Consider the following 72,089-nt stretch of genomic DNA (forward strand, 5'->3'; position numbering starts at 1 on the left):
TGAGCTGCAATTTTTTTTCACTCACAAGCCTGCCCAATGGAAGGCTTAGGAATTCAAATGCAGAAGGGTATTAAGACAGATTACCTGGAGCATCCTAACCATTCGGCCCTTCCTCTTCTAAAGAAAACTATACCCAATAGAACCACACAAAAACTTCTAACTATGCAACCAGCATCTACCCAGAAACTAGAGGGAGACACTGGAAGGGGATAAAGGGAGTGATTTTAAATAAATAAATATATTTTTTAAAAAGCTGATCTAATTTTTTTTTCTTTTTTAAACAGCAGAGAGCATCTGACACCGAATCTGACAACTTTGGCAGTGCATTTACTATAACATAACTGAATTCTAAAGGCTACCAATGGTTAAATTATCTAGATAACATATGAAGTTATGCTGATTGAAACTTCAATATTTTCCTTTCAATATTTAAGAGGGGAAGGAAATATAGCACTCCCAAGACACTATTTTATTAAAACCTGTTAAAATATCTGCAGAAATACATTTCTCCATTTAATATTCTCTCCCCTTTATCTCAGAAATGAAGTATCCGTGTGACTGAAACAGACAACATTAATTTACAGTTCCTTTACGAATATCTGTCTTTTCACAGTTTTATAATCAGGCAAAGTGAGGAAGAGAGGGAGAATTTTCAGAAGAGTTTGGCATTTACAAGAACAGCCACATTTACCCCAAAGTCTAACACTTCTTTATGAAGCTGAATACATGGAGAGTACTCTTAATTGCCAGGAACTGTCAGCACCAAATGCTTCACTGGAAGGTATTAAGAGCCATGAAAGAAGCATCCCTGGGGTGATCTCTTTCTCAAATTTCATCTTTATCTGGATTTCCAGTCCATGATAAATTTAAACCTTGAACCATGATGTTTACTAACCAGACAAACAATTCTTCCAAAATGGCATTATCTAATATTTCTGTATATTCCCATTCCCAAGCACCAATAAATTTGAGAACCCTACTAAGATCTTTACTCCCACAGCTTCTGGCAACACAGAGTTCTGCCAGTGTTGCTTGGATGAAAAACATTTATCTTCAGAGGTTGGGAATGAAAATACAACACAGCATATCACAATGCAATCTTCAAAGTAACTGGCTGTATCTGAAAAATCTGTCTCTCACTACAGCAACTAAACAGCTACAAATCTGATCCTCTGTTCTGTGATATTGCCAGAAAAAAAAAAAAAAAGGAAAAAAGTTATAGATATTGACCGCTTTCTTCTCTGAAGGTCTGACTTGACACATTCTAGGAGGACTACAGTTTTTTTCAACGGAAAGTGTGATATCTAAAAATAAGGTATCCAAGACCACTCATCATTTGTGCATAACTCAGCCTCAATGACTTCCCTGAGATTACTCATGAGAGTACTGGGAACAACAAAACACAACTTTGGTACTTTTAGAGAAAAGCTGTTCCTACTCAGGTACACATTCCCAGATTAGATGATGGCTTTGATCATCAGACAAGTACAGTCTTACTTTTATAACCAGTTTGTGACACAAATTGGGTTTTGGTTAAAAAAAAAAAATCTAATTTTGGCAAGATTTTCTCTCAGTTGAGCTATGTGCAAACTTTAACTGCAGTCATTCCTTCTGACTATGACTGTATATTAGCACTTACCCTACTGTGCTTCAGCAACAAATACAGATCTGCAGAATATGATGCAAAGTGGTACCAGAAGATTCCAGGTGACACATTCCGGAAATCTATCATGTCTAGACTGGAGACCAGCCAAACGTTATCTATTGTTTTATGCGCATTTGTATAAACAAAGCAAAAATTTGCTAAACCAGATGCATAAAGATAAGTCAGATCACTGTCAAAGATATCAAATGGCATGATTATTACATTACGCTAGACAAAAATCAACTCTTCTCACTCCTTTTCATGGATGGATGTAAAGCATGTATATCTGTATATGGGTGTGTGTGTGTATAGGTATATATATAAATATATACATTATCATAAACTTTTGGGGAACCTTGTTTTCAAAAATTTGGAACAATTGAATGAATCAGTTTAGACAAGTCATGCTGCAAAAACAAAACAGCAACTAATTTTTAAAACTGTCAGCACAGATATACTCCTATGAAGATTTTAAAACATGTTGTCACAAGCAACTGTTTAGAAACCTGAGTCTTCAAAACTTAACACATTCAACTTGTTATGCCATGGCTCATGTTTTATAGGAGCTATAAGATATTAAGACACCGTTAACATAAATAGTTTACCATTTTTTCCGTCATTTATATGGCCAAATGGCAGTATCAAATATGAAGAAGCTTCACAGTCATTTTATTGCCAGTTTAGGGCTGGATGCAGCTATGCTGATGATAGGCTGCTTGTAACTAGGAACGTCTGGTAACGGTGTTGCTGAGAGGAAAAAGGGGATTACAGTCCTGTACCTCATGCCAAGAAATCCACGCAGAATAGCAATCTCAATATAACAATTCTATCTTCTGATGGAAAGTTCTCTTTAGTAAAAGTGATAAAATACAAGGCATCTTTTCTTACACAACAGAGCTCTACAAACTGCCACTTTAATGGTAAAACTACGTACATTTTCACAGGTCATAAAAAATCTCATGTTCTTTCCAGTCCCTATGAATTACAGGCAACAATTATTTAAAATACATTCTGAAAAGCCAGTCTTCCTCTCATTACACTTAGGATGAAAAGTAACAATGGCAGTACATGAAGTTTCACTAAAACAAGCAAAAATGAGGATAAACCCTCCCCTTTCTAATTCTACTTTGTACAGTGAAGCAAGATCAAAAAAATAATGAACTCACCTTGCTAGCTGCCAAAACACACATAGGGCCTCCTGATGAAATAAAGGACAGCTGTCTCTGAAGCCACAACAGCTCTCTTTGAGATTGTTTCAGTAACTCCTCCATATCACTTGGCTTCTGCCCCATCAGCCCTTCCTGCATGACAGGAGTTTTTTTCTAGTTTCTATTTTCTCAAATATACAATGATAGTAACATAGAATTTGCCATAGCTGAATTTCTAGGTAAACTACAACATCTGCCATAGCACAGTATCTGTATTTATGCATGGGGCTTTCTGTGCTTAATTTAATAAACTTCTGCCACCTAGGCAGCAAGGTATTTCTTCACGGCATCAGCAGCACAACATCCTACACTACTTATGCCGGAAGCCTCCATGCTTAGTAGTCCTCTGGTTACTAGTCAAGTCAGGCAGCTAATAGGTTAGGCTGAGGCAGAAAACAACATGCGCAACTCAACAACTCTTCACTTTTCTGAAAGTAGTGTAAAAAGTTCCTCTTACATGGTATGTTGCTAGTGCTCATACTGCAACAGAGGACTGTGAGGTTCAGCTGGTAGAACACAATAGGAAGATTAGTGCAAGACAATGCTGAGAAGTTAGTACAGTAATTAAAAGCTGTGAGTAGCACTCACTAAGCCGAGTACAAGCATATATCCTTAGTAAAGTCTGAACTCAAGGTTGAACCAGAAGTAGTGTGAATTCAGACCCAAACTCTCTTCTACCTATGATAATTTACAAAATATTTAATGTCAATAAGCTGTCTGAACCAAAAAACTAGCAGAAAAACATCTTTTCTACTTGGTTTTAACACCTCTATTAATAAGACTATTTTCAATGTAACTGTTCACCAGCACAGTTGGATATTAATAGCAGAAGTGGATTTTTACCTACCCTTAAGCATCCTAGCCGATTTTTGAGTTCTTCACACTCCACTTGCAGCAGTTGGATCTCCAGATCTTTTATACTTTGAGACTGTTTGTTGATATTTGGCAGATGCTGTGCTTTCGCATAGACTAAGTGCATTTTCTCCTTTAGAGGAAGTGTTCTAGTAACTGTTCTTGTGATGACAGCAGTGGTGGTGGATGACAATGTCAATGAAGTTGAAGGGCTGATGCCCTGATAAACAGAAAATACATTTTTCATGTTATTTTTGCTGAAGCTGTGTCTGGGGAAAAGAGTATAATTCAAATTCTTTCATCTTAAGTTATGATGAACAGTCAATAGCTAATATTCATAATTATTCAGGACTCCCAGAAGTATCTCAAAGTCATACCAGAAGTGTATTATTTGAAAAATTTCTTAAGATGTTTCATTCATACTGTCAGTGAACAAGACTTTATCAATCCCACTTTATTTACCCTACTTTATCAAATCACTAGTAAAAGGGGATAACTCTAAGGAGATGGGGATAACTCAGAGAGATGAAAAACAGAAAAGTTTGTATTTTTTTTCTTCATTCAGCTCATGGCAGTCAGCCATAACCACTCTGATTACACATATATCAATGAATATACCACTTGATGGCAACCTAGTGCTGCTGCTCAGCCACTAGTTCTGTCCGTTCATGTACCGCTGTATCCCATAACGAATTAAGATGCATCCTTGTTGCATCCCTCACATGCACCTCAGTTTGAAGCTGTGGCCCAGATACATCTGAAATGCTGTACTCCAAATGCCATGTTTTGCCATACTGCAAACACTTCACTGACAATCATGGGTTATGCAGTCAAACTTTAAATGATTGCATGTGAGCGGTAAAAGAAATTGTAGCTCCATTCTGAGTCCAGGCTGTTCGCTGCTCTTTATGTCCCAGCTCTTCTTCCTTTATGCCCAGATTACTTTACTCCTTGACTGGTACCACTGGGAAATCTTGCACAATAAGATACTACACAACTTCAGCAACAATACGAGAATCTAGTCCAGTGTCAGAGGCTGATTGGGCAAGATAACACTGTCATATAATAAATTTAGTTTTGATTAGGAGGATCTAGCTGTACTGTTAAAACGAAGATATTAAGGGCTTCAGTGTAATAGCCTAACAGTCTTCCAGATGTTCACAAAAGTTCTATTTCTGAATTCATAGCCATTTTGCTAAACCCAAAAGGCATTCCTAAAAGTCTGCATTATTTTAACAGGAAGTTTCTTGCATTGAATCTATTTCTTCCCTATTTTAACCAAAATGTATATTAAATAATTATCTAGATGTCTATACATATGAAAAAATGCACAAAAAAGTATTATTCTATGCAATAAATTAAGCTCTTTAGATACCGCCATCAGCTGATCAAGTCCTGTTGTTTTTGTAGCATTTAGCCACCTTTTTCAAAATCCACTACTGCTGCGCAAACCTGTTCAAAAACATAGTGTCTTCTGTGTTAATTCTATGCACCCAACAATTAACATACAAAGGCAGGTCACATTTAAAGCTCTGCCACCTTACAATTAAGCTCTAAGTCAGGAGACAAAAGAGCTTACTTTTTATGACATGCTTGTGAGAACACCAGTTCCACCCTGGTCTAGGCACTTGCAACCACTGCATCATTTGAGCAAGTTACTAATTTTTCAACAGTCTGCATCTAAAACCAAGTTGGTGTAGCTTAGTGCAGAAATACCAACCTGCCATAACTTGTGTCATATTCAGCTAAGAACATTAATGTTACTGAAAACTGCCACTATACATTAGAATTGTGTAAGTTGTTACTTATAGCAGAGTTAAACATTCTTTTGGTTCTTTTGGGGAAACTTGAATTTTCTCCCTATGTTTCACACCTAATTTTCGAAGACAACCAAATTCTCAGTTTTTTACTCTGTGATTTGTAATTCCCATCGTCTATACAGTATGTTTTCTTATTTTCCTTATGAAAGTTTTGCCTGTTTTTTCCTGTTTTTCTCTTTGGGCTAGAAAAAACACACTTAACGCCATGCTTCTCAAACCCACATTTTGATAAAGGCCCAGACACCGATTGCAGCTGAACTTTTCAAATCCAGCACGTTAAGAGCACGCCCAGCCATTTTTCACCAGAAACTGCACTATTTTTAATAACAGAACGGGTTGTGTGAAAACACATCAATTTGGCTAAAAATCGGGGGGGGGGGGAACAAACTAGTCCCGACCATGCCAAAACTGGCTCTTTAGACGCTGCGTTGAGACCCGGAGTCCCCGGAGCTCTGAGGCACTCTCTGGCGGCACTATTTACAGAAGACCTCAGGGACTTTAAAAGTCGGAAGAGCCAGGTTTTACCAGAATAATATCTGGGATAAATACATTTTAAGTAGTTATCCTTGCCGCCAGGGCTCGTTCTCACGAACTCGGCGCCTCCCCGAGCCGCAGACCACTCGTCCCGCCGGGCGCGCCGCCGCCGCCGCCTGCGCCCCCCCTGGCCCGCGCGGCCCCGCCCCGCCTGAGGCGGCTTCCCSCCCTTTTCTGAGGCGAGTTACCGCACGCGGGCGGCGAACGCTCTAGGCGCTGCCCACCGCAGACCTTTCCCTACACCGGATTTGGTATTATCGGAGCAAAACCGAAAGCACACATACAAAAAAACCTTTCAACTGATCGGAGTAGGGTTTCGCTGTGAGGAGCTCCCTTTCTCTCAGCATTGGCTCAGCCAGCCTGCGACATGGCTCCGCTTGGGTGTCGACGCGCTGCGAAGCTCGCCCAGACCCCAGCACAGCCCGCTCGCTAGGGGAACTGGGCAAGACCCTCCGCGGCCTCGGCCGTGGCTGAGGCGTCCCGACCTCAGACCAGCCAAAGTCTCCTGCCATCTTCACTTCTGAGCAGCAGCATTTTGCCGACCAGGCCCCCTCCTACCCCCCCTACATCCTCCTGCGGCGGAAACACTCTACAAAAGTGAGCTGTGAAAATGCAAGGAACAGCGCAGGACCACATGAAACAAGCAGCTGGAAACCTCGAGTCGCAATACCACAGGTAAGCCTCAGATACAAAACAACATCTTCGCTTATACTGATGAAGAGAAAAGAACTGTAAGTCTCAAAAATCAGAGAACAGAAAACACACCTAGACCAGCTACACACACATTGTTCCTTGTTTTCCATGCAAGTATAGCATAAACCTGTAAGTAAATGTAAAGGATCTAGGAAACACAGGAACTCAAAACTGAGCCCCCATCAGTCCATATTAATCCTTTCATTTGCAAATGCACATTGTCGTTTCGTCATCTGTAGATCAGGGGGTTTGCTTGCTGAAACTGCAGGGCCTGGCCACAGCACAGAAGTTACACCCTGGTAGACTTGTACTCTAGAGCGTTTCATTTTCATTAGCTAAAATGAAAGCTTTGAAGAGCTGCATCTTCTCTTCAAGGTGGTCTTACAGGAAAAATTGTAATATGAAGTTTAGCCAAGCTACAGCAGTAACACAGCTTACATCATGCCAGCACAGAAGAGGCTAAAAGAGTTTTGTCTTCAATTGTGTATGCCACGTCCAATTGGCTTTAGAGCAGCTATCCAAATAACAGGATATGTCTTTTATATTCATGCCTGGTTTTTAGAGAGAGGACAATCAAAACCACCACTAGTGCAACATCACTGCACGATGGTATAATATTAAAGGTTTAGAAGTTTGAGTACTTAAAGTCATTAAATCACAGTAAACATTACAAGCCATATTTTATGGGTAAATTAGCAAATATTAACATTCAAAAAAAACCCAAACCAGGATTCTCTTACTTTTGAAGTAGAAATTTTTGGAAATCTCTAAGATGAGAGCTGAGGTAAAAGTACCAAAAGAAGAGCTGTACCTACTAACATCGTACTGTCTTTCCTGGCCTTTTTTCTGTAATGGAAGTGTGAAAAATAAAAAAGGGAAAAGAATCAAACATTCAGGTCCAAAAACTACAGATTTCAGGTCACTGTCATAGTCTGAACCTTTTATACATAGCCTCACCAGACACCCATCACTGACATGAACATACTTTAACTTCATAACTGCTCAATAAAAATTTAAATATTAATTTTGATTATTATCTTTACATTTATAATAGACTGAATGAAAATCCAGTTCAGTTTCAACTGAATCAAGATTTGATCACAGATATTTCTCCAAATTTTAAAGAATCTCCTGACAGCCCTTGCCCTTCAGGAAATAGAAGACTAACATTTCCTGAAGCAATGCCAGCCCCCTCCCTCCCCCCCCCCACAGAGCAGCTTATTTCTCTGATGATAAAAAAAAATATCCCTGAAAGCTGACTAAGTTATAGGTATTTGGTAAAATTGTAAATGTGTCTTCAAGCAAGTCATATCAGCCGATACTTATACTTTAACAGCAACCTGAAGTAGTCGTATTGTCAAATTATACATTCTTACATTGGATTGTTCAAACATTTATATTATTTCTTTCTAGTGCAGTTAAAGGATAGTTTAACAATCTAATCATCAGCGAATAACTTGCTAGTCTCCTGAAATAGTTAATATTCTACGTATCTCCTGTAATAAAGGAGTGGAGTAAGATACCCAGCATAGCAACCAATCTCTTAGAGAGGCTATACATAAGTAAGATACAATTCTGTAAACTTGGTTTACTTGAACTGACTTTCCATTTCTGAAGCCAAGAAGGCTCCAAAATTTGAATGGTGAAAACTATAATACCCCAAATTGGAATACTAACAGATTCTTATAAATAGATCCTAACACTAACCTCAGGTGAGTAATTTAGTTGTTGCTCTCCAGCAGCAAATGTAATTTCCATTCTCCGAAACAGTTCATTTTGTCATGAATGAAAAGAGCTAGAAAAATTGAGTCAAACTGATGTGTTACATCTGCTAAATCTGCACATGAATATTTAACAGGCAAGTGTTTTCTATTAAGCATTAAACTGTTGAGTAAATGATACTGTAAAAAGTCTTAAAGTTGACAAACACTTAAGTATTTATTGATTTTTTAAAGCAATTCTTACAGTGTTTGCATCTGCTGAAGGGTATTGAATTGAGAGCCCTGGAGAGTGAATTCATTAATGAATATTAAAGATGAAACAGAAGTAGTTTTCTGATAAAATTCCCCATCATCAGTGTACCCCAGTGTCACTTTGGAAAAGCAGCATCTCTGCAGATAAACAGGGTGTTCTGTCTCCATCCCAAGGGCATTCTGAGAGTATCTTCACTATTTCCTTATCTGTGCCAATCTCAGGCTCAGTGGTTTTTGGAAGGGTGTTAATCACCCTCCTTCACAAGCCTTGCATGCAAACCAATATCACAGAATGACGATAAAAATGAATTTAACATCAGTGTGTAATATTTTTAATTGTGGATTACTCCATGGTGACCAAAAATTTAAATCAGGTATTTTAAAAAGAAGGTGGTAAATAAATGCAATTATAAAAGTTAAAAAAAAAAAAAAAAAAAGTAGTGTTATCCCGAGCACCCTTGTCCAGGCTAGTTAGCAACAGAAAAAATATGTTCTTGCTGGTAGGATTCTAATTCATTGGGCTTTTGTAAAAGCAGGGTTTGTTTTACTGAAGGAGCACTGTAGCCTGGTTGCTGTTTAACTTTCATAGGCTAACTCCTACAACTGCAATGAGTTAAGTAATTTGTGCTAGACAATAAAACCAAAACATTTATAGCAGGCAGGCAAAGCGAGATAAATCTTGCTAGCATCAGATGCTAATGATGGTGCAGACAGTTGTCTCTAAGGAACTGGGATGGAACCATCAGACATCTAGTAACTTCTGTTTTGGGCTGGATTTCAAGCAGAGATTTAGAAATGGGATTTGGAGCATCATCCTCCTTATTCTTGGACCCATCAACTTAAGTTTTGTAATAATGTATTTGCAGGATGAAGGCCTTATGCCCTTACAGTGACTCCTACCAGTTAAGTATGTGAATTATTACTTACAAAACTGGGGCATAGTTCAGTGATATAATCCTCACCATTCAGATATCTAACTAAAAAAATTACATTACTATGTCTATTGCATGGCAGGTATGTGAGCTCAGTGTATTTAGAGTAAAATCAGGAAACAGTATGTATGGATATACACCTTGGCTTGACATGGAGCCATTTTGCAATGATCGCAGAAATACAAATAAGATCCCAATAGTAGCATTGGTTAGATTTGTTATCTACTTTTTCCATCAAATGGCAAACCATTGCTTAAGTTCCTTCCCTGCCTCAGGAGGAAAGCAAAACATCTTCTCTAAGTGCAGTCCAAGCTCTCAGTAGTGCAGTGCAGTAAAGTATGCAGGCATACTTTATTAGTCTATATAGAACCATTTAAAGATATCACAAAAAGATTTTAAGACAAACATTATTAAGTAAGAGAAGTTAGGAGGCAGCAATTCCCAGTTTCTTTGTGCCAGGACTCCTGTCTTCAGACCATCAATTGAAGAGTAAATAGTCCTATCTGGACTTCTGAATACAGATTAGGGAGCTGTCATTCAAACACTGTGAGGGTGACAGAGCACTGGAACAGGTTGCCCAGAGAGGCTGTGGAGTCTCCTTCTCTGGAGATATTCAAAACCTGCCTGGACACGATCCTGTGCGATGTGCTCTAGGTGACCCTGCTTGAGCAGGGGGGTTGGACTAGATGATCTCCAGAGGTCCCTTCCAACCTCAGCCATTCTGTGACTCTGTGAAACAGTCTAGATGTAGATTATCATTATCTGTTTCTGCATTCATCCTCTTCCTTTTACAACAAGGGTCTTTATAATGGCCAGATGCCTTCAGTTAGAAGAAATTCACTGGACAGAGGTGAACTAGACATGGTCCTTCTTAAAGGTTAGGCACTGTGATAGTTTCCAATGAACCCTATATAATTTCAGCCGTGTGCATCTTTTACATTGATTTTTTTTCCTCATTCCTGTCAGATGCCATTATACTGAGAAATAGTCAAATAATTAAATCTTGAAATTTAACTAGGTATGATTTTCCAAACATATTTAAAAAAAAGAAAAATTAAGGACTATGAAGCATCTTACTTGTTCAAAACCTCTGTGTCCTAAAAATCCAAACTATAGCAATTGCAGTGAAAGAAAATCAAGAAGTTTTAAGAATAGAGTATAAATCAAAGGCACAGTTAGCTAGAAAAAGGCAAAAAAAATTAAAATGGTGAGAAAAGAATAAAGTATGTGGCTATCAAAAATATCCAGGGCTTTAATAATAAAGACAAAAAATAATCAGGAGGAAGGAAAAGAAACTTACCTCTTTCAGAGTTTTATTCATCCTCTGCTAACTAGAACTGCTTGGTTTAATCCAAACCAGGGATTTGTCCACTTTCGGTTGAAGCCTCTGATAGTGAGTACTACAGTAGGACAGACTTCCAAGGGATGCTACCACCAATGCAGTGCCAGCTGTTTCAGCAATTGACAGCAAAACCACTGGAAGATTTTAGCGCATGTAAACTTACCTTGCTTCTCTTAAGAGTTATCAGGCTACTTTTCTGTTTGCTTCTGCCCTCAAATCTGTGGTGTGGAGGATTTTCAGATGTTTGTTTTGCTCTCTTGTTGCCCTTTTTGGACTGTGGAACATAAGTTATCAATATCTCATTAAAATATATTACAACACATTTAACATATCTTAAGGCTTCTGTTAGTGTTAAGTCAATTTTTTTCTTGCATGGTGAAGCACAAGTTTCAAAGTATATCCTTAAAGCTAAAGCGGGCTAGTGGCAAAAGTTAGATGTGGCATTCGGTCAACAACTGAGGCCATAATATCTGTGTCAGAGCCCGGTTACTAATCCAGTGTCTGTGTAGTGCTTAACATGGTGTGGACTGCTGATATTACAGAACAGGAGACTAGATGCCACTGCAATCCAAATAGTAAGTAATATTGTTACTAGGAGCAATTTGCTCATTGCATGGCATTTTGTCTTTTTCAGTCACAGGAAGAATCGCATGTTGGGTTTTTGTAGAAGATGAGTGAAATAGCAGAGATGTAAAGTAGAATGTAGCTAAATGGTGAATGGCACCTCTTCATCAGATGACTCAATCAAAAGAGGGCACTTTCTGTCACATCCCTGGATTTATGTGGGATAAAGAAGCACACACACACAGGGACCTTTGTTCCCTCTCCTGTTACCTAATACAAAATGGCAGGGTACAGAATAAATATGCAGTATTATTTTAAGTGTGCTAGAGAACTTGGAATTGATTCCTTTTTAAATTTCAAGGTATTGCTGAATTCACACTTAAACTTTACAGTATACTATGTTCAAAGTACAACAGCCTTGCCTCCTAGAGCTTAGAAACCTAAATAAACCAAAAAGAGTAAAACAGGCAGGAATAACACAGAAAGCAAATTAGGAAAATGGCCTCATACCGTATTGCTCAGGTCACTGTAATTTAGTACTCCTCCTTTTAGAGTTATCCCACTTTCCTCTGTTCATGGAAGTGTAAGGGAAAGTGAGCAGCAGTTCCCCAGCTCCAAGGAAAAAATGGGTGAAAAGCAAAAATAATATGAATGGATATGCTACCAGAGCCCTATTTCCTTGGGCCTGAGTAGCAGCCAGGTCGTATTTAACAGCCAGCACAGGTCTAGAAGCTCCCCAGAACAGGGGAGAGCTCTGCTGTTCCTGCCTTCTAACACCCATTGAAAGCCTTCTTCCTCTCTTGATATTGAGCTTTTTCCTAGTGCTGAAAGGCAGCTGGTGTCTGCATCTCCCCTTTAAAGACACCTTGTATAATGAAGTTTCCTGTTGTCCCTCATTCTATATGCTGTCTGTATGAGAACAGCTTTTTTTTTTTTTTTTTTAAACTTTACATAACCTTTAATCTTGAATAACCAAAACAACTCCCAGAGGGTAAACAAAAGTAATTGAAATCCAGATGCCCCTAGCCTTACTTTCATTCTTTCTCTGTTAATGGTGAGTCAGTTTGTCTTTATTTGGTCAGCATGACTTGGCATTTTGTACCATATAACAGATGTGGATTTCATATTTAAAAAAAATTGAACCATGCAATAGCAACCAAAGGATCTATTCAGAAGAAGTTTGGAAAGGATTCTTTTCTCTAATCAGCCCTCAAAATGATCTAATTACCCACCAGCAGAAGATGGCAGAAGGAAAAAGTAATAAAACAAACCAAAAAGGAAGGAAAAGTGAATTGGTTCTAATAACACAGATATCTGCTTGAAACTGAGAAGAAACCTTTTATGTAGCTGTTCTGAAGTCACTGTCTGTGAACCAAAGGTGGTCATTAGAACTGCTCGTACTACAAACACTAACCATCTGTCACTGTTCTAGCATTGATGATTTCTGCTTCTTATAGGCCAGGATGCTTGGGAGGAGTCCAGAAATCTTTTCTGAACAATTAAGACAATTCCCTCTCCCGCTATATCATCTGAACGTTTCCTGTTTTCATCTGATATTTCTCTGGTGTAAACCCACCACATCTCAGAGGACACTGAAACTAGAGCACCAAATGTATACAACAGATGCAAACATACTCTAGAGAAGAGAGCACAAGGGTCTATTTGCTTACTTGAGGGACTGAGACTTACTACATGTAAAATAATCACTCAAAGCATTTTGATGTGAATTAGTCATTTTTCAACAACGTGTTGGATGGTAATTGCTGAACTCTGAATAAGATGATCTGCCTAATCCAGGTTGATACAGTGGACAAGTATGAATATCTTTTTAGTATACCATTGTACCTGGATAATAATGCCCGATTCTAGTAGAAATAAAACTGAATGAGCTCTTGGCCAGAACTTGAGCTGCCACAAGGTATAGCAAAAGTAGGCACAGTCCATTGCTCCTGATGATGGTGAAAGTGGAGAGGAGGTAATGCTAACGCTACGGGAGCAATCTTCACAGCAGCAGCAGCTGGCACTGTAGGCTACCAACCCTCGGAAAAACAGAAACAAAGCCTTGCTCAAAGGGACCTTCTACTTCCTGGCCTTACTCACACCTTCTTTCTCCCTTTCTGCTCCTATAGCTTATTTCACCTCTGGCCTGTTCTTCCTCTCCCTCCATCAGTCTGTGAACACTGGAGAGTGAGTAGAGACTGCAACAGAAGCGAGAGTGAAGGGGAGTTGCTGCAGAGTGAAGTAAACACAGAGGTAAATGTCTGCATGGGAGATGGAAGGCAGCTATTATCTGGGTGTCTGAAAAAAGGGTAGACCAGACCTCATGTCTAGCATCCCCTGAAATGTCACTGCCCCCTCTCAAGAGGGGAGGAAGAAACAGGGAAACCATTTTCCCTTCCCAGCTCATTTCCAGCCCAGTGAGGTCCCTTCAAACCTCACTGCCTGCTCCCAGAGCGGTCACCTTTCTCTCAAACTGCAGTAAAATCATTCATTTTAGTAAGAACAACAATATGTTACATACCTTTTTTTATTATTATTATTCAAATAGCCACTATTCTAAAGCAATTCAGTCCAATTTTGATTTTCTTTTTACATGTGACTATATTGAGTTGCAATGCTACATACATCAGTATGCAAACACAGGACTTAAGTTTATAACAGATGGCAATGAACTATTTCCCCTTTCATCACAAAAAATATTTTTTAAACACGATTAAAATAATTACACCTTTATTTTCCTAGTGTTCAATGATAGGAAAGCCAAAAAGGGCACTCATTTATGTCTGGGTAGAATAAAAAGAACGCCCAATGGGAAAACAAGAAAAGCATCCTTGCCTACAAGCCTGTCAGTGCTTTGTAGCACACACTTCCCTATAGCTTAGCAACCAACCAGCTCTGATGAGGAAAATGCAGAGGACAAATATATCATTAAAAAAATCACTTTTGTATATGGATGTGTGAATCCAGCTGGATTCCAGGGAAACCTAGAGACTTTGCCTTTATTTGCTTCAAACTCATGTGAAGTTTACAGTAATTTCCATTATTTCCAGGGATTTTATTTTTAATATCAACTGTAATTAAAAAATACATTTCAACACTTGGTGATAAATTTTATCTTCCTGTCATTTTATCTGTTTTCTGGCTAAGATTGATTTGTTCCATAGTTTTATTTGCCTCATATTGCTGGGAAAATTAGACCCCAAAATATACTAGAGGAAGCCATGTAAATGGGAACTCTGACAAGAGCCTTATAAATAGCTTCAAAGTCAAGTGAGTACAAGTGTGCCCAGCTGTCATGCTTTGGGTCCTGAGCAGAACATCATAGCTTTTCTCCTGACTTGTCCTGACAGACAGAGTTGGGTGACTCTTCCAGGGTGGATCAAGTCTTCAGGCAGAGAGCAAGATTACTGTAACCTAAAATTAGCCTCCTAAATTCATACGTAGGCTGTAACCTATCCAGCTTCATTTCAGAAATGCAGATCACAGAATATGCTACTGAGTACTTTGGAAGTCCTTCTGTTTGTAGAAATTTCCTATAGCTCTTACAAAAGGTTTAGAGCCTCATTTTAGGTGAAAGTTTTTTTGTTTTTTTTTTAAATGTTCCCATCAGTAATTATAGAGGAACAATACAAAGCTGTGATAAGAAAGTTTTGTGTTGTAGGTGTAAACTAAATGTATACTTCTACACATGCAAACTAATGTATTTAAAAATAAATGTACTTTTTAGTAGGCAGCTTAGGAAGCAGTGACATTTTTAATGTGGGAATCATGAAGAGCTACAGTTATCGAAACAATGACCTCTCTCCCCCTCCAAGAAAAGGACAAGTTTTTAAATTCTGTCATGTCCCGGATTGGAGATGGTTACTCACCACTTTATCTTCCTCTTGCTGTTTGCTCAAGGACTTTTCCACTTTTGGAAGCGATTGAGTTGCCTTGGGGGAATCCAGTATAGAATAGCCATGATCCAGAATGCGACTGATAGCCTTCTTCTGTAATAGAATGAGAAATGACCTAAGAGCATTTAAACTCTTTCTAGAGAGAAGCCAAAATTGGCTTAGACTTTACTGAAAGTCAGCCAGCACTGTTTCACTAGTTATAACTTCAAGGTAGCAGGCATATTACTTTGAGTTTTCTTATTTTTGATGTGCCTTTGTTTCCTCCCTCCCTTCAGAAGCACCCGTGGCCTATCTTGCTTCTTTAATATAAGCTTTGGAGATGCTGGATGGGCATTCTGACACTCTGTAAAGGAAGCAGCTTTTCCCATTCTCTTCAGTTGGGGAGGTGGGTGCTTTTCAAAAGACAACCAACGTATTTAGTCACAGGAGAAATAAGTGTTACTGTAAGTTTCCCTTTTCCTCTAAGGAGCTTTATTGCACAGGAGTAGCCTAAGTGCTTTTGAACCGTAGAAGCTACTATTTTGAGTAAGACAGCATCCCAAATGTTTGGTAGGTAGTGTGAAAAAAAAAAAAAAAAAAAAAAAAAGGCACTGTGCCTTTACCTTTGGAGAGTGAGTAGCTTCTTATCAGCACTCAGAATATTCTCTACCCAATGCGAAAAGCAAAGAGTGATTTATAACCAGTAATAATATGTTGTTCTTTGCAATTAATAACAACAGTATAATGTCCATACAGCAAGGCACTATGTGCCAACTGAAGGCATAGTCATAGATACTCTGAGATTATTTTACAGAGTTTCAGCAGAGTTTCAGAAGGGGAGTAATTTTCCCATTCAAAATTGGGACAGAGATAAACAACATTGTTAGGTCAATAATCCAAAAAATTTGTGACAGGTCAAACCAGATGTTGTGCATCAACACTGATCAACATATATTGGGGGTTTCTTTAATAGTATTTAAAAATAAAAGGTGGATTTCTACTGAAAAAAGTACACATTTGACATTTCAAACAGTTTCAGAATGGGATGCAAATTTTATCTTCATAAGCAACTGGTACTTTCCACCTACCTTTCTGATTTGTTCTGAACTGCAGGCAGTGATCCGCTTTGAGATCAAAAAGTCAAGAACAGGTTCTGTGAGAAATATCTATACATACAGAATATCACATTTCTCTCTAATCCAATAGGCAATCTCCCAATCAGTTGAGATGCATTTATGCTGAGAAGCTAGTATCTAGTAGTCACTACAGTGAATTCACAGACCACTTCATTTCAACAGCATTTTACACAGGATTATTTTAAAATCAAAACGCAATTGATAGAAGTGTGTATCTGCAAACTACAGGCAACATGTACACAACCCATTAAGTTTTGAAATTCAGTGTCTTTATTGCCAAAGCATATCCAAAAGCAAAATGGAAAGTAAATGGGAAAATTGAATGATGAAAAAGGGCGAAACCAAGTTTTTTTTTCCCCCCAGGGAAAAGTTTTCCCACAGATTTCAGCAATTCAGTATAGAATCAATGATTCAGTTCCAAAAGAAAATTCACTTATCTAAAATCATGGGTCTGGCACCGAGCCACTGAGCCAAATGCATACGATTATGTACGATTATTAAGTAACAACTAAAATCCACATTAAGAGAAGTTATTCTTTCAATGTTTGTACAGAGGAACTGAATCTAAGCTTCCTGCCTCAGTTAAAGAGAGAAAAGCAGAAGCATGACTGCTCCTACTGAGTACCATACAGAGCTTTCTATCTAGTGTATTCTTGGTTGTCCATATGGGATTGAAAAGCTGGTGTCTACAGGATATAAATTAAAAGATTCATTCTGAAAATGCAAGTTTGCTAATGCCTGTATCAGTTGTGTAATAAAGGTGCAAATACACTTACTGCATTCTGTTTTTTATATTATGCCCTTTAGAAGCATAAAAAAAAATGTGTTTTCTCTAGTTAACAGAAGGAATACGTTTGGGGGGAATTCGCAGATTTAAATGAAACACTAAAAGATCTTGTTGTTAGAATTGCACTTACTAGCACAATGAATTAACACACAAATTCATCTCAGGAATCACAAGTTTAAGTCTACTTTTTGCATGTAGACCTGATCTAAGTCTCTTTGAAGCTAACAGAAGGATTTCTGTAAACTTCTGTAAGAGAAGCTTAAAAAATCCTTCCCTCAGCAGAGAAGAAACTCTGGTAGAGAAGCTAGATTGAACCAGCTCATTTATACATGTAAAGATATTTCAGAAGCTCATTTAGCTGTCTGTATTAATAATTGTGTGTAGTATTCAACTACTTAAATGCACTATTTTTAAATTTGCTTTCATAGTGGCCATGTGGAACACAAAATTATATTGCTTAACATGTCTTTTGAACTTTTAAATTGTGTCATATTATAGCATGGTCTTGCTTTATATCATTTTAAATATACACCGGTATAATTAAAATATACTCCTCCTCATGCTGCATACTTGCATCAAGGAAAGAGAAGGTAGGTAGGAGACCAGTTGCCCAGCACAGCTTCTCTTGAAGTCAATGAAAAGATTCCTATAGGAGTTGACTTGACTCTAAATAACTTGCCAGCCAAATTGGAGCAGACAAACTCCAAGACTTCTGATGCCTTTAAGTTTTTTTTTTTTTTTAATTAATTTCTAAGCATCAAGAGCTACATTATCAGGTCCTGTAACCTGGAATAGCATCACTGCAGTCAGTGAAGCAATGCTTTATTTATGTACCAAATGAAGATGTAGTAAGTAGTATGCATCTCCTTAAGGACCATATACTACTTCGGCATTGCTACTGATGTGCTTAAGTAATACTGTCTATTTTAACAGCTCATTCACAAAACTGTATGAAAATACCACTGAAATTTTTATTAGCTAGCAAAATACTAATGATGCTCCAAATATCATATATACAAATGGGTATGGCTCTTTTAAAAAAACCTTAAATCTGAAATAAAATTCTCATGACTCCCATATAATAAAAATGAACCGAGTCAAGCTTCTTCTGAAATAAGTTAGAGATACATGATAATAGAAAGGTTACTAAATTAATACGTACATGTTAATACTATAGTAATGTTCTTGTGAAGCCATAACAGTCTTTAATAGGTTGTTTTATTTCACCCATAATTTACTTTTTCCACATTCCATTGAAGAAAGTCAAATAAACCTGACCCGAGAGCCTCCTATTCCAACCTAAGTGAGCAGGCAATTCTCATGTGACAAATGATATACACAGAATGAGGGCCAGTATTTGTGAATTACAGACAGTTGTGACATTTTCTGAACAAAAGAGAGCAAAGTGAATATAAAGAAAATTCTACAGCAATACCCTGAATTATTGAAAGGCTAGCTGTGCAGAACAAACATAATTAAAGGGTCTCATTATCTTCTAAATAATCATTGTAAATAATACTTTAGATAATTACTTCATTAGTTTTCAAAACACTAGCTTTTATTTTCCTCTGAGATTCCATCCACTAACGCTAGTGTGAATAAATTGCCAAAAGGAAAAATCAAAAACAGAGGAAGCATGCAAGCTGGAAATGCAGCGTGTATTTCTTGTATAAACTAATTTAGAACTAGGATGTTTTGAAGTGTTCACAGCAAATTTTCAGAAGCTTAAAAGCTGTTTGGAATTGTAAGGTCTATTTTTTTCTTCAGATAGCTTTCTGATGCAGTTAGATTCATTTGCTAGCAGTTAACTTCATCCAAATAAAGATGGTTGATAGCAGCGTGGATAAAACCAAGACTAGTCCACATCATGGATGACTACTGTGCTTAATTAAACATACACATTGCCATTTTTCTTCACTACAAATACCATGAGGTAGATTCAATAAAAGAAGAGACTATGCCTCTAAAAGCAATGGTGTAAGTAAAGGGAAAGCAGTAGACCAGGAAAGATGGGCAGAAGTCCTGCAGGCAGATGGTTCAATAACCAAGAAACTAAAATAACTAAATATTTTTTTCAACAGTATTTTGTGAGTACTGCCAGTAGTCAAAAAAGTAGCATGAAAAAGTGGCAAATATTTTCACTACTGAAGCATAGTGAAGTTTGTCTGCAAATAATCAAGCCTTCATCTATCAGAATGATAATGTGAAAAGTCAATGACTCGTATACTAGTAAGTTTAACTAACCAGAAAAATCATGCAGTAACATATTTCCTCCTTAATCTTCTGTTCCGAAAACTGTCAAGGAACAGGCATGAAAGTCTGCTAGCGTACAAACACAACAAGTAATGCAAATATAGCTCTTACCATATAAAATATTTCGCTGTCTTCAAACTTACTTTTTAAATTTGTTAATTTAAAAGCAGAAATATAAAAAAAATGTGTCCAATTTATATTCAACCTGAAAGAAAGCAATTCATTCTGCCATACATTTGGTAGGAATACATTCATGATTCTGTAGCAGTTACTCAAATGAGAAGCTGGACAAAACATCTTCCTAGAATGGACTCTATAAAGTTATTTTTGAACATTTTTGTTGTACTACACAAGTCTCCAAACACTTCTGCTTTAAAGGTTTACAACTGAAATGCCACATTCCAACTTTTCCTGTTACCCTGAGGTATTATGTTAATCCTTTGCTTAAAAATAGCCAGCTATTGAGTGTATTATTTATATTTCCAGATTGACAACCTTGAAAAAAGTTAGAGCTGTTCTTTTATCCACAGATCATGTACTGTATAACCAGCATTAGCAAAAACTCGTCCATGCTATTTTGCCAGTCAGTATTGCTAACAAAGGAACTGTTGTTACTGCAGTGCCAGTTCTTTTGTCTTGATACAGCTTTTCCACTAGTCAAAGAACCATCAAATCATTGGTAAGAGCTTGCATGAAAACATTACTAACAGTATTTAGCCCCTACTAACTTGAATTGAACTTGATTCTGCAAAGGTGAAAAGCTTTAAATTCTACTTCCAGCATCCTAGATTATTCAGAAGTGAGGTACATCATTATCTGCTAGAGCAGCTGAGAGCAAAGGTCCAATATTCTGTCTCCAGATGCGGCCTAGGGCACGTACTTATGAAAGAACAGAAGAACAGGTCATACAGTGAGTGACTGAATCTTTCCATGGAATATCTACTTTGTTCCTAGCAAAGTGCAGCTTAAAGATCTCTTGAATGTACTTTAAAAAAAAAAAAGTAAATATAAGGAGTAGTGAACTCCCACATGCTATGAAACAACTCATTTCATTTCAGCAAAGCTGTTTAAACTAATGGCATCAAGTTCTGTAACATGGCCTTGCAGTCACAGCCAACCAAAATGCTACCCTCTCATACATAGAAATGGGTCTTATTAAACCCTTACTGCAGAGCATTCAGTTATTTTAAAAAAGCTAATGTTTTTTAATAGATGTGAAAACATATTGTGAAGTTTTTTTTACAATGATCTTTACTTAGAACAAAAAAATATTCTTGTCTTCTCATGTCACTGCATGAGAGAACTTTCCTGGTTGGGGCTTAAAACAATTTGTAGCAATGCAGAAGGTTGATATTTAGAACTCATGGTATTTTTAAAGGCCTTTACCAAGAATCACTTAAAGAAATTAAGTAGCAAGAGAAAAAAGGTAAAGCTACACTGCAAATTAGCAATCATCCAAGCCTATGGATAGGAAAGGCACAGTAGACAAATCAACAACATTGAAGCTGAGAGAAGGGAGTTAATTTCATAAAGGTAATTAGTGAAATTCTGAAAAGGGAGGTCAGTATCAACCACAGTTTAAAGAGGTAGCTGAGACAAACTTTGCAGAGATACGTACTTTTCATTAATTCATGAGCTGGATTTAGAAAAAAAAAAAACAAGCTTTAAGGCACATAGGTTCCTCATCAGGGAGGCAACCTGGAGATAATGAGGCTACTTAAGTTACTGGACATTATATAGACATTATTTGAGACTAGAAGCTTAACATTAGGTGAACAGGAAAGTGAGGTGGACAGCTGAAATCCATTGTGCTTATGTGTCTTGACACAATGTTACAGTGCAGTAATAAACATTAAATATACTGTATTATCATAAAATTCAGAAGTTTATCCTAGTCACTTCTGTGCTAATCAGTCCTTTATTTCTTCAAAACATAAGCAACCCAATTCATTTGCATGCCAGTAGGAGACATTATGAGTATCACACAATGGGCTATACGGCATTAATTTTATTTCAAAGCCTCGAAGATCCAGTATATACTGATTCAGATCTGAAAATTGTTTCTTTGAATACTACACCTATGTAAATAAGCTAATTTGCTCATTTTTTGAGGATCTGATATAGGTAGTTTACACTAGTAAACTTAAGTAAAAGAAATGAACCATCATCAGTGCTGAATATGCCTGCTTTCATTGGTTTATATCTGTTGCTTGCTGATTATTTCCGTACATTTTTTCAAGGACTGAACTTTTCACTCTGAAGTCCATGCACATTTGTGGAAAGTACTTTTTTTTTTTTAATCACTACAGTAGTGAAGTCTGTCCCAACAGATGTCAAATATCCTATAATGTTTGCTGTAAACATAAAAGATTCAGAGTTTTCTCCTTAGGTGTAAACCCCTCTTCCCCAAAACTTTCAATTCTTTCTGACACAGATCTGCAAGATCTATCAACCACTTCCCAAACATAGTTGCAGCAGGGCTGTTTCAGTGATGAGTGATCCTACCTGGGAAGCACCCTGTGACACTTCAGAACCAAAAGCAGTTAGAAAAATAAGGTGAACAGTAAGCATGAACTCGAGCAGGCCTGCTATAGTACCCAACGTAATTTGAAGAGTACCATCTCCAAAAAATTCCCCTACTCATTCAAAGCTACCCTTTAACATAAAGCTTTTGGGTAAATCAGAGCAATGAAGCAAGAGACCTACTTCTGTCAAGGCCACTTAAATGCTCTTGGGAATGGTGGTTTTTTTGAGATTCAAGTTGATTTTGCAGAGGGTAGTGTAGCTAAATTGCTAGCTGTGCTCAATCAGAAACCCCAGGAAATAGCTTGGAAAAACAAGATTAGAATTAATTCTGTTTTCTGAGGACGTTTCTATCTAGCTGAAGTTTACAGCATTAAATATTCAAGGTTGTAAGGAAGCTCTAAATGAGATTGTTTTGTCTACTCAATCATCAGTGTTAAAAGGATGTGCTTTTCACTTCCCCAATATAAAACCAATAGATAAAACAAAACAAGCTTTAGCCATACTTTTAAAGAACGACACAGTTCACGAACAGGAGCCTGCTCTCTTGGAACCGTGACAGAATACAAGTCAATCTGCCAAGTCTGTCAATATTCTAGCCAACACACAGCATCTATTAAATATACTGCGCACAAATTCTTGGAGGTAGGTATAAAGAGCACTACTGGAAAACCATGATAACAAGCTCTGCAGGCAGGAAAGCTGATTAAAATGACTAAACCAATCACAAAGTTGTTCAGAAGATGAACTATGAAGTGAAATGACATTCTTCCAAACCACCGAATGGGACTAATAGAGGAAAGAGTTTTGCGACTTTTGAATACATCATTGATGTAGAATTAGAACTACTGAAAGACAAGACTTGCCCCCACATCCCTATCTCTCCAAAGAACAGGGGCATCCCTTACTCTCAAGCTACATCAAATGCTGGAGTTCAAGGCTGTGATGGCAGTATCTCTTCTTCTACATGAGGTTATCCATATCAATCATCTGTCACTTCTAATGAGGAACCAAATTTAGCCCTCATTTACAGCAGTGAATATAACATTTGACTGCAAAGAGGTGTATGTAGTCCAAGTTTTTAATACTGGGGAGGGGGAGAGGGGGGGAAGAACATGCAAAAAATTTAGGTGTCAACATTAATTCTTTCAGTTCACTTCTGTGGCAGCCCCCCCAACTAAAAAGCGCAAACTGTTTTCTTCCTCAACAATAGTATTGTGGAATTTGTTTCTGCAAAGCACTTTAAAATCTCACATTTCAAAGTTGTCTGTATTAGTCTGGACATCCACCACTTACCATGCTTTAGATAAGAGTTGGGAAATCCAACACTGCTGGATAGTTCTGAAAAGTCACAGCTCTAATCGAATTTAGTTGCAGATTCTACAATATCTTCAGTTACATTTTCTTCCTAAAACAATCTCAAAATACAGATGCCTTTTTCAAATAAAAAGTTTATTTCAAGTAAGATGGAATTTCCTTAAAGTTTTACTGCCTAGAGAGCTGGCAAAACATAAATCCCATTTTTAGACAATAACTGTTAACATACAGTATGAATATTTAAAGAGTATCTCTTAACATTTTCTTGCACACTTAGAAACCAAAGGGAAAGATGATCTTGTAGGTAGGCCACAATGGGGGCCTGAGTACAAACATTGTGCTTTGCCAAGGCATCCTGTGTGATCTTGGATGAGTCGTTTAAGTGCCTCTGAAGAACTGGGACTTAATCCTCCCAATTCTACACATAAGCAGAGGAACAGCTCTGTAATACTCTGATGAGCATTTGATTCTACATTGGCCTTCAAGTGGAAGCCAAGACCGACCCTCAACAGGCTTTCAAATAGTTGCAGTTCCTTCACTTCTGCTTAGCAATATCTTACTCAACACTTATTTCAAGTAGTATTAATTCACAGTGAATGAAGAAATCTGTCTGGTTATGTGCAATGTGAAAAATCATCACTACCACCACCCTTTCCTGTATAAAGCTTATAAATTTAGTCTGGAATTTGCCCTTCAAAATAACTATTGATATTTGCAGATAGCAAGTTTATTCTGTCATCAGGTCAAGGAACATTCTTTTCAAGGCCATATTATCTTCTCAGGGATTTTAGACTAACAAAGTATTACTTAGTTTGATGAACTCCCCATACCAAAGTGCAATTCCATGAATCTATAGAATATTAAGATACACTATTCTACTGTACAAAGTCATAATTTTTTCTTTTTAATTAAATTTGTGTTTATATTTAAAAGATGCAGCTTAACCCAAATCAAAGGTGTTTTATTCAGTGATATCAAGCAACATGAGAACCGGGTCTGATCTCACAGCCGACCCTGCTTGGAGCAGGGGGTTGTATTAGATGACCTCCTGAGGTCCCTTCTAACTCAACTTACTCTGTAATTTTATGATATATAGGTGTTCACCATAGGCTCATAGTTCAGGCAAGGAGAAAGCTTAAAAAAGAAGCCAAAGTTTTCTCTGAAACAACAAGCTGGATGCAGGCATCAGTTTTTCCTCTGTCTTCTTATCTAGAGCCTCCACAGATCATTTCAGGAATTCTAGATATAATTCCTATAACAGACCTACCCAATGTTAAAAACATTGATAATATAATAATAGAAGTCTCAAGATAGCAAAAAAAAAGTTAAAACTACCAAAAAATTAACAGTTCTATGTAATAAGACTGAATAATCTTGACAAACATCTATTTTAATTGCCTGCCCATTTTCTGTAAGATTACATGAAAGGACTGTCAAGTGAGCCGTTATATGAGTGTTACCTCTGTTGAGTCAGTATTCATATTGACATTCTCTGAACTGAGTTGCACTGTTAATGTTGTCCAGCTCAGTTTACTTTCAATTGACAGCAACTAGCATATGCTGACCAAATATAGCCTTGTGTTCTCTCTTAAGTATGAATATATAATTTTTATATGCAAAATAATCCTTGCTTTCTTCCTCACCCGCAAAGTCTGCTATATATCTTTTAGCTATTTGTAATTCATAACTTACCCATTTTCTAAGGACTATTTACTACTGAAGATAGAGATCTTTCTATCCCCCTACCTGCAGTAAATGGATTCAAATACAGCCTACAAAAGCAACCAGACATTCTTCACAATACATAAACATCACAATTATTTCGTAACTACTTACCATTTCTATATATTTCCCTTTGTAAAAATCCTTATTCCAAAAGTACTTTTGTTCTTCAGCACCCAATTATAAGTGCTTATAAAATGCTCTTTTTACTCCAAAATGCTGATTTGTAAGTGCTTTACTACTGGCAGAAGAACTTTGCATGTTTGACAGAGGTAACTAAAATAGTCTGCAAATGGCAGTATGTCACTGAAGAGTCAGTTACTGTATATGACATAAAAGACAGAACTGCTTCACAGGTGCAAAGATTGACCCACTAACTGCAGTATGAGAAAGAATGCCATGGTTATTTTCAGAAGTCACATACAAGCCACAAGAACATATCAGATTACATTTACTATTGGATAACTTAGTCTAAAAACAAAAATAAGCTTTCATTTTTTTAATAATTAATGCACTAATCGCAGCCATCTAGAAATTACTTTAAAAGATTTTTATATGGAAAAATGTCCCTTCTCTTAGGCAGCAATTCCCTCATTTCCCCTCTACTTTTCAAATTTTATCAGGCTCATATTCATCAAAACTAATGTAGTGCTATGCTAAACAGGTGCTGCATTGCCCAGAAATGTCTGTTCTGTATTTTTATACTACAGACCAAAGAGAAGCGAAGAGAAGATTAATTCTTTTGAAACAGCTTTAGTTCATTTTATGGAACTCATTTATGTTCAGAGTTGGTGCTTTTCCCACAGGATTTCTGACACTGCAGTAAGAAGCAGTACAGAGATACCTGCACTAATAAATAATTTGAGCATTGCATTTGGTTGCACAGATCTTTCTAAGAGCAGCCATTTAAAAATTTCCTATGCTAAAATTTCTCTTTCTTAGTTAGCCTTTGTGAACAAGTGTGTCTTATTAATTGCTAAGTTCAACATTCCCATTCCTACCCAGTTTTCTGGATACGAAAAATATATATAATGTGTGTGCATGTATGTGTGTATATCTATCTGTAAATGCTGAATTACAGTTGGTCATAAAAGTTGGGAATTGGCCAACTTAAGTCCTTCAGTATTAACTTTGCAGGCATATCTTTATTGGTGTTAAATTGAAACAAAAATTTTAACAAGAATTTCTGTATGAATACAGCACTGAAATGAAAGTAAGTGAAATCTTGGGCATTATTTCTCAATTTCTCTGAAAAAGCTGTTTGCACAGCAGAAGCAAAACTAACCTTTCCTCCTATGCAGCACCATTCTGACACCTCTATTGTCACCAGCTGTCACATTGACTCTATGAGAGGGTGCTGTACCTCAATACCTGACACATGGGGGAGGAGGAAAGGGAGGCACCAGGAGAATGCTGCCTTCCTCCCCGCCTCCAATCTGTGCAGTTGCCACTGCGGTCTGCTCTGCTTGCAGCAGGCTGCTTGTTCTTGCTTAGTGCTGCTGTGGGAGGTCAGTGGGAGGTGGCTGCTACATGCAACAGGCTGAAACTGAAAGGAGCAAGGTTACCAAGAGAAGGCAGGTACAGCTTCACCACTCAGAATGCCTTTACACCACTCAATGCCACGCCAGCAAAAAACTATGAAATAAAGCACCGATTTAAACTACATTTGAACATCAGCACAGATGGGAAAGGCTCTACAAACCACCTGTACATCAAAACCCTGAATCTATTCCAGACTTTCCAGTTACTTACTGGAACTGAGAAGCTAGGGCAGGCAGGGAAGAGGAAGTTACTATTTTAATTCTGCATAGTGAAAAATGCACTTCTAGGAGGACTTTCTGAGAATACATGAATAGCTTTATTCCAATAAATAACTCCCATGTTTTTCAAGTTTAATGTCGAAGTAAAATTCTGAGTAGTAACTTTAAATGAATAAAGCCCATTAACTTATTCAGTATCATCTCTACACCTAATTTGCTAATTTCTACACTTTTTTTGATTAAGAGTTTCAGGAAACACACTATTAAAACTTCTGCTCTAAGGCCTAGATATCAATTGTTGGACATGTGTTTACAAAAACATACCAGCCTTATTTAAACATTTACTGGAAATATTAACACACATCACAATAACATCATAAATATAAAAAGTCACAAGACACTTGCTTAGATAAATTTATTAATGCATAGGTTAGAGATTTCCTCCCCCCCCAATATTAACAGAAAAAAAAAACCAGCAAAAAACGAGAGGTTCATGTGAAAAAACAAACTTGTTGAGGCAGCTATATAACAATTAAAAAAGTATTGAGTGGCCTATTCAAATTTCTGGTCTACTTGGTCAAATTCTTGCATTAAAAGTAGAAAATTCAACATGACTATTTCGGGGGCCATTTTAAATAACCCGCAATTAGACAGCAAAACAGATTTTTTTTCCCTGAACTAATCTGTGTATTTCTATAAATAATATTTATTGATAAAAATCTAGAAAACTATAGAATAAAATATATTTTACTTAAAATGAGTTAAGTCAAACAATCTCTCCTTACTTTGTACGTAAACCTACTCACAACCATTGGTGAGTGTTCTGGACTTAGAGGTAAAGTAATCTGTTCATTATAGAAGCTCATGGTTTTCAAGAGCCTTCTTTATGGCTGGCTTGCAAAAGACAAATAATAAGCTTTTCTACATATTTGACATCTCATTAGATTCAGTATATTCACAGTATATTTGGGCAGCAAAAGCAGGAGTATTCATACATACAATACACATTGTAAACCTTGCTGAACTTCATGAAGGAAATCAAAAGGAGTGAATTATATTTTAGTGAGTTACTTTGATCTCAGACACTTTCAACAAAATATAGGTTTAAGTATTCTAACCATTTATAACAGTTATTGCAGTTAACATTATCTGTAGTTGAAATAATATCTGGAAACATTGACAAATGTAGTTTTAGACTGTTTAAGAAGGCACCCATTATACTTTCTCTATTTCTCTTATAGTGTAAATATATCTACATATCTACATGGATATTCTTAAACAATGAGAAATCAAAAATCCAAGTGATAAATATTTTACACAGAAGATAAAATAAAAAATAACCTATAACATTAAATGCAGTTATTTGGTTACATTTGAAGTCTTCCAAGCTTTGCAAGCTATCTTTATAACAGATATGTATACACTAAAACACTTCATATATGTTATAATTCATAAGTTGAATAACAAATCAGTGTCTTAGTTTGCATTACATTTGGGAGTTTTCTGAGGGGGTTCATTTGTCCCTATGTGCTGTATTCACACACCAACATAAGCAGCCTTCTGAAAATAAAATCTTGATTTGGCTTTATAGAGGAAAAAGTGTGAATTTTGTTGTATTCATATGAACAGTAAGGCTAAACTGATCCATCAGTTCCATTTGCACAAAAAGGATTATTTGTAAAATTACCTGCTAAAGTTCAAATTCTGTGTGCTTTGTTATTTCATTCTTTTACCACAAAACAACACAACTACTTTTCTGATTATACAGGCAAAGAAATATTTAAAGCAGTTAACCTTAGTCATGTTGAAAAAAAATTGAAAGTGTAAAAAAAAAAGCAGCTTAAAAAAGAAGTAATGCAATAGGCAGATAGTTGAACAACAGTCCTTTTAGGATAAAATATTTTAGCAGTTGTTGCAGAAAGAATTTTTAGGTATAAAGCTTAGATAGGTTAAGGTGACTGAGTAGTTATTAAAGGCATGGCTACATCTCTTATAAAAATGTTCACAAGAGTGCTAACAGAAGCAGCACTGATACGGTACTAAAATTCTTAATTAGAATTATATTAGCAATAGAGAAAAAAAGCCATACAGTCAAAATTCATTGTCTCTTAACTCCCTAATTAAACTGTTTATAACACTGAGATATGAAAAAAATTAAATTACTTTAGTTCAAAACAATTAAGAACAAGTTTCAGTCTTACAAATGTATACTTTATGATGAAAATCCATACATATCCTCATTCATTGTGATCTTCATTTATGAGCAAACATTAAGAGTGATTTTCTTTTCATTTTAACCATTAGTGATAGGTCATTATCATGCAACAGTGTAAGGCATCTTTCACAACAAATATTTCATTTTACTGAAGATGAATTTTTGAGTTTCTGAAGGTTCATAACTCTTGGAATGTGCTTGTTATGATAGTGTTGTTGCTAGGATAATCCCGAGTATCAGAAGCAAGACAGTTACACATATAATTATGAACATCACTTTCTGCAAAAAGAGAAAAAAGTCTAGATTAATGTACCTCATCAGATATATAACACTTTAAATATATGCATACTGACAGCAAATTAATAATGCTGATAATCCAAACATTGGAAGTATTTGGATTTTCTTTTTAAAATTACTTACTGCCATTAGTTTTTATTTGTTAGTCTTTTTTTTCCTTGCAGTACTTATGTTAACTATATAGTGTTTTTACTGACACTTTATTGAATACCACTAACTGCCCAATTGTGAAGGTTTGAGCAGGCTACAGATATTTATCCAAGGAGAATGGCAGTAAGCAAGCGTTAGGAATCTCAGATTTTAACTTCATAAGTAAATATTCACTATTGCATCGATTTCTTTAATGATACTGACAGAAATTGTATGTGAGTACTAATTATTCTATAAAGGAAAATATAGAAATGTTACACAGATAGCTATAACTTGTAACTATCATTACGTATACCTTAGAAAAGAAAGTGTTCTATTTGCAAACTCTGAAGTCAGGTCAGGTATTTCTGACTATCAGCAATATAATACAGTAAATTTTGCTATCTGCCTATAAACTTAAGACTGTAGCTGTGACACCATAACTGAAAACTTTGATATTAAAAAGATGTTAGTAGAGACAATTGAATTTCTGATTACTTCTCTGAATTGATATCTCCTATAGCACTTTATAACCATGTTTTCAAGATATTACATATAAGAAGTTGAATTTCTGCTGAACTCACGAGTGTTAAGTACTATTATCTTCTTAGCCTGACTAGATAAAGTGTTATTTTCCACAAGAAATGGTAGGTTAGTACAGCAAAAGACTGAACATCCAGAGAGATGTTCATCAGAGAATTCTGAAACATATCCTCATATTCAGGTTAGTGTCTTTTGCAGACATCCTTTTATATATACACTGTTACATCAGACTGTTTCATCAGGTCTAGTATAAATAAAAAAGCTTCAAAATAGGAAATTTTAGGATGCCCTGCAAGGTAAAACAGTTAGCTTCAGGGTTGTAGGTATTAGGCAGCTATTTTTCTTGAAAGTTCTGTTTAAAACCATAGAAAACCTCATTTGATAAAGCTCCAAGTGTAACTAATATTCCATCTTACTTCAGGCTGTTTGCCAGTGTGAACTTTCAGTATATAAAGAAAACTGAATGCATTATAAGACATTAATTGGATGTTTTGTCACTTTTTCTTATTTGTTGACAAATCTTACATAACATGGTTGCATTCTGTAAGTTTACTGACTTACCACTAGATGTCACAGTTTTCAAGAGTCACATGCATAGAACCTTTAAATTACAGATGGAGAAGACCCACCAATTCAAGTCCACCCCCAATGCTAACGGTAAACATATTAAGGGTTAGTATAACAATAATTGTTTTAGCAAGTTGTCAGAGCAAAATTAGTTGATTAGTTACTTACTGCCACACTGGCAGGAAGGCATGCATGCTGAAGTTATATCTAAGCATCACCGAACACCAACAGACAAACCAATAATTAGAGCAATTATGGCAATCGACACCAATGACACAATGACAATTATCCATATTTTCTGTCAAAAAAAATAAGTTTTTTTAATCAAACATATTAAGACTTGCACTAATTTTCAAATTTTAAAATATTCAGTTCTTAAATCCAGACATTTTTATTAAACTCACAGTACTGTCAAACTGAGGTAAGTTTTTCTGTATACTCCTGCATGCATAATTATAAACATTTTTCTAAACAGTTTTTACAGGTAAACTAGTGTGAATAATACCTAAAAGCTGTCTCATTTCAAATGTATTCAACAGCTATCAAAACAGGAAAAGCTGTGGTTTATGAATATATAAGAAATAGGATTGCTGACACTTCTTAACATGCCAGTTACAGGTAAATTAAAAAAAAATTAAATATATGTAGATATCTGTCTATCTATATATAGATATACTGTTCCCTCAAATCCACCTCATTGTAAAAAGCTTCAGCAAATTTCAAAGCATTTGAAAAGGGGAAATAATGTCAAAGGAACACTTCATTCACTCTGCAGTCCAGCACATACAATTACAAAATTTAAAAAGAAATTACTTAATAGTTTGTCCTCAGAACATGTTATTTGGTTGGCTGATGGAAAGAGAGGTATTCAGGCATAAAAACAGTTTATGCAAATGCATAAATGTTGCTTTAAACATAATTCCCCAAAAGTTAGATAAGACACGCACCCTTTCCAGAGAAAGGATCACCCCAATTTTACCCCAATAGGGGTAAAAAAGCAGTCCTCTGTAAAAAGAATAGGTTATGGATGGAATTCTAAGAAGTAATGCTGCTTCAGCAAAACTAATGATTATATTTTTCCTGTTAACATGGTAATTTTATAGCTACACATCCAGATAAGTTTGCCAGTTTTGAAGACGCAAAAACATTTACGTTTATTTAGAGCTTGAATAACTGTAGGTATCACAATAATTCATAAAAAGGGCCTGTGGAGTTATCAACTAGCACAATGTATTAATCCTTCTTTTAAGGGTTTTCTGCTCTGCAACCACAACTTTAACTGTTCAGTTTTTGCTGTGTGTGAATTACTATTTATTCTCATTATACAATAAACTTCTGTTCTCTAAAGGTACTACCAAGTTTTAATACTAAAACTACCACACAAATTCAACACATTGACACATTTATAGCATTGTTATAAATTAGTATATGCTACAGAAAGATTCAAAGAACTTCACAAAAAAAGAAGAAATCAAAACATTTCTCATATTTTCTAATCTAATTTTAAATACTACAACTACGAAGAAGTAAAATACATTTATTGATTCTATCTTGTAGGGCTGAGTACAACAAAATCAGCTAAAAATGAAGGTCACTTCATATTGTGCAAAGTTAATATGATCATTAGCACAGTTACAAAAAGATGGCATACCCTTCGTGCTTTGCTTTGATATTTAACTGCCTTTTTTGTCTCTTCTTTAGCATGCTCCACATAATCTGATGCATTCATCACATTCTTTTCTATGTTGTTGATCATTTCACCCTTAAAATGAGATTATTAAGAAAAAAAAGTTTTATTATAGGAATCCTTGAAGCCTTGTTTAATGAATCTAAAAGAAAAAAGGCTATAGAATATTAAGAATTATTTTAAACACGTGTATGTTTTAAGTATTGTGACTGACATTTTCTGCATTGACATGTAATGGAAAAAAGGGAATGCGAAGCAAGGTCTCCAAGTTCTAACCCAACAAGAAACAGTCATAGGCAGGGCAGGCATTTCCCCCTCTTGCAGGAAAAAAATACTGAACACCTAAAACATACCTTTAGAAGCGAGGTACGTTTTAACAGCTGATCTAAAATTGACATATTAAAAAGGTCAGAAAACCCTCATGTGCTTGGAAGCAGGCAAGGATAACTGACCATTTTGACAGAAGATTAACAGGTATCTAAAAACACACACTGAGCAGTAACTTCAGGAAGCAAGGTTCCTTGCGACTGAGGGTTTAGAATGCCAGTACATAACAAGTTCAAATTAATTATGATGAATGAACTTTGGTAATGAAATGGAGGATCAGTGAAAAATTATGGTAGATTTATTACCTGTGTTTCTGTCCATCAGAAGAAATAATCAGCAGCAGTAAACAGCAAAGCATTAAAGAATGATGCACAAGTAGCTTTTGTTCATTTCTAGCTTCATGTGAAATATATTTAGTTCATTAAAAAACTGCTACCTATTTTCCTTGGCTATAAATTTAATATCAAAGTAACATAAGACTTCTAGAACCAATTAAATTGATTGTCCTTTTCAGGACAATTCAACCTACATTGAACAGTTTCTCTCCTGAACATTAATCTTTTCACTTCACTGCAGAAGTCAGATAGTTTTAAGACCAGAAGTATTTTAGTCAGAAAATTGGTATCTGAAGACTAAAAATAGCATGAATTCACATACATCATCTTCTCAAGATAAATCTTATAAATGTAAGAGACTACTTGGATGACTTGTCAATCAATCCCTTTACATTCATGTTAGTTATAACAGAAATTATATCTTTGTATTACATAGGGGTTGCATGCATCCTTCCTAATGCACATTTAATTCTACCACAGCAGTCCATTACCATGTCTGTGAGAATCCTAAGCAAGCTTCCAAGATACTAGCTGACATTCAAGGAGTTGTTCTTTCTTACACATACACAAAATATTCAAGTGTTTTGCAATATAAGCATATTGAAGTAAATACTTAGAGTAGACTTTCTTTTCAGCTGGGCATACTTTAGTTATCTGTAGCACATACTATCAGTACAGACATTTGGCTAGATTGTAATTAGTCTAAAACAAAACAAAAAACCTTTAGTGACTGATTTTCATAGGATCTACATCACTGCGATTAGAACATAACAAAAAATTACACCTACAAAACCACTGCAAATAACACATTTGTATTATCTGAATATAATTGTTTCTGCATATTTCAAAGAGGAAGACTGAAAAAAAATCCCACTTACATAAAAGTGCATTTAGTTTACCTGAGTCTCAACAAACATAGCCATGTCCATAAACATTTCATGTAGTTCCCGTATGCTAGATTCCAGTTTCATAATATCCTTGTGTCGTGACTCAATTTCATTCAGAGCTTGTCTAGTAATTTGAGAGTCTGATATAATCTTAAAGAGAACAAAAAAAGATATGGATGTAAACAAGTATGTGTTGATGTATATCTAAATAGCAGAAGAAAGAGAATGGATGACAGACATTACTGGACCAGAAATACGTACATCGGAAGTAAAAATTGAAGGATTACCACTCTCTAACATTTCTTCCAGTTCCTCATCAGTGGTGGTCTTTCCAGCTAAGATAAAAATAACAGTACATCATATAACATCAAGTTATTTACTATTCAACATACAATTTTACCATTGCAGAAAGGGCAACAATTTCAGGAAAATTGTTATTTCAAGTATTTTTCAGGATAAAACAAGGTAGTCTTTAGAACTTGCAAGGTACCATTTTGCATATGGGAAAATCAAGTGATAGTCAGAAAACCAGTATGCTAGATTCAGTGTTAGGATAAAAGAATTCTGAGGAGTGGGTTTTTTTTGTTTGTTTTTTGTAGAGGTAGATAAGTTTGATCAAATACATTTACAATGTACATATGAACCCTGTTCAGTGGAGTATTTTTCTTCAGAAAGAATAGCTTGAGATATACAGTATTTATAAAGCATTCAATATTCACCTGTTCAATCATGTCACATTGGTATCTAATTTACTTCCCCCCCATGCTTTGGGCAGAGAATGAAATCTTTATAGAAATAGGATTTTAACAACACAGGATTATTCACATTCCATATAGAGAAAATGATTACCCACAGAGCACTCTCACTTCTACTTTTCATAATACACCAAACAATTTACTTCTGCATGTTTATGCAAACTGAATCCTATCTATTGCAGTGAGAAGACAAATGCAAATGTTATAAGTTACATGGCATATGCAAGTGATTTCTATTGTACAGTTTTAAAGATTACACATCATATACAGACGTGCAATTTATTTTACATGGGAAGGGCAGGGATTTGTAGTACCTTACATAATTCTGCCCTATCAAGTGAAAATTACAATTTTAATATTTTCCTAATGCTAATACCCAAGAATGCTGCAAAACCAGCTTTAAAATTTTTAGTGCCAAAGAAAAACTAAAGTCTCAAACTGAGTCACAACAGCATTAATTTGAATGAGCTTTTAGTTTGGGGTTGTTTTTTTTTTCCTCCTCCAAACATAAGGGTGGAGAGTAGTGTAACTTGCCAAATAAACTTCACTGAAATGGCTGAGTTAAACCATGCTTAGCCTGAGAAGCAAATGAAAAAAAAAAAAGAGAAGCACATGAAAGGCAGTCCTCTTACAATTTGCTAACTTTTTTGTTTGCATTTTTCATTTAAGCAGTATATGTATTTATCTTTACAGGAGATATTCACAAAGGTTAATTTTAGGTACAAGAGGTTATGGGTGTTTTAGACACCTTCTGGGCTCAGTGGAGTGGATACTGTAGTTCAGAGAAGAGTTCAGTGCTTTTCTAATCATGAATGGTGGAATAAGTTCATGTGAATCAGCAAACAAACGATTAATCTAATGGCAGCACTGGTGACATGTCAGCTGAATTTAACGGATGTTCTTATTGACGCAAACAGCATAACAAGAGTGCTGTTTAGCATGTTAATTTTGGAATGGTTTTAATAACACTTGCTACAGAACATTCAGTGTCTTTACAACTGTTCTGAAGAGTAAGAGTTTATGCCACCTGACAGAATTGTTTCTTTTCCCTCCCATTCACATGCTTCAAGAAGATGTCCAAGATGTATGATGGTTTATACCATCTTTAAGCAATGAGAAACAAAGGGAGGTTCTAACAACATAATTCAGCTTTTTATAAGTAGTATTCAGGTCACTTACTTATTTCTAATTGTCTCTGTATCCGACCTTTGCTGCGTTCTCGAAAAAGAATTTGGGTCTCGTTGTATTCTGTCATGACCTCCACAAACTTGCGAGCTAATACCGAGTGCTGGTTTTTGAAGATTAAAAAAAAATATGCAAAGTTTTTTGTTTTTTTAATACAACAAATGCTACTGCACAACATTGAAAGTGGTATTAATTTTCCATGAAAACAGAATATGAAGTTCTGAAACTATTTCAGAAAAGTGAAACTCATTATCTGATTTAGTAAAAGAATCCTTTTTATTTTTTTTAAACCGATTACACGATCATACCTGTGTTTTTCGTATCCTGAGGTCCACTGATGTCCGATTAGCATTCTCGCCCTGATCAAAACTTTGTTCAATAGCTAAGAACAACACAAGAATATAAGTCAATGTTCAGTTACTCAATAGTATAGATCAAAGTTACTTTGTAAACACTACTAATTATCACTTTTTGGATATATAATCCCCATGCAAACAAGGTTTAATTTTTCTTGTGTTTTGTTTTTTTTTTAATTCAAAAATTACTACAGTTGGTACAGATCTTAAAACAGAGTAATTGATTGAATACTCTTAAGAGACAGACAGCTGTCTATTAACCTCAACACATTTCAAAAAGTCTAACAAAATAGGTTGCTCCTACAGTTTATATGATAAACACCATATCCTAGTGCTTATGGAAGTCTAACAGAACAAAAGCATATACTAGTTGTATTCTAGTAACATTCAAACAGTCAACACATTTTAAAACCAACGAACAATTAAGGACATGCCCACAGAGTAAAACCACAGCAAAATTAGCTAGTCTGAATTTAAAAGCAATTCCCTATGTAGACATTTATGCCATGCAGACTGTCTTTTGCAGTTAAACTTCTTCCAAAACACAGTATGACCAAAAAATGGCATTTCAGTTGCAGAATACATTTCCACACAGAGAAATTACTTCACATTGTAATTTTCTAGGTTATTTCTCCAAGTAAACAAGCTCTTTGTATTGCTCCACAAACTACGCAGTGCTGAGACCTGTATTTTTCAGCTGAGAAGCATGCCAAGGAGGGATGAAGTAGAGGACACTATGTTAGTGAAATTAGCTGTACATTAGTTGTTTGTCTGTCTCTTTTGGAAAGGTAAATTATAGGAGAATGGGGTTCAGCTATAATGCTTAGATCATGGGGCAAGATCCTTGGGTACATGGAAGAGGCACTATAGGAAAAACAGGAGGAATGCAGTAAGCTCGTGATCTCTAATGGTTATGTTCAGAAAAAACAAAGGAAAAAAGGGTCCTCGTTTGCATAAGAGGGTAGACTCTATAGCAGGAATGTAAAGAAAAATAAGGTATGGGTTTGGGGTCCTAGTTTGAATATGAAATTGAGGAAGATAGAAGCATGCCAAGCCTGCTAAATCCGGAGCTCTGATCATTACTTATAGCACTTGTCTTTTCCAGTACCAACAGAACTGTATCAAGCTGAGTCTGGAACTCTTACAACAAATAGAGACAAAAAACAAGCCTGCATAAACACTGAAACAAAAAGTTGAAAATTTTGTATTCAGGACTCAGTGTTAAAGTGATTAAAATAATAAACCATACACTGCATTTTCTTAAAATTTGGGGACTACCAGGAAAGAGGCATACAATACTATTTATGCATATATAATAGCGCTGTTAAACTTTAGAATTTCAGCTACAATGCAAGGAGTATATAACATGTATTTAGGATATTAGGAGTGTTATGTTTGATGGCAATTCTATTTCTCCTCCCTACTTACTCTTTAGCTTGGCTCGGATTTTATTAGCAGTCTTCTTTATTTCTTCATTTAATTCTTCGAGTTCTTCCTTTGTTCCTTTAAAAAATTAATTTTTTCAGAACCATTAGTTATTGATAACAAATCATTAAATCTCTCTTTTGGAAGACATTCAAGTCATCATCTCTAGACACTTACTACCTACGACCAGGGGAAATGAAGTAGTTGGTAAGTGACATGAGTATGATCATTAAGAAAGGTATAATTTTTAGAAAAACAACCTGCAAATGCAAACATTCACTCCCAGGAATCTTATTCAATTGAAAAAAATGAACTGGGAGACAAAGAGATCTGATTTTTAGGCCTAGTTTCATAACATCGGCTTAAGATGTTCCAACTAGCATGGTCACTGACTCCCAACCTCGCACTGCAACATATCACCCAACTGTAAGGGCAAGATGGCAACAGGAACTTTTTAAACTGGCATTGTTACCATATTATGGACTCATTTGCTGAATTAATTTGGACAATTCATTTCATTCTCCCGTGCCATTGGGTAAACCATTTTAAAAAAGTGAGGCTAGTGTTTGGGTTTGTTAGCCATTTTGTTGTACTCTGGAAAAAACTAGGAGACCACAAATTACTCTTATTGATTCCGAGTTTATCGCTGTGGTACCTCTCTGTTTGTTCCTCGTATCAGTTCTTTGATCTTAACTCCCTGGTGACATTCATCCTGCTTTACTAGTTTACAGCTGCCCCTACTCTTTTCTCTCAGCAATCTGTGGTGGACAGAGAAAAATCAATTTAGCAGCACCTGTTTGTGCAGGGGCAACCATTAGCACTTGGAGGAAAGCTGCTGTTGCCCAAAGAAGCAACTTAAAAGGGGAACCAGGAAATCCGGACTGGCCATTGTGGTGGTGGAGGCTGCACCACTTCAATTTTTCCTTGGAGCAATTATATCTTATCAAAAAAGATGTCTTTGCATTAAAAAGATTTTTTGACATCAGCAATAAAAAAAAACTTGCATTGCCAACATCATCATTAAATGCAAATTCCTCAAAAACTTGAATATTGAACTAAATGTAACCCAAATAAGCTAGGGATGGTTTGTAACTCAACCTTGCAATCCCATAATCACATTCAGTGAAATCATTCAGAGGAAAAAATGTATGATACTTGTAAGTATTTTAAATTAGATATTTATAATATCATTTTATCAGATTTCTATTTGTCATGGTGGGCCATTAAACCTGGGAAATGTTACTACCAAATCACAACCTAAACCAGGTGGTAACATTTCAAGCTTTTTTTTTTTTTTTTTTTTTAATGAACATAACACTTCCAGGGTAATATTTTTTGCTAGTCAAAATGAAAGTTCACTGAAGTTTATCAAGTGAAAATATGGATTCATCTCAAAATACGTTTTGTTGTTTATCACAGATCCATGCATCTTTCCCTTATTAACATAACTGTACCATGCACTGCCTATATTGAAGAACACTATACAGAATACCCACAAAGAGCTTAGCTAGATTTCTGTTCTTAGATTTGTGTTCTGATGACACTAGATTCACAAGAGCCTAAATTACTTACAAGCAATGTCATGTTCCTACACAATTCAGATGCATTATTGAGCACAGTTTTTAGCACGAACACAAGTTGATGAATTAGCTCAGACCACAGATTTTAAGCATTCACATGAACCCAGCTGACTTTGCTGCAGATTATGTAACCCTCACTCTGCTGGCTGAAGTACAATGGCAGTAACTCCCATGTCTTGGCCATCACTGGATTTGGAAGATGATGTTCCCTTGCAATGTAAGAGACATTTTGAACATCTGAATTTTATAAGTAGATTTTAAAATGCATGCAATGCTACTGTTTTATCCAGTTTCTCATCAAATACTGGCCCTGTGAATTCATTTTCCACTAAGTGTGTTGGCAGTTTTTAAAATAATGAGCAGGCTGTCCCTTGCTGATAATTACAGGCTGAAACAGTATTACTGCTTGTATTAAGACTTGGCAGATATGGCAAGTGCCAGACCTGTGGTCTGAAACCTTTACAGAGCCCCTGAAAACTATTTTAACATGAATATAAACTTGATGAACAACTTTCAGGAAAACAATCACAATAGCAGTTAAAACATCTATTCAGTCAAAATATTCTCATTTATGTATTACACACTATTGCATTAACAGGTCACTTATGGTTTGAGTCAAAAAAAACAAAAAACACAAAACACAGTACTTTCATGTTTAAATCAAACCTATCTCTATTCCTTTGCCTATTCCTTCCTCCAAACTCTTATGCTTAAAACAGAATAGATCAAAAAAGTTAACAAACTATTTTTCCCCTACCTGTTCAAAATGCTTCCTCTTAAACAACTCTCTAGATAGTAGGAATATAATTATTCAATATATTACAGAATTTAACTTATGGTTCCTTTATCAATAGGCTGTCAAAATCAATGTGAGGTCTTGTTCCTCTAGGCACAATTTTTATTAACCTGAGGTTCATGGACCACATGTGATTGGCCAGACACACACAAAAAAAAAAGAGTCTGCAAAATCATTTGCAAGAACAAAAATATATACCCATTCACATACAGGCAAACAAATTAAGAGGAAAAGTTAACATCCAAAGTTCAGTTTTCACCAACAAGAAGCTAAAAGTTAGGCTACTGCTGCAATATTCCACAAAAATATCTCTGTATCTTTCCCAATCCTTTCTAAACAAGGAAACAACCCCCTCCCCCCCCAAAATCCCACAAACCTAGGCATACCTTGAACTAAGTGAGTGAACCCATATTTCTGGGTTAAGTATGGGTTACTTTCCCTGAGCTTTTAAGTGCTCTCTTCAGAAAGCACACCCTAATTTTCAGCTATGGGGTTACAGCCTCTAAAGATAGAGCTCCAGGATAGAACCCTTACTATCTGAAGCAGCTGGCTGGGACTATATACCACTTTAGACAGGGTCCTGCCCCTGCTGAAAAAGAAGGTGACAGCTGCACCGTGTGAACTTCAGTTGACAACATCCACATTTTCAAAAAGAAGAAAAAGAAATGGCAGTAGTCTCCAAGTCTCTGAAAACACACACAATTTCAATATACCACACTAAGCTAAGTTTTAGACTAGCATTGGTGTGGATGATGCAACAAATGTTGTGAAAATGCTTATTCAAATGAGAATTTAAAAAGGAAAAATAAGTAAAAATTTTCATTATGTTTTCATCTGAAATATTTAAAGAAATATATTGCATTAAACTTTGCTTTTTCAATATCTGCTCTGAAGTTCTATTCTGATACATAGCTAAAACAAAATTAATTTCCAAATATCTACTGACACATATGAAATAAAAAAGTGATACTTACTTCCTTCAGGATTTGGCGCTGACAGGATAATGCTGTGCTGCTTCTTCACTTCTTCCACGTTTTGTGCTATTTTTGCTATATTATTTCTAAGTTCTTCAACCTAAAAGAAGAGAAAGATATGGCAATGAAAGCATTAGAATAATTCCATGTGAATGATTCTTTTTTTAAAAAAGTTTTTGGTAATAAAAATCTTCAAACATTTTACTGCAGCATTAGTAACTGACAGAAATCCCAGCATGTGTATAGGGGCCTGTGTCCTGTGTTGACATTTAAACAGCTCCTTACACAAGTTTTTTATTTATTTTATTTTTTTTAAACACATGGGTACTTATATGCTATACTGGACTGAATAGCAATATACCTAAGGCAATTCAGAAAAGCATTAAACAGTAGAAATCACACTCCAGAGTCCTCAGTTATTTGTTAAAACAGAATCTTTTCTAAGAGCTTTACTACAATTTAAGTGAGAGGAACATCATATATACCATACTATGAAATATGGAATAACAGGTACCTACTACATACTTTGCCATCAAAATTATAAACTTAATCACGAAAAAGAGTCTGAAAATGGCCTCAAAAGGTATTTCAGTATATTCTCACATTTTGGGAGGAGGAGATATTTCATAGGCCTATAAGCAGTGTCTCCACAACCTCTCTGTGCAAGCTATTATAGTGGTTCACTATTCTTACTTTTAGAAAGGTTTGCTACTGACAAGCCTGGCATTTCTGGCTGAAATGAGTTTTACTACCTCTCTGATTCACCAGAGATGTGAAAAACATTATCTCCTCCTTCAGCATTCACACACTTGATAATGGCTGAGGGAAGTTACTCTTCTTTGGAACCACCCTAGTTCTTTCAGTCTTTCCTCATTGATTATATATTCTAGACCTCTTGGCATTCTTACTGAAGTTCTTAGGCTCTTTCCAACCGGTCCACATCTTCCTTGAACTGTGATGATTACAATGTTCCAGCTGAGGTCTTACCAATACTGAACAGATCAAGTCTACACATACTCTATAGGTCATCCTCCTGCTCACAACCAAATGGTTCCCTGCCCTCCCTTTTTTCACAGAAGCATCGAGAAACATTTAGCTAAATTTATGTCTGAAGGAGAAACCTTAAGTGCAGTAATCTGGCAGATTAATAAATCAGATAGCTCCCTACTAAAACTGACAAATATTATTGTAAATTTAGAATTCCAAATTTGAGTGCAGTGCATTTTACATAAAATGTCAACTGCATACATAAGTTCTTCCTTTTCATTCCTTGCTGCAAATCAGCATGAGGCATAAGTTTCTAAACAGAACTCAGAACCATTTTCAGTACAGGTTCCAGTGAAAAAGATGCATGTTCTTGTAGAGATAGCATAAATATCTTTTTTCTGTTTTTAGAGAATTCAGAACGTACTCTTATCACATTTAGTTATACAACTCTAAATAACATCTTCCTGACTAGTCAACCAACCTACTCAAGATTCTTTTCCTTTTAAATATTCTTGCAATTTTAACAGCCCATGTATATATAAACATGCTCAGTGATAAGCTTATAAGTTCCATGGAAGCTCTTCTAAATGCAGTCATTTCTTAACATCATAAACTATCAGCTGCCTATGACATGTCAGAAGTACAAATTCTCTTATGTTTAAAAGCTATGAAATAGAAAGCTTCTATTGAAATAGAAGCTATTCTGTAGGATACTGGAAGTAAACATCACAAAATTCTCTTTTTATTACTCCTCACATAGCAAGAGCAGATTAAACGGGCAGACACTACTATAAAGAGTGAAAACTGATACATATTTCTAGGGCAAAACTATATTGCTACAGTTCTGTCAGTTATCCAATCTGCAATTATTTTTAAAATAATCTGATCACTAACATTACAAGCAATGTCAGCTAAATGTCAAATAGTTATTATTTTTTTAAACAGGATTATTTTTAATAGCAAATAGATTCCAAATGGCCAACAACTTAAATGCCACTATTCTTCTTACTAGAAGAGATTTTAAAATTCTTTAAGCAAATTCCTCATAAACAGGGCATAACACATTTTTATGACTGCAGTGAAGACAGAAAATACCCTGAAATAAACAAGCAAAAGAGTTAAAACCTTACCATCATTTGTTTTAGCATATTGCGCAGTATATTATTGGGGGAGAGGGGAAATAAACTTGAATTTAATTAAGAATATTGCGACAAGGAGAAAAAAAATGCTGCAAGTCTTTAAAGCATGGTGAAATCTATACAACTTTACCTGCTGGAAAAAGTCATCCATGAAATGGTCTTTTTCAACAATAACTGTCTCTCCATCTTCATTTCTTTTACACTAAAAAACAGCAAAACAAATCAATGAAATAAAACTCAGGTTTCTGTTCTGAGACCACTGAGACTTCTTCCACATTGCTACTGCATATATATTTTTGTTGATAGTCTGCAAGGTCAAAAAGGAAGTTTTCTTCTTGTGAGGACTGTAATCTAAGGACAAATAAGCAGAGAGGTCAAAGGAAGTCACCTGACTACCATGAAGTTGTGAATGCTAGGGCATGTACTCCTCTGTAAACAACTTCAGGACAGAATAAGTCTATTGGGGATTTTAAAGTTTTCATTAGTTGTCATAAAAATTATTAAAATACAAATTAGCACAAAAAAATATACAAATGCTCTCTCACAGCATAAAGATGCATCCAGTTAGTCCCGTGTGAACTGAAAATAATACTCAGTTTCACCAATACTTAGAGACAATATATCAAATCCTCTCAAAGAAATACCAAAAGTGGTGTTGAAGATTTTCTGACTTGTGATGTAATGAGCCAAGCATCTAAAGAAAACCTGTAGAACAAAAGCTATCAACATCTGCTTACTACTTTTTGCTCTTGGGTACTTTCAATGATCACATTCCACACTGATTTAGATAGAATTATGCTATACTAAACTGTACATGCATTACAATCTAGAGATCCTCAGAACAGTAGCCAGTGAGACAGACGCTCCGATGACACACTCTTACTGGGAGGGTTACTCTGGAGATCTGTAAATCCCCTGAGTCATACTTCCCTAACCCATGAGCAAGCCTAGTAGAACAAGTGAGTCTTGACAAAGATTTAAATTTGTCAAAGGAACAGAGAATTAACATGCACCACACAAAAGCACAGAGTTCTAGCTTTCATGTTTTCTAACTCACTCTGTAGAACACAGACTGTTTGAACCGCATATAATCAAGATTAGAAAAAAATATTAATTACTATATTTTACCATACAGTCTAGGGGTTAACTGATAGAAAAGACAAACTACAGGTTAGGTAATATTAAAAGAAATTCATGCCCAAACCTTCTTTTTCTCACAAGCCCCTCTGCCTTTGATCTTTCAACATCCACTTTCTGCTCTTCAAACCCTGATCCTATTATCCAATAATCCCTTTGCTTCTGGTTTTATTAAATTAGATGAGGTGTGGATTATTTGCATGACAATTCTGCAGTTTAATCCAATGTCAAAACATTGCTATTATCTAATAAAGAAGGTTATTTTAAATGATAATCTAAGCATCGAAATACTAGGGAGTACCCCACATTTTCAAGGAAAGTTATTATTTATACAGTTGTGATGGTTATTTCCCTGCAAATTCAAAAAGCCTATAAGTCCCTATATGATAACATTATAGCAAGAAATAATCTGGTTTATATATATATATATATATACACACACACACACATAGACACACCACTTTAGACAGGATCCTGCCCTGGAGATATATATATATACACATATTCAGGGGAACCATAATGTCCCAACTGAAATAAAAACATTAAGATGTTATTGCTCTCCTGCACCATTCTCCAGTCATCCACAATGCCATATCTCTCCAAAGACTTAGGCAGTGACTCATTTGGGGGAGGTGATTGTTGGAACTCAATCATTAAAGAATTTATCCTTAGAGATTTTGCTGATTAACAGCCCTGCTTAATGAAAATAAGTGAGGAAGACAGTGCCCAAAAGAAGTCAATCATGCAATTTCCACCCATATCAGAGACTGCAGTGCTAGAAAGCTACCAGTTATAATATTTAAGAATGAGTTACACTTCAAAGAAGTATAATTTCATTAGCTACAGAAAAGAACACCTTCTGCTTATATTTACTGAGTAAAGAATGAAATTTCCAATTATTTATAACAAAATTTTGTATTACACCAGTTAATTGAAATAAAAACAATTAAAATAGTACCACAGTGTCCCATCCGACTCCCACCCTGAGGATGCAGCAGGTTTGTCACTGCTGCATATACATAATAGAAATCTTTAAGATTTCCTTTAAAAAATGTCTAGAGAACTTACAGGCTAATTAAACTATGCTGCATAAAGTTATTTGGCATACCAAAAAAAAAAAAAGCATCTGAGGGACAGCAAATGCCAGATTCACAGCTACCCCTGCAAACTGTAGCTTAGCTCTCTTGTACACACACGCTCCCACATTATTCAGTGAACTAGATGGGCATAAAAGGAAGTAATGCTGACAACACCGAAAATAGCCTTTATGGTTGCCTGTTTCCATTAACTGATTGCTTTTGTTATTCAAGTAATCTTCTTTTACTTACATATTTTAATAAAATGTAGAAATTTTTTTTCATATGAAAGTCTATCTTTTAACAGACTACCATTTTTACATGACATCTTCTACATTAAATTTAAAGTTTTCCCAGCCTCTTCTATTCAAATACTTTTTATTAGAAAATTTATGACACCAGAGGTATTGATCTAAACGTCACTGAATCTGTGTGTTAGGTGCACTCCTGACCATGAGCACACAGGTTTCCAGTTTTTCCTTACAGCATCAGTCTTTCAAAACATTTTCTTTATCACAAGTTGTGAGCCTTTTCCCTTACTGAGGGCCAACCAGATCTGTCAGGCACCTTTGGCAGGTCAATCATGCATGTTAGTAGCATTACTGCACAACATAGAAAAAGATCATATGGGGACCAACCATAGGAAACAACTTGATGCTGTTATGGCGTGGAAAACTCACAGCTCATTGTTAGAAGATTCTGTGCTTAAACAAAGATTAATGTAAAAAATGAACTCAAAAGCAGCAACTCAGTAACTTTTTTCCTCCCTCTGAAAAAGCTCCTTTTGCAGTTTTTCCTTACTACTACAATTCTACCAATTTTAAGTGTTGTGACTTTGTGGTTCTTTACCCCATTCCTAAACTGAGCTTTGGGGGCATTAAGTGAATGCACAGGAGTTAGTTCACAAAAATCAGTGCAGTTCTGTTCAAGTTATTGTAAACATCAAATTTGCTTAGGCAGAGAAGGTTTATATTGTACATCTTCTTTAAATGGTATAACAAAAAAATTTTGAACTTTTTATTAACAGACCTTTAAAAGGACATCTGTTTTTAATACCTGACACTGGCTAGATGTGCTGAACTTACTGTCAAAACACAGATCCTATAGCTCTTTAAAATATTAACAGTCATTTTAAGGTGGTCTCGTAACCCCAAACTGCAAACCATTGAAGGCTAGGAGAACAGGCCAGGGAATCATTGCTGCGTGCTTGTTTTGCTGTTCTGTTCTTTGCTATGTATCCACTATTGACCACTATTGAAAACATCATACTGGATTAGGTAAAACTTTTTATTCTCATTTTAATCTTACACTCATTTTGGCTAAAAACTACCAAAATCCACCTGGGACTTGATGAATTGGCCAGTCAATTGTATTAAAGGAATACAAAAGAGAGCCAACAGTTCAAACAGCTAAAAGTTGTTCATATAGGCCTGCACAGAATAATTTGGAAACAAGACATGAAAATAACCCCTCAAAAGTGAACAAATAAACGTAAGGCTGTTATCTTCTGAAAATGTGTGTACATTGCAAGACTCTTCCTAGTTGAGAAATAATAGGAAGCAAAATTATCTGCATGTCTACACCAGTTTCTCTTTCCAGAAAGTATTTTAGCACTATTTAACTGATACAGTGCATGAATGAAAGTATCCACAAGTAAAGATAGTTTCACATGTCAATGGAGCATGAACATGAATAAGTAACATTTCTCACTATTCTTTATAAAGATAAATCTAAGAAAAAAAAATCCACTTTAAGTGGCAAAATATTTTTCTTGCTGTCAATTACGATTCAGGAACACGGAAATTGTAAACTTAAATGTATATTTCTTCTTAAGGGAGTACTGCATTTATTTAAAGTGTGGACTGGTTAAATTGCTACGACCTCTTAGTGCAGCGTATCAAGTCTTTTAAGGAAACAGGATGGAGGTAGCTTTTGTATAAGATATAATCAATTTAATACAAAATAACACTCTCACATTAAGGCAAAAGCTTAGTAATTCCTGAAGATCCTGGAGGCCCAGGCCTGTTTAAAAACTGCAACATACAAACACTACCCTTTACTTAATGATTTTGCCAAATAAAATACAGTGCAACTATACTAATTAGACCAAAATGGTTTGGCAAATAGGCAAATAAATGTTAATGCAGTTTGCATTATTTCTAGAGATTATTTATTCCTTTTCAAAACAATTTTATCTAAGTATGATCAAGGAAAGAGTCACTGTTCAAAGTGTTTATAGTAGTAAAGAAAAATCTTTCACTTCACCAAAATTTCATCTCTTTTGATATTTCAGATAAAGAAGCAAGATTGTAGATGCTACTTCAATGAATTCCCTGTGGATATCAAGTTTTACAAAGGCCATCTCCTCTGGTATGTAACTTCTCTAAACTTGTTGCTGACAGCACGCTTTCAAGTAATAAAACATAAGTTGGATCTTTGATAGTTTCTGCCTTCACTCAATATTGCCTTCACTTTGCTCTAGTTAGAAGAAAACCTTAATTTTAGGTCCCTTTGCTAGTTGTTGAGTTTTACAGGCTGTAAAACTCAATTTTACTCTTGAACATATGAAGCACCTGACAAATACTGACCACTGTGTTTACGATTAAAGAAGTAGTTTGCAGCAATGGTGCTTTTAGATGACAAATACTAAAGCTGGCCTAGAAACCCCTATGTACACAGTTATTTTAAAAGCTTCTAACAATATCTAAGCGAATGATTTTTATTTTTTAAATCAAAGACAGACCACTGCTGCTTCTCCGCAGTCAGAGAAGGCTACATGTTTAAGATTATAAATTAAAAAGCAAATTCAGATCATTTGGTGCTTCCTTTTCCTGGAAAGAGTGCACATATTCCTACAACCTGGACTAGTTTAGAAACAGGAAATAGGAGAAGTATACCTGAAAGAAAATAAACTTTTCTTTAGCATGACTCTTATGTATCTTTCCTGGTAAAGACACTGTAACCTAATTATGCAAAAAACTTTTCAAATGCCAATCCACCCTTTTGGAGAGGAAGGCAGAGAGACTAGTAATCCTACTGCAGAAACATAGAGCTTCTAAAATGTATTTTCTGGACCATAAGATATGAATTTAATTTTAAGACAAATAAGCCACAAATCTGTACATACCTCAGCACAGGGCAACTCCTACATATATGTGGAGTCCTAAAACTATTAGAGACCCCTGTGTGCTCTCCAATTTCATTTCTCCTTAGAATAAAGTCAAATATTCTTTTATTTTGATCAAGCCACGTCCTGTTGAAAACAGACAACGCAGTACTTCCCTCCAACTCTCCCTTCTTTTTTAAGGATACTGCTTTTAAAGCGCGAATAAGGGAAAGAAAAAAAAAACGAATAAACATTTCCAACTACCATTTTGTAAACACACGCAAAACAGGATCCGCAGATAGCTTTATTTGCTGATGAACGTATTACTGGTTAAACAGCTCCAAAGCAGATAATCTATCCCACTACACCGTGGACAGTTCGAAAACAAAATGAGTTTCCCCAGTTTATCCGTCATTCAGAATATTAATATTTAAAGCGTGCTGGAGGTCAGGAAGAGGAGGGAGAAATTAACCTATAAGAAGTCGGAGGCGCTTGAAGTTTGCTGCAAGAATCCCCAGGCTCAGAAGCGCCTTCCCATCCCCGGGGAGGAAGTTCTCCTCCTCCCCGCGGAGGGAGCTGGAAAACAGCGTGCGGCAGCTCGGACCCTCCCTGCCCCCAGGGACGGGGCCCAGGCGTTGCCTCGGCGCAGCCGGCAACGGAACATCAGCGTTCCCGCCGCTGACCGTTACCTCGGGCGGCGCCCCCTCCCCCTGCCCGGGGGGCCTCCCCCCCTCTCCGAGCTCCCCGCCGCCCACCTGCCCGGCGACCCCCGCCCCAGCCCTCACCTCTGCCAGGTCGGCCAGCCGGTCCTTCATCCCCGCAGCCGCTCAGCGCCTCCCCGAGGCGCCCCCGGCTGCTCCTCGCCCGCTGCAGAGGGCCGGCTGCGCTTGGCCCGCCGCCCGCCCCCCCGCTCTCCTTCGGCCCCTCCTCGGCCGGGCCGGGCCGCGCCACCTCCCCGCTCTCCTTCCGCGGTGCGAGGGGCAGCTGCCACGCCCCCGCCCACAGTCGCGGCAGCGGCGGCCCCGCTCCGCGCATGCGCCGCGGGGGAAGGGGGCGGGGGCAGCGATGCAAATCCCCGGGCGCGGCCGCGCGGAGTGGCCGGGCGCGGCACCCGTCCCCCGGGAGTGACGTCACGGCGGGGCCGAGCAGCTGGGCGGGGCCGAGGGGGAGCGGGCTGCTGCGCTAATGTTTGCAGGGCGGCACGTGGGAGCGGTCGGGGAGGCGGCGGCGCGCAGCGCAGCGCGTCGCCGCAGGCTTGTTCAAGGCGGGCGCTCCCGAAGGTAGGCGTGCTCGGTGCCCGAGAGCCGACTCTTGGGGTTCCCACCCCCAGCAAGCAGTGCTGCTAGACGTTACAACAACACAAAATTTGGGGAGACTATCGTGAGAGAAACAATTGTAAAAAGTTGCGATATGGTTACTTTTCAGTTGTATTTTATTCTTCTCTGGTATGTGATGTGTGCAGGCTGCAATCAGACTTCATGCAATTCATGCTTAGTTCAAAAAGTGAACAGACTGTTTCCTCTCCTTACTGACAGTTCTGCTCATCACAGGCCACAGGCACTTCCCTTTGCTGTTCCGTAATGTTAAACTGTGGCTTGCTAGTCATTCCGAGAGCATCTAAGAATGATCCACATAATGACAGGAAAGTAAAGCTGCACACTCATTCTGTGGAACAGAAGATGAGCTGTGGACTTTTTTTTTCCACCATTCCACTAAAATGTGCTGAGAAACATTGCCTTTTAGTGAGTTTATGGTCTCGGGTAAAACACCAAAAACAATGACCACAAAGCGTCACAGGAGAACAGATTAAGGATTTTGCCAAAGTCCTAAATCAATGCAATAACAGATATGCTTTAAAGGCCTGGGAGATTCTAGAAAACAGCATAGACATACCATAGAAGGCATAAAGTCCTTAGTGGTCTTGTTTCTTTTTCTTAGGTGCTTGCTAGCAACTACTACTTCAAACTATAGTCCATTACCTATAATTATTAGTTAGTATCTCAGGTCTATCATATATAGATTTTATCTCCAAGTTTATATGTTTAGCAAATGTAATTTCTAAAAATGTTAATTTTGGATGCTGGCCATAATAATCCAATAATGATACATATTTTCTTAGTTGTCTTTAAACAAATCTACCCAGGTGCTGGATCGGGAATTTAAAGTTCCTGAATTAGCATTGTAAGTTGCTATAATAACAGTAAATTGTTAGAATGAAAGGTTCTGAAGTTTTGTTTTCTGAAAAATTTTAGATCTGCATCAGACCTTCATCACTGGCTTAGTAAGTGCTTATCTATAAAGTCTCTTAGTTAAAGCTAGAGTCAGACATGCTTTCATTCCTAGAATGGCTATTTTATTCCTTGGGAAAAAAAGAGTCTGTCTTTTCAGTTCTTTTTTTTTTAATTTTACTATGATCCATATTACCTATCCATGTTGAAAATGACTAATTTCCCCTTTAAATTTCATGTATCACCTTTAACACTAGTGTGCAGAGCTCTATTCCTATTCAAGCTAATATTCCAGACATTTCCACAATCAGTGCTTTAACTGTGAAGCATACCTATATTCCTTTTCATTTCTTGCTGGCATACACTGATGTTGTCTTCTAGAGTTTGCAAAATAGTTTGCTAATGTAGCAGTTGTGTTCAAAGATAGCATGCTGTTTAGCTCTGTGACTGTGTTTATCTCCAGTACAGCCTTTTGTACCACTCTTTATTTGCATCTTCCCTTACTTAGTAAGTGCTGTCCTTTACTTAGTACATGTATCTGGGTCAGTGAGTTGCTAAGTTTGTTCACAGTTGAGCTGAGTCAAGATACAGGAAATGTAAAGATCTTTTAAAGGTAATTATTCTGCTGATTACTTAGTGATATCTTATGGACCCTAATCTCTTAGATAGTTATCTAACACTGTTGATGAGTGGTTGGAAGTGTTTTGTGGCCTTTGCTGAATGGGGCTATCTGGAGTAGATATTTTGTAGATCCTCTGAACTGAATGCTTATTTGTACATATTTAAAACAGATGATCACAAGTAGATCCCATATGGTAAACCTATCTTTGCAACAACTTGTACATATTTGGCAGGAGCTCAAATCCAGTGATTGGGGACCTTTTAATTAGCAAGTCACTTTTAATTATCCCAAAGTAAAGTATCCTACAGTATTATTGTTTTGTTTGAAGGAAAAAAGGTAGTTTACTAATTAATTTGTAACAATACTTAGAAGCTTCTGTCAAAGAAATTCTCAATACTTCTGGGTTAGGTCAGAACAGAAGCTTTTATTTACTATAGCTAGCAATAGAAGAGAGTACACGGCAGCAAACGTAAAAATAAGCCTCACCAATATGGTCTCTACATACCAAACAGGAACAAGGTAATATTAGTACAACATGTAGTTAAATAAACAACAACTAGTATTGCCCCAAAAAATCAAATCTATCAGCAACTGGCTCACACAATTCAAGATCTAGGTCTAAGACTGTAAGTCAACTGAGATACAAATGGCAACTTATCCACTGGGTGATCTGTGTGTTCCTTGGAAGAAGAGATGTCTTTTCCTCTGGGGCTTAAGCTTACTTGGACTATGATGTGTGAATCCAATTAGGCAAGTCCTTGCACTTCACTGCAGTGTTAGTGATTAACTGCACTTGACAGGGTCCTTTCCGGCACGGCTGTAAGGCATTCTCCTGTTGGAATGCTTTAATATAAAAATATTTAATATATCTTCTGGCTCTAGGGGATGGCAAAGTCCAGCAGGCGGTTCTCGTAAGGCCTGAAGTACCTGTGTATGGACAGATCTTACACATTTCATTAAGGCTCTACAGTAATTCAATAATACATCATCAATTAGTTGCAAATTAGTTTGAAAATACATTGAAAAACCTATATATATACAGTACATATTCAAACTTCCTTTCATTGTGATGCCATGGTCTAAGCAGAAAAACAGAGTTCTTTATCCAAAACTCAGTTGTGTTGTGAAAACTATGAAAACGTTTGGTAAAATAGTTTCTGTAAGTCATTTGAGTCTAAGTATGACAATGAAAAGTTGTATTTTTAGGTGTCTTCCCTATTGTTCTCCTCACAGTCTAAGACCGTGCAATACAGACATGCAGTTTACATACTGAAATTCAATGCTAAGTGGAGGATTAGATAAACAAATGAACTGTCATTCCATGATCAGTGGTGTGCTTCAGTTTAATTACATACAGGGCTGAATTTTTATCATATTAACACTTGTTTGAGAAAAGGAGGAAAAGATCTGTTTCAGTGTTGGCAGTCTGCAGTTTGATCAGCTTGGGAACTGACTGATACAAGAAACCAACCATCCATTGGTAGTAGGATAGGGGAGCGTTCAAATAACCCAAGGCTTGAATTTATTGTTATTTTAACAAGCTCCACACTTCTAAAGCATACTTAGCACTGTGTAGAGAAAGTTACAGATTGAGAAATTTCCTGGAAGTGTTTATATTCTTAAACACTGCCACAAACCCCACTTATGTGGCTTCATGGGCTCCTATTGATAAATGGATGCCTATTTGTCAAGAAGGTAGGTGGATTCACAATGGGTTTATAAAGATAACATTGTACTGAGAAAAATATGAATTACATATTCTGAAATACATCCTTCCTGGCACCTAGAGGTGATCACCAAAAATGCTAAAAAAAAACCATAGTACCACCTCCTCCAAAAAAAGAATACAAGTTCAGTGATTTTTGCAACAAATAAAATCTTAAGTAAAATTTTGGACTGGCATTCCACTATTAATTATGTGAATATTACAACAAAGAGTGCAACCTCTCTTGTAAAGCTTTCTGTACACATTGTTGCTATGTATGTAGAAAATGAACAAGAATAGTCTGTTTGTATGTATCACCTTCCATGAAAAAAAAATCTGTATTATTTCAAGACAGAGGTATTTAAAAGTTCATGTATTTATCTTGGATTAGGGGATGCAGCAACAAACAAATGTTATGCAGACTACAAAAAAGGAACATACTGCGTAAGCATACTGAGGTAAAAAAATCAGGGAACTTAGAACTCAGTATGAACATGTGGACTTGATATTTATAATCCCATGCAAATTATCTATTTTAATGTTAATTTAAATCGGTTTTTGAGCAGCTTTGCTCTCACTAAAGTTTAGACTTGAGGGCTTAAAGAACTTTATTCTAAATCCAAGGCCTACAAAACATCTTTGGTTTTATTTTCATTAATACAGGTAAATAGCATCTTCATGAAGACAGGTCATTTTTATGAAGAACTGAAAAGAATAGCCATATGGCACATTTAAGGAAAGTCCTTTTGAACACAGCAGTTTTTACCTGAAAGCTGTTCAATTAACTCCTGCTAATTTTTATTAGACTGCAAGACCTCTCTATATACTGGTGCTAGAGACAGTTTAGCAGGTTTTGTAAGTAACTACTTGCAGTTTTTAAACTTTGTCCACAGGACTATGGTAAGTGGACTAGTTCATCACACGCTCCAAATCTCTCCCGATGCGACTTTAATGATTAAAGAGTTTCTCAAGCAGCTCAGCACAGCAGCACGTTCCCAGCCAGAAGACGCAGAGCCACACAGGGTCCATCTCAGCCAAACCCCAGCAAACCTCGGGCTTTACCGCAACAAGCACTACTTGGAAGCACGGTTTCGGCCCTCTTTCCAGCAGCCGGCGGCTACACAGGGATGGCAGAACAAGGAAGCCCGCCCAGCTGGAAACCTGCTGCGGATGGGAACGGTGCTGGCGCCTTTTTCCACCCCGGGCCACAAACAGCTGCTCGGGAACCACTCCCCCATTCCCCTTTTTCAAACGGGCTAAATCTTGCCAGGCCGCTTTCACGCTCGGGACAACAGCACCGAGCCGTTCGCCGCGCTTAGGGCTGAGGTAAACGGCCGCCGCGCCGCAGCTAGCGGAGAACGAGCCCCCTCCCTCCCCGGCTCCCCTCAGAGCCGGCGCCCGCGAGCGGTTAAACAGCGTCCGAGGAGGCGCGCGCCTAACGCCCGCTCGCCCGCCCCGCACCACGTGACGCGCGACCCCTCCCCCTCCCTGCGGCCGCGCGGCGTCGCTCTCCGGGTATTTGAACCGCGCTTCCGCCATCTTCCCAGCGCCCAGTCACTGAGGGGAGAGACGCGGAGAGAAGCCTCGGTAAAGGTAACGGGGTCGGGACGTCCTCCTTTTCCTTGGAGGAGCCGGTGGGGGGAAGCGGGGCTGCTTTCAAAAGCGCGAGTGGTAGGGGTGGCGGTTGCCGTTAGCTACCGCCGGGGAGCGGGGGTAGGAGGCGATGGGTTGGGTTGTAGCGAGGCGAGGCCGGGCCTGAGTGAGCGTTACTGCTGTGGTCCCTAGTCCGGTGTCTTCCTCCCCCCCTCTCCCCCTTTCCCTAGGATGGGAGAGGTGGAAAGACAGGAGCCAGGCTCCCTTTCGCCTCAGATAAGGGGTTGGGCGAGATTTGGGAGGCGAAACAGTGGGGCCTCCAGCGGGCCGAGTGTCTGCAGGGGGGGAGGGGAGGTGGCGCGCGCTGCTCAGTCATGGTGGCTCATGGCGGGGAGAGAGCGTTAGGCCCGTTGGTGGGGGCTGGGGGGGAGCTCGAGGCCCGGCCGGGGGGAGGCGTTTAGGAGGGCTCTGCTGGGGCGCCCTGGAGGGCTCCTCCTGGGCTCTGCCGATCGGAAGGCAGATTCTCGTGAGGGATACCGATTCTGGGCGGGGTGGAGGGGGGAACTCCTTAATGGAGCGAGGCCGAATTCGGCTCTTGCTGAGGTGCCCTTCGGATCTGCAGCTCGGGTCTCTCCGCGAGCCCGAAAGCACAAGGGGTGCGGCGGCAGCCTTCCGTTACAGGGCTCCTGGGGTGGGCGGGGAGGTGCCGCCGCCATTACCGCGCGCGCTCCCGCCGCATGTGGGGAGCCCGAGAGGCGCTTCCTGCCCCATGAATGGGCCCGGGACCTCGCGCGCCCTAACGCTGGGGAGGAGGGGGGAGCGGCGGCGTGGGCCGAGCCTGAGCCTCCTCGCCGGCGGCTGCTGACTGGCGCGCGGAGCACGCGCCCTGGGAGGCGATTTGGGAACTGAGAACGGCGCCCAACCCCTTCCGGCTGGGCCTTGAACCAGCTTGCCTGTTGTGAGCTCACATGCTTCCATTTCCCCTGCAGACCCAGCATGGCTGCCCAAGGAGAGCCCCAAGTGCAGTTTAAGGTAAGGGACTGTGGTTTTTTTATTCATTCAGTAGAAAAGTAGCACGTATAACTCTTGAGTACCAGTTTGGATGGGAGGTTTAGTTTTGAGAATTGTTTGTCCATCCTTAACACTGCAATCAGGTTATTGTAGTATAACATCTAATAACTTGTATAATAGACTCTAGTATTGTGTCAATATGCTGCTTCTTGTAGTTTAATCTAATAAAATTTAATGACTTTTTGACTATAGCATGATATGAAATTATGTGGTCAAAAGTGAGGTTCACAGTTGGCAACAAGGAAAAAAAATGTTTAGAATAGTTTAAGTTGTCTGTTAATGGCAGGGGAAAAAGGTTAAAGAACACAGTTTAGAACAGAGGCTTTTTTTGTTTATATCTTAAACAACCAGAAGTTATTAAGGCTGCTTCATGAAAGATTATTTGTTAATTAGACTTATTACAGTGCTTGGCTAGTGAACAAGATGCTCCTATCCCAATTGTCCTGTAGTGCAGCTTTCCTAACTGTAAGGTTACACTGAATTTCTCCGATTTAAAGAGAGACTAGAAAGTCATTTAATATTGTCACTTTCAGGGTGAATAACCTGAGTGCCCTTAATTCAGTCATTTGCAGTTTAATAGAGCCATATTTACAGTACACTTTAGTTTTCAGCTATGAGAACTAAAAAACTTGAGTTACAAAATGATAGGTTTAACAAGTTGGGTCCTAGTACTGAGTTATTCCAGAGGAATTTTCAGTCTTTTGTTTACAGCATTTTGTAGGACTAAGGTCTTTGCTTTTAGTATAAATGCTGATTACTAATACAGTGATAAATGTCTAGAAGTCTAATGCCCTGACTTACCTGTCTTAATCTGCCAACAGCTTGTCCTGGTTGGTGATGGTGGTACTGGCAAAACAACATTTGTAAAACGTCATTTGACTGGTGAATTTGAAAAGAAGTATGTAGGTATGTCTGCAATAGTATTTAAGACTTAATATGTTACAACTAGAAGTGGCATTCACAAGTTACTAAGGGGAATGCTTTTTTTCCTTACTACAGCAACGCTGGGTGTTGAAGTTCATCCTCTGGTGTTCCATACTAACAGAGGTCCCATTAAATTTAATGTATGGGACACAGCTGGCCAGGAGAAATTTGGTGGCCTGCGAGATGGTTATTACATTCAAGGTAAGATGCATATAGTTGTAAGAATATTCTGCACATTCTACAGTACAATCCTTATTCATTCTACTAATGTTGGCCACTCTGAAAACTTTCAATATGGATTACAGTTGTGAGCCTGGCTTTCAGGTTTGCAGACTCTTCCTATAGGCTCAGTGCCTTTGTCAGGCAACTTGCCCTAATGTAGGAATAATCTCAGCAGATCTTGTTTCCATATGCTAGTGCAGGCTTTGGTATTAATGAAAAGTAGTAATGCACTTTAATCAGCAGTATCTTGTTTAAATTCAATGATTAGAGGGCGAAAGTACATGCTTCAGTTCACACAAACTTACCTGTATTAACTTACTGTGCTGGAGCAAGGACTTGCAACACATGAACTGTAACATTCCAGATTTAGTAATGAAATTAATAAACTGTTACAGCTTTATCCCTGTTATCAGTTTTCTTTAAATCTCCTTGCCAGTGTCTCTGTCTTTCTAAAGAAGTACTGATAGTGTCTCTGAATTTTTGCTTGGCCAGGTGCTATTTTCTGTGTATCTGAGTCACCTGTGTATTCTTAAAATTCTTCAAGGGATTATTAGAGTTTGACATTCTTGCTTTTCCTTTAGAAATATCAGGATCAAGTCAAGCCCCTGTGTTCTTTGAAAAACTGTTTTGGACAAGCACATCCTGACATGTGCACTACAAGCTCTCAACTTATCTGAAAGCCTGGATAGGATGCCTGGGATTAGTTAAATAGGTGTTAACTAACTTCTGTCAAATATTTGGGTAAATAAAAGTTGACTTTTGTAATTCTTGTATATTCCCACTTCATGCAACACCATGGTATTCAATGGGACACTTGCATGAATAAACCTAGCTGGTCTTTAGGATTGGACACTAAAGATGTGAGATGGCATATTGGTCATGGGCTGAATTTTGTGGACTTGTATGCATAGAACTTCTTTACAGAAAATAGCCTCTTCGAACTCCTAGGCTGAGGGAGGGAAAGTTAATGCAGGCATTGTAACTGTAATATGGGATTTCTATGAATACTTTTCCTATCTCTGTATCTGATAGGAAGGTGAGGGCTTACTGTACCAGTATAAATTCTGACTACTCTTTTCTTACAGCTCAATGTGCCATCATAATGTTTGATGTAACATCAAGAGTTACTTACAAGAATGTACCTAATTGGCATAGAGATCTGGTACGAGTATGTGAAAATATCCCTATAGTGTTGTGTGGCAACAAAGTGGATATTAAGGACAGAAAAGTCAAGGCAAAATCCATTGTCTTCCACAGGAAGAAGAATCTCCAGGTATGGTGGCATGAGTTTGTAGGAATCCAAATTTATTTAAACTTTAAACTGCAGTTGGGTTCTATGTAGTAATTTGATAATACTTTGGTGTTCCATGTTTGTCACTGCAGGTTACAGTATTTCAACTTTACATCCTGTTTGCTTCTTGAACCTAACTTCAGGGAAGGGGGAAGTGATCTTGTTAGGGATGATCACCGCTAGTCTTGAGCAGAAGCTATGATAAGAGATTAAAGAGCTTATATGCATTTGGCTTTTACTGCTTAGAGTCCCATCAGATCTTGCAGAAGTGAGACTCTTCCAAGTAGGCCAAGTCACAGGAAAAAAGGTAGATGCATTATTGTCTCCTGCAAGTTCCACCCTTGGTCAGGTCAGATACCTTAGTTACACAGTATACGCTATTGATTATCCACTGAAACTGTACATTTCTAGATGTTTAGGTCTAAACTGTTTCTGAGAGCGTAGATGAAAATCATGCAGTAGAAAAAAACAAGGTAAAAGTAGAGCTGATTAAATGCATATTGATCTTAGTATTGGCTAAAAATCTGTTGGAGGTATCTTTTTTGTGTGCATGTAACATGTATTCTTTTTGCAGTATTATGACATTTCAGCTAAGAGTAACTACAACTTTGAGAAGCCTTTTCTCTGGCTTGCTAGAAAGCTAATTGGAGATCCTAACTTGGAGTTTGTTGCCATGCCTGCTCTTGCACCACCAGAAGTTGTTATGGACCCAGCACTGGCAGCACAGTATGAGCAAGACTTACAGGTAACTGAGAAGGGGCACAAAGATCAAATGATTGTCCATTTGCCTGATAATACTTGGATCCCTGGGGCAAACAAGAGAAGAACAGTTCTTAAGTGTAGCTTCTTTGTTTCAGATTGCTCAAACCACTGCACTGCCAGATGAAGATGATGACCTGTGAGGGATGAAGCTGGAGCCCAGCGTCAGAAGTCTAGTTTTATAGGCAACTGTCCTGTGATGTCAGTGGTGCAGCGTGTTTGCCACTTTATTATCTAGCTGAGCAGAACATGTGCTTAATCTTTGGGATGCTGAAAGAGATGAATGGGCTTCGGAGTGAATGTGGCAGTTTAAAAAAAAAAAAAACCTTAATATTTTGGACCTGCATATTTAGCTGTTTTTTGGACTGCAATTACTTCCCCTTTGAGTTTCAAATATAAGACTGCTGCAGTCACATCAGAGTATTAAGTGGTAAATCTTGTTTCTGTCATTCCCATTCTTTTTTGTTTAGATAATAAAGTTGTATTTCAAATATCTCTAAGCAAGTGAACTTTTATGCATTGTTAGGAATAATTCTTCAAGAAGTTCTCTGTTCTTCAGTTGAGGCTAATACTTGGTTGTCTACTGTATTTTTCCTTTTCCTCTGTTTCTCTTCCACACACCACCTCCCCTCCCTTTCTTGTTATACTCCTCTTACTAAATCAGAGCTGACAGTTAACCTTCCCTTTATTTCCTGAAGCCTGTAACTAAGCACCTGAGGAGAGCTGAACTAACTGCCAGGTAAAACTAAAGCAGTGAACACTTGACTGGTAAGTGTGACTGAATTGACAAATAAGCATAAACTATCCCCTACAAATGGGCATGTTTGTGATCTGCAGGGCTTCTTGAGTCTTGAGGGTAGTTCAGCTTGCATATGCTACCTTTAGATATATTCTCTAAACTCTAATTTAAAGTATGTTCCACAACTTGCCTTCAGAGCTCTGTATTTTAGTAGCCTGAAACAAATGGCATCTAGGTCTGTTAAGTGGTGTAAAAGCTGTATCTTTGCATGGAACATCATTCAGTAGAGCTATAGCTGATGAAACAAATTCTGCTCATCTTAAAATTCACTAACTAGAAAACGGCTGTAGTTGAGCTAAAAAGCTCTTGGCTATGAAACGCATATTAACTAAAACCACACTTGTATAAATAGCAAGACTTTATTGTAACTGCACCAAGTTCTTAATTTGAAACTCTAGCTTATTATAGCACAAATGGTGGAAAATGTCAACTTTTAACACTATCTTGTAGAAATTAATCTTGGTCAATATTAGTACTGCTAGTAAACAGAATATAAGTTTAAGATTCCATTTTTCAGTAGTGTTTGATTGAGTACATGAAGCCTTGAACTCTTCAGTTTTGTATTTTTGGTTTCTTAATAAAGTGAAGCATTTCATTTATTCCTCTTAATTTGCATGTTTGTGTACATAACTCCTGCTACTTGATTTTTTTTTTCTTAACACTACTCAACCATTCTGATATGTGGTTGCAAAAGATAGTTTACTATGAAAATCTATTTATTAAACACTTTTGTAAAGGAATCGTGTTTAACTTAGTGCAAGTTAAGTTCTGTATTGCTTAACTAGTTAATGAAAAGCTGAGTTGTGGTATCTAGAACCTGAAACTGACTAATGACAATGAGTATTTTACGCTTTTATCTGCTACATAGTAAAAAGACCAACTCTCACTTAAATATTCCATTGAATCTTCTTGCTGCATCGCCTTGCTTGAACATATTTTTTGGGTTCCTGTCTGTAGTCACTAATTTACCTATGTGTACCTTGGCTAATACTGCTAGCTTGATTATCTGCTGCTGCTTTACTAGGTGCAGTAGCTTTTTTCTTTAAGCTGTCCTGCTTCTGATAATACACTGCTTTAAAAGTACAGATTGTAATAATTCTGCAGTGTTGATACACCTTTAAAAGGAAGAAGAAAAAACTGCAACTCTGAGTTTTATTTGTACTGTTTCAGTGTGTGCTTGTATGGTGGTATCTGCAACTCACCTGCAGTACACACAGGTGTATAACTGCTCTGAGGTTTTGGCTTTGTAACCTCTCATCCTTCCAAGTCCACAAAAATTACTCTGATGTAGTGGTAATAGTTGGCCTGCTGTACTGTAGTCTTATTAGCCTATAATGTTTTGGGGGTGAGACTAGGTCCACTAGTTTACAGCTTTATACTCAGTTTGTCTTATCTAGAACCTGTTAATTTGATTATAAATGCAAGTAGTCTTAGTTGGGACATGTGCAAATTCCTTTCAGCTGTAGTTCCCTAACTATAATACAACAAAAGACTTGGAACTCTAGACAACTTTTTTCAGTAGTTTAACAATTTTTTAATCTATTTAGTTAATGAGGAATATAAAATTTGCATTGTAAGTACCTCTGTGCCAAATAGTCACATCAGTCTATATTACAGCTCTGCTGTTATTGGGACTGAACTCATGAGACTTGATTCCTTCTTTCTTGTAATGCTCACTCTATTCTACTTGCTTAACTGCTAGATGTGTGCATGGCTGGGTCAGGATAAAGGTAGGATATAATATGTTCTTTATACCTCAGTTTGTGAGTTTGTGCTGAGGTGCCTGGTTTCACACTGTTCTCTGGTAACTTCTCACCGGAGACCTTAATCCAGTTTTTGCAAGCAGGAGGAAGTGTTGGGATGTTTACTGTTTCTGGTTCCATGATGAAGCCTTGAGGCTTGAAGTATGTAAGTCCAGAGGCTTGTATTAGAAAAGCAATTGGGAAATTGGTGCATGTGCAAACTTGAACATAAGGCAAAAGCATTAGTTTAAGAAGCTGGTAGAGGAAATATTTCACTACTGTAAGCATGTATTATTACCATACCTTTAAATGAAGGAAGTATTAAAGGCCTCCTTAGGAAAAATAAGGTTGTCTTTGGTAGATCTTGAAGACTTCAACAGGAAGTCTTTAACAGAAACTTCTTCAATGTTTTAGTTAAAACATGCTGCTTAATCTACAACGACTGGAGCCCCATACAGCAGAAAGGTCCAAGTCTTCCCCTTCTGCTTTTGATATGCAAGTTACAGTACAACAAAATGTATTCCCACCCTGCCTCAGACATGATTCTTCTCTTGCCCTTGTTCTGTTGTTAGTCTTGATCTAAATTCATGGAAAAAATGCTGAGACAAACTTCTCCTCTGCCTTCCCCTTTCTTCCTAGTGTGTAAACATAGCTTGGCTGAAGTAAGTTGCTTTCCTGACTTGGATGGATAGTACTAGTCGCTCTTCTCTTGCCTGGGCTTTGGCAACAGTTAAATAGGGTCTTTATAAAGCCTTTTCTACAGCAGGATTGATACAGCTGTTTTACAAACAACTGTGAGAAACTAAATCCTCTGCTCTCTGCTTGCTTTCAAATGGGTACTTTATAAATTGATGTCTTTCTTCTGTTAGAAGACTTGCAATTAAGAATCTTTTTTCCTAGTACGAGCTAGTATATGAACATCCCATGAGGGAATCTTTCCTTGCATGCATCCTGAAACTTAACTTTTTAGTTATCTCTACAAATAGCCAGAATCATTAAACAAGCTGCAGACAAATACTGGGAGATCATGAATGTCTATGCTGTCCCAGTCTAATAGCTTTTATAATCTAGTATTTTTTTTGTGACAGTGCCCAGGCTGCAGTACTTTGGAAACAGCTGTAGTGATTTTGGAGTTCAGTACCATTTGGCTTGTTTGTAACTCTTCCTTTGGTGCAGGCTACAACCCTTTCAGCAGAGGGGCAGAAAAACATTCCTTTGTCTGTTTCAGAGTAAACTCAGCTGACTGACAAGTCAGGGAAAGCTAAATGTGGAAGAATTTTATGCTTAAAAGGAAGGCTTAATGTTATAGCCTATTTAACAGACTTGAGACTGATAAGCCACACTAGGGCTATTAAATAACCAAATATATATTCATATAAATCAAAAACTATAAATGTTTAAACACGGCATGTATGTTATTTATACTAAGGCTCTAACACAGACCCTATATTTTTGTTTAGGTTACAGATTTGGGCTTACAAGGCAAATGCAAATATTGTGACTGGGTGCTGTGAGTGATTCTCTTTTCACAATCTGTTCAGTTTGTGAAATGAGTGAATGACATTTCTCCAAACCCCTGGAGTAGTGTTTTGGAAGCTATATCACTGTAATGGGCTGATGTTGTTAGTAATGGTCTGCTAGTTCAATATAGGAATTGATTAATTTTGACTGTGGGTATTGCCATCATCCTGGGATTCTGTCATTAAAGTTAAAATTTGGTTTCCTATAAAGGATACATTTCTAGTGCTTATTTAGGGAAACACTTGAAAATACAAATAGAATTTTTGAACAGCAGAAGGTCATAAATGGAACTTCACACTTCATATAACATTTTAAAAAAAGTCAGTGTTTGATCTACCATCTCAAACATGGCAATTTTGATTGCTTACATGAAATGTGAATTTCACCAGTATGGTTCCAGGTTCTAAAGAGGCAATGAGCTTGACTAATTGTGTATTTCTGTTCTGACCTTTTTTATTATTAAAGACTGAAAAAGGCAGCTAGAATGAAAGACCAGTAAGTATGAAATAACTGTTTGAAAAGGGAAATGGTCATAAGCATGTAGCTCTTAAGGATAATTTTTTGATGTTGTCCACTTCCCCCCCCCCCCCCCAAAAAAAAAGCTTTGATCAATGCAAAAACTAGTACCTAGGAAGAAAATTTTAATGACCAATGTCCTTCCTGTTGTCAACACTTTTCTGTCAACACTTTAATCGATCCCAAAACTGGGAGTTGGGCTCGGGAGCATCAGAATCTTTCCTGATACAGTTATTGTCATTTAAGGCTTCTATATAAAGCTTTAAGCTAAAGACAGTAGAACTGAGTGACTAATATAAATGGTTCTTGTTTTCTCTGAACTCATTTTCAATGTAAGGTTTACTGTTCATGAGCCAGTCCTACCATCTGATTTCCCAGTTGTATTAAATTAACTAATTCCTACTGCTGCTACTTCAAGCTTGTCACTACATGAGCAAGTGATAACTACTGATGACTTTCTTCCCATCACGATTTCTGATAGGTACTATGATGCAAAAGAAGTGTTTTGCTTATGGTGAGAATGCAAAGGCAATCTTTTTTTTATGGATTACATGATAACACATTTGTTAAACTTTCAGTTCTCTGATTCCATTTGCAGGGCAGGTATTTAGGGGAAGAACTCAAGCCAAACGAGACTCTTTCCGTTTATAAATAAAAAGATGAGTCATAATCAACAAATCACCTTACCTTTCATTACTTATTGCTTACAGTCCTTTGATTCTGTAAGTAGTATCTTTTTTTTATTTGGGTCCAGATGCTTTGTTTTATTTGAATGCCAAAATTAAGGTCTAATTGTACAACTTCTGCTTCAAACTATAGCTAATGAGTATTTTTTTTTTCCAGAGGTTAGGAGTAAGAGTTGTTTGAGATGCATCATCTGCCTGAGTCAGAAGTGCAGAAGATGTTGCTTGATATGAGGTTTGAACCTGACTAAAGAACAACTTAGCACACTCTCTGAACAGCAGGTCTGATATAGCTTAAAAAAAAAGGTCATGGAGAATGAGTGACTACTGCATAACTTTCTTCTCTTGCTAGCTATATACAAGTAGACTATGTAGCATCCAAGGAAGAGAGTTTAATTCCAGGTCTGCATGGAAGTGTTCTCCAATGGAAAATGAAATGGTAAGAGAAACAGCAATTGCTTTTGTGGTTCCAGTTTCAGCCACATGATGGGGCACGCTGTCTATGTTACTACTTTGATCAAGTGAAACTAAACAAAAATACCTATTGGGGTTGCACAAGCAGCATGTATTCTAAGAAGAAATAATCATAGGGATGCTTTTAGATTTATTAATGATAGCAAATAACTACACTTGTGAAAGTGTATTGTAAAACTGCTGCTTGAGGTGTGTTATCTGCCAGGACCAGAGAAGTGCAGTAGCAGCTGTTGGTATGAGTTTGTTTACTTTGTACAGTATTCTTTAAAAAACAAGCTAAATATAGTTGCACTTCTTCATAGGGTTATTTCTTTATCTTAAATGAAGACTGAAATAGACCAAGACAGTGAATTACAAGGTTTCTTGTCACCCTGATGTTTTTAGCATGACAAAGCCAGTGCTGTCATACTTCATTTTTCCTATACTTCAGTAACTTAAGGTTTAAAAAAAAAGCATCAGAATTCCCTATATAGAGTTAGTCAATATCTTGATAATTAATGTTGAATTCAGTAAAACTTTGCCTGAATAAATAAACCCACTCATTAAGTGTTGAACTCTTAAGCTTGGTGATTTTTTTTTTAACCAAAAATCTACTGTGGAATATACAGTAGTCAAACTTGATGCAACACAACTTCAACCTGACAAGACTAAAGCATAATATATGAAGTATAGGTGGTGACCTGTACAGAAAGTTTGATGGATCAATGTTGTATTATAGTTGTGTGTCTTTTCCCCCTTCTGTAAAGCGATTGTAAATGAGGGGGAAAGGTGTTCTTCCACTCGGACCTTCAGATTTGAAATGAAGTTGGCCAGAACAACTGTACTATGGCAACTTTTCTCTAATTATACTGGGAAACACTAGCTGGAAAAGGGTCTTAGTTCAAATGCCCTCAGCATATTTAGGGGATGATAAACTGCCTCTGTGCTGTCCAGGCAAGGTCCCTGGTTCGGAGTGGAATATACATGTGACTGACTTTACACAGGCAGATTCCTAACTGATATGATACTCGTGGAACTTCTGACCACTACAGCACAAAAGAAGTCCAGGTAGCATGGTGCAAAACTATTGTAGCATCTTCAGAAGTATAGCCTAGACTGTCAAGAAGATAAAAGCAATGAGTAAAACGTTGCATTTGGCAGGGAGAAGATGCTTCTGTGTTGTAAAGGTCTAAACCTGTAAGGAGGAGTATGACAGAATTCAAAGACAGGATGAGGAAAGTACATGTGAGTAGGGCTACCAAGAAAGGTATTGAAAACTGCTGAATACATCAATTACAACTAGAGAACGAAATACTCATTTTCATGGCAACTTTTGGATGCCACCTGGGTGATAATGTTTAATGTTCAAAAGCATAATTACAACTATACTTAATGAAAGTCTGTTAGTAGATATCAAAGCAAATATAAGAAAATGATGGTGGTGAGGAAAATAAGCAGATGGGGGGGGATAACAAACCTGTCCTGGTAATTGAGAACATCATTAGAAGTTTCTCCACCACATAAGAATTAAAATAAGACTAGTTTGTTATCTGTCAAATTGGAAGAGCTTTCTGTAGCCATACATGAGAGGCTAATCATGTTGCTGCTGTGCTTTCCTGGAAGCTGCCTGTGAAGCTGCCCTAACACCCTACAAATTGAAGTGACTTGTCAGTGAGAGTCATTTGCCACATTTTCTTGTAGTTGAGTAACTTGCATATTCTGAATTGGGCACTACTTCAGTAAACAGGGTCCTTTAGCAACATGTAAAAGATGAATATGCTTTAGGCATGTAATACATACTTTGTAGTACAGTTCATAACTTGTACCCCAGGGAAAACACTTCTATTGTGTTTTGTCACTCCTTTAAGTTATTTTGGTTGACTATTTTTTGGATGTGTTCTGAAGTGTTCTGGTTATAGGCACTTAACAGGTAGTTGCTGTCTTTTTGATACGTGTGTAAACAGTGCCTTGTACAGTTAGGACCATGCCTTGAGCTTGGAGGCTTCAGTACAACACATACAATGATAATACTTTTATTTTCATGTTAATGTTCTGTATTAGCCTTGCAGAACTTAAATGAACAAGCATAAGTATAAAATTACTCTCCTGCCTGTGTAAAACGGATAGAAGAAAATAATGCTGTCTGCTTGGATTAACTACGCTTTCAAAGTTGCTTTGTATTTTAGTTGCTCTTGCCCTCTCTTGTGTGGACACTTGCTAGTGGCTTACTGCTAGCAGAGGGCTTTCATCTGCTCTGAACACTGGATAGATCCTACTTCTAAATACATGGCATGTGTCACTGCACTTAAAAACTTAACATGTTAAGTTCTGTAATGTCACTTCCGCAGGTACTGGTTTGTGACTAGAGAACTTTGTAGAATTATAAATAAGGAAGAAACAGATGCAGCAGTTGACATGGTAGATATTTTCTGGATTGCTCTGTTTCTTGTTCTCCATCCCAGCTGGATGATTTTTGCATATGCTAAAAAGACATAGAGCCTAAGAGAAAGAAAGGATGTATTTAATCTCTTGAAAAATCAACATTTATGATTAATTAGAAGGGATCTGAAGGAGGTCACATCAGTCTTCATCAGCTGTAAGTGACATCTTAAAATGACACAGTGATTTAAGGAGGCTATGGAAATCACTGAGATTAGCAAACCCTTTAGAAAGAGAGAGGAAGAATGTTTTCATCTTAGTTCCATATCTGTTTTCATATCCAAAAATCACATGTTTTGAATGATTGATTTTTCTGTAGTTTGCTTTTCTGTAGTATGCAAAAAGAACAGTGACAGTAGATGGGGAAAATCAATAACTTAGATCATTCAAGGAAGCAAAATCCCTCAGAGTAGCACTTTAAGCAGCAGGTGAACTAAGTATAGTAAATGCCTTGTCTATGTCCAAAGCAATGTATTATTGCTTGCACTAATCTCATCTCTGGAGACAGCTTTTGCTGTTGCTTTACATGCATGTTTGTAGACTTACAATGATGGCAAGAGTGTGGCTTTCTGCACGGTGACTATCAGTTTATCTATTCTTGCAGTTATCAGTTGCAGTTCAGATTTGATGATTATTCAGATCTTGCTACGAACACACATTTGGCAGCCACTGCCAATATTTGTCAGCCCCGATTTCTCTCCCCACCCTCTCATTCCTTTTGCCATTTAGAACTAAAATAAGAGACTACAGAAGACAAGAATGTGTTATTCCCTATAAAGTCTTTAATAACATATATAATGGGCTTAGATGCTTTTACTGAGAAATAACTTGCAGATTGGCTTCTGGGTGTATACTCCATTTGTGCTGGACTGAACGGTAAACTTATTTCACAAAGCAGTTGAACAAAATTTTCATGGAGTTGCTTTTACCTGGAAGGGCATGAGAGAAATGAAGTAAGCCTGTAAAAGAGAAATTGGCAAAAATTTCAAAGGCAAAACTTTATCATTGTGAAATATGTCTCTGTTCAAGAAAATTTGACTACCTGAATGATGCCAAAAAATATGCAGTTAATATAGGCAGTGACTTTTTGGCAAATAAGACTTGACTTAATCATATATTAAAACATGATACTTTTTTTAATTATAGGATTAGCCAATTTTACATAAGCTTAGTGTTCTGTTGCTAAACATTAAGGCTCAGGTTATCAAAGATTCAATTAAATGAATCGCATACCTACAAATCCTTGGGATTTGCAAAAGCCTAAACTATTCTTGAAAAACAAGCATTTTGTACAGTGTCCAGAGTAAGATGTTCAAGGCACTACCACAATACAAAAAGCTATCTAATGACAGTCAATAGAAAATGAAAAGATAAATCCAATAACTATTAATCAGTAAGTGGGACCAAAGAAAACTTAAATGCATAATTTATTGTATGATTATCTGCTTACTTGGTATTTGAATCAGCCTCTTAATGTCTTCATAAAGAATGATAGGTAAATTAATCAGCTTAGCATTACAACTGTAGCATGGTATAAGTATTTTCATCTGACTAATCCTAAATTTTGTTGCCAAAAAGCTTGATTTTGTTTGCTGGCACCAGCTCAGCAACTTCACATTTTCTTAATTAGAAAAATATTTTTGCATGATAGCATTAGCCTTGTGAATTCTCTCCAAGATTTGTTTGTTTTTTCTTTAGTATGAACTGTTCTATTGTCCTTTTTGGTGTAATTGACTCAAAAGAAATCTCATGTGACATTTTCATAAGAATGTGGTCTGCTTTCTGACTTGTTTTTGCCAAAACGTCTTTTACTACCTGTAGTGCCATAGACTGACTGTTTTCATAGCTTTTTGTGGTGCTCTGCTGTTCTGAGAAACACTTGAGTCCCTCATTAACAGTGATTCTTGTGCAGGTGGATCCCTACCAGGGTCAGTGGGCCCAGTAGAGTGCTGTACTCCCCATGAAGTAGCTGGCTAAATCAGATCAGATATCCTCTGACTCAGCAATCTGGTTGCACTATTGAAGATCTCAACTGCATGAGAAGATGCACTCTAGCAAGAATCTTCCTATCGTTAATCACACTAATACAGATATAAATACATACAGATTTTATTAGGACTGTCTTTCATGCTAGTAAAACATCTATGCCTCTCCTGTATCATGCATTCTTTCAAAGGCAATATACATTTGCAGACACTACTGATTTTTAAAGCCTATACAAAATTTTTATGTAATGCTTTCTTAAAAGGTCTAGAAAGACTTGCTTTTATTCTTGTACTAAAATTGCTCCTTACAATGACTTGAGGGCTCTTTGGGGGATATTTTTTTGCTATGTGTTGGAAATTCAAATCAATTGTATTTCAGAATTCACACTGAAAATTTAGTGATGATTCTTGCCAAAGTTAATATCATTTGACTATTGGGGAAAAAATGAATAAGGAGAATATACAAATATATGAATGATCTCAAAGGCCACAGATTCATGGAAAAACACACCTGGAATGGACCAGAAGTAGTAATTTCTCATCTTCATCTTCTTAGGTAAGACTGTTTTTATAGCATTCCTGACAAGTGTTTGTCCAGCCCATTCTTCAAGACCTCCAATAACAAAGATTCCACAGCCTTTTCTGTCCTTCACTTTTCTTACAATTGGTTCTACACTAACACAAACCCCACTTTTTTGATTTAATATGCAGTACAGAATTACTGTGAAAATTGTCCTTTGGAGCAAAGAAGACTTATTTGCTGAAAGTGAAAGAAGCTGATTCAATAGCAGTAGTTAAATTAAAGCAGAACTTGTGAGAATACAGCAAACTTGCTGGAACTATTGATCAAAATATTAACCAATATGCATATTGATTCTAGATGTCCAGTTCATCAGAATGAGCACCTTTCCCCTTTCTAATCATGTGACTTGCCTCTGTTCTCATTTTTCATTTACAATATAAACTACCTACTTAACTAGCTTTCACTGTTATAATGTAAGTTCTAATTCTTTTGAGGTGCCTGAATAAAAGACATTATGTGCAACCTCCTATGATGGTGAAATATTTTCACTCAGGGCAGGTCACACTAACATTCTATTTCAGTTCCTTCCCTCAAAGAAGAAATGAGAGGTTGGAAAATGAAAAACCCCCAACCCTTCAAACTGCAGTGCCTTTGTTTTAAGCGCTGCCAAATGCAAATCAAATCTGTCTGTCAGGATATGAGAACAGCTTCTTTCAAAAACAAACTTAGTCTTGGTGAACTGGGTGGAGCTGGCTTGGACCAAGCCCTGGCTCCTTTGAAAGACTGAAATGAACCATGCAACAAAAGAGGCTGCTTTTAGTCTGCATTGCAGATACTGATACCTACACCTTCTAATATTTGAGATGTAGCCAACAGAAAGAAAGAGGAATTTTAACTCCCTTTCCTGGCTATAAACTGTACTGTGTACTTAGTTTTGTGTACTAGTGGTTTACATTATTTGAACTGTAGTGGAGTGGCTTTGGTTCCAACCTATTTAACCCCTAGAATGGGGGAGGGGGGTGAGGACTAATGGTACAGCCGAAAGCTCAGCCCCTCAGTTTAGGAAGGTAACCATGGAATGCAGAAAGAAAGAATGTGAGATAGAGATGCACAAGTCAAAGAAGGACCAAAGGTACAAGACAAATTGCTTCTCTGTGAGACACTGGCAGTCCAGTTATCAACGAGAAGGGCTTCTTTACCCTGTCCCTCATTGTATTTCAACCTTGTATGGTAACTAGAGGGAGCATTTTGTTTACTAGGTCCTTGGCCTTCCTGTTGAGTGTGAACTCAGTACGAGGTTTCTAAATACAATGGCGGTGCGTTGCCATTGACTGTGAATATGTCAAACCTGGTCTGAGAGCCAGCACAAGGCCTTCCCATTGCTGCAGTCCTGTTTAAGGCCTGCTTCCCAGGTTACCATCGTGAAAGCGAGGGCGAGAAACTCTTTCGGGGTATAGATACACAATTCTAGATTGGAATAATGTTACATAAAGAAAGGGAAAAAACTTTGTTAGTAGTGACCCCTTTATCTGTAAAACCACTTCCATTTTGGAGTTCTGTGAGTGAATAATGTCAGTCTCGACTAAAACAGTTGTACTGGTCACAAAGGTGTGTATTCAGAAGGTGGTAAATATGGTACGGGATTGTGTTTTTGTTCCCTGTAGATGTGTAAATCTAATCAAACTGCACCTGTGTGCATCTGAGTAGTTCCAAGAACACCACAGAGTTATCCTGGTTGTGCACTGTGGCAAAGGATAGCTGGATTTTTTCACAAACTGTTTGTGTGTGTGTGTGTGTGTAACTGAAGTTAAATAACAGCACTTCTTCAACTACTTTCCGTGAAGATTCATGACAAGCCAGAAAAGTTAGCACTAAAATTACAAATTTCAATGGGTGTGTGTTGATATTAGCTGCAACCAGCTAGTTAATAGTATGTATTAGTCACAGAGAAAGTTTGACCAGAGAGCCATTTTTATCCAGAATATTTATTGGAGTATTAGTAGGGGCTGTGATACTATAGAAACTTAAGATTAAATCTAACAGCTAGATTTTGTTTAAACTACTCCTTTCTAAGGTATTTGTTTAAACCCTTCCATCCCAATTTTGCACTAAGTTCTCATGCATGGACTTAATGATTCCAGTGAAAACAATGGAAGAAAACTGTGTACAAATTTTGTCTTCTGTAGTATAAAACATTCTATTCTCTCTGCTTGTATTAACATAGTTAGAGGTAAAGACTTTTAACTTCAGGGTGTTTTTCATTTCCTAGTAAATATCAGCTATAGCATTTGCTAATTTTCTGGTTTAATAATATAATTATCCTGACTGAACATGAAGTGAACAAGGCAAGCTGAAACTAAAAGTTAATTTTTCTCATGGTAGCTCACAGTGTATTTTTTTATTAAATAGGCACATGCTGGTTATTGCTATGAAATTACTGCAACTGAACAAAATCTCACCAACCTATGTCAGAATGATTGATCTTTATTTTTGTTAAACTCTTTTTTTGAAACCTTTCACCCCCACCCAGGCCCCAGGAACAACAAACTTTCCCCTTCTTACCTGCTATGGGAC

The 72,089-nt window shown here is 37.2% G+C and overlaps 2 protein-coding genes across 5 annotated transcripts; one reads left to right on the forward strand and one right to left on the reverse strand.

Moving 5' to 3' along the window:
• Positions 1-27,333: 27,333 nt before the first annotated feature.
• STX2 (syntaxin 2) lies at positions 27,334-49,387 on the reverse strand. 3 transcript variants are annotated; one of them, XM_026058733.1, is made up of 11 exons: positions 49,225-49,385; positions 43,251-43,322; positions 40,995-41,094; positions 37,648-37,722; positions 36,172-36,245; positions 35,858-35,966; positions 34,185-34,258; positions 33,936-34,073; positions 32,339-32,449; positions 30,856-30,985; positions 27,334-29,430 (listed from the first exon to the last, which is right to left on the reverse strand). In XM_026058733.1, exons 1-10 carry the CDS (start codon positions 49,252-49,254, stop codon positions 30,902-30,904), a joined length of 867 nt encoding a protein of 288 aa, XP_025914518.1. In that variant the 5' UTR covers positions 49,255-49,385; the 3' UTR covers positions 27,334-29,430; positions 30,856-30,901. The 3 variants fall into 3 exon arrangements, with proteins under 3 accessions (XP_025914518.1, XP_025914520.1, XP_025914519.1); XM_026058735.1 differs by lacking the exon at positions 37,648-37,722 and having other exon boundaries at positions 49,225-49,387; XM_026058734.1 differs by lacking the exon at positions 30,856-30,985 and having other exon boundaries at positions 49,225-49,386.
• A 5,096-nt stretch (positions 49,388-54,483) lies between these two features.
• On the forward strand, positions 54,484-60,262 carry RAN (RAN, member RAS oncogene family). 2 transcript variants are annotated; one of them, XM_026058736.1, is made up of 7 exons: positions 54,484-54,587; positions 55,577-55,619; positions 56,480-56,564; positions 56,658-56,783; positions 57,890-58,077; positions 58,670-58,840; positions 58,953-60,262. In XM_026058736.1, the coding sequence occupies exons 2-7, from the start codon at positions 55,584-55,586 to the stop codon at positions 58,995-58,997; spliced, it is 651 nt and encodes a 216-aa protein (XP_025914521.1). In that variant the 5' UTR covers positions 54,484-54,587; positions 55,577-55,583; the 3' UTR covers positions 58,998-60,262. The 2 variants fall into 2 exon arrangements, with proteins under 2 accessions (XP_025914521.1, XP_025914522.1); XM_026058737.1 differs by having other exon boundaries at positions 54,495-54,581.
• The last annotated feature ends 11,827 nt before the right edge of the window (positions 60,263-72,089 follow it).

This window comes from Apteryx rowi, unplaced genomic scaffold (genome assembly GCF_003343035.1).
Source record: "Apteryx rowi isolate R43461 unplaced genomic scaffold, aptRow1 scaffold_15, whole genome shotgun sequence".
In the NCBI taxonomy this organism is placed as follows: domain Eukaryota; kingdom Metazoa; phylum Chordata; class Aves; order Apterygiformes; family Apterygidae; genus Apteryx; species Apteryx rowi.

Excerpts from the sequence above, each read along its gene's own strand:
- STX2 (XM_026058733.1), bottom strand. The coding sequence starts at position 49,254 with ATGAAGGACCGGCTGGCCGACCTGGCAGAG. Across the intron at positions 36,246-37,647 it reads AATCCGAGCCAAGCTAAAGA|CTATTGAACAAAGTTTTGAT; the intron begins GTAAGTAGGGAG and ends TGTTGTTCTTAG. Across the intron at positions 34,259-35,857 it reads ACAGAGACAATTAGAAATAA|CTGGAAAGACCACCACTGAT; the intron begins GTAAGTGACCTG and ends TTTTTATCTTAG.
- RAN (XM_026058736.1), top strand. The coding sequence starts at position 55,584 with ATGGCTGCCCAAGGAGAGCCCCAAGTGCAGTTTAAG. Across the intron at positions 58,078-58,669 it reads ACAGGAAGAAGAATCTCCAG|TATTATGACATTTCAGCTAA; the intron begins GTATGGTGGCAT and ends TTCTTTTTGCAG. Across the intron at positions 58,841-58,952 it reads AGTATGAGCAAGACTTACAG|ATTGCTCAAACCACTGCACT; the intron begins GTAACTGAGAAG and ends TCTTTGTTTCAG.